The sequence below is a fragment of the Artemia franciscana genome, chromosome 1 (assembly GCF_032884065.1).
Source record: "Artemia franciscana chromosome 1, ASM3288406v1, whole genome shotgun sequence".
In the NCBI taxonomy this organism is placed as follows: Eukaryota; Metazoa; Arthropoda; class Branchiopoda; order Anostraca; family Artemiidae; genus Artemia; species Artemia franciscana.
The window spans coordinates 11,579,776-11,651,864 of record NC_088863.1 but is presented as its reverse complement, the minus strand read 5'-3'; the positions used below and the strand labels follow the sequence as shown (position 1 = coordinate 11,651,864).

At 35.2% G+C, this 72,089-nt stretch overlaps 1 protein-coding gene across 5 annotated transcripts; it reads left to right on the top strand.

Annotated features, from left to right (window-relative positions):
* Positions 1–16,828: 16,828 nt before the first annotated feature.
* On the top strand, positions 16,829–59,651 carry LOC136025567 (uncharacterized). Of its 5 annotated transcripts, none has more exons than XM_065701599.1 (4): positions 16,829–16,953; positions 26,604–27,220; positions 30,529–30,733; positions 59,181–59,651. In XM_065701599.1, exons 2-3 carry the CDS (start codon positions 26,645–26,647, stop codon positions 30,709–30,711), a joined length of 759 nt encoding a protein of 252 aa, XP_065557671.1. In that variant the 5' UTR covers positions 16,829–16,953; positions 26,604–26,644; the 3' UTR covers positions 30,712–30,733; positions 59,181–59,651. The 5 variants fall into 5 exon arrangements, with proteins under 5 accessions (XP_065557671.1, XP_065557669.1, XP_065557670.1 ...); XM_065701597.1 differs by having other exon boundaries at positions 16,858–16,957; XM_065701598.1 differs by lacking the exon at positions 59,181–59,651 and adding an exon at positions 41,441–41,587 and having other exon boundaries at positions 16,858–16,957.
* Positions 59,652–72,089: the final 12,438 nt, after the last annotated feature.

Genomic DNA, 72,089 nt, shown 5'->3' with positions numbered 1-72,089 from the left:
GTAGTTATTTCAAGAAATATGCCTAGCTATTCTAATCTCATTAGAAAAGTATAGTCCCACAACCTGTATCATTAGGGTAATTCTTTTGATTTCTAGAAAAGAGAGGGCTAAGGTTATGCATGCAGACTGTCAGCATCAATCAGGGTGTGAACTCCTTGAAAAGCTATTGCCCTCTGGCCTCCAATTTAAAAATTGAGTCCTGATCAACATTGATCTTGCAGACGACCTTGCGCATGTGGCCGAATCCATGCAACATCCTACAAGTGCTCTTAATGTCCTGCAGGACGAAGCTGCAAAATCCGGGCTTAAAGTAAATTGGCAAAAATAATCGTGGTCGAACCGCCAGCCCTATTTAGGCCCCCGGATTTAATTTAGGGTTTGTGGGGCCCACGTTGAAATTGTCACTAACTTCTTCTACCTTTACTCTGTGATTTTGAATTATAGCTCCGTGGACGCAGACCTGGGCAGCCAAACCATGACAGCTAAGTCTATCGTATAAAAGCTGAATGCCATATGAAGTTGACCCAAATTTCTAGGTGCATGAAGATACATATGTACAATTCATCTTTAGGCTCTGTCCTGCTCTGTTTGGCTGAGACCTCTCCCCTCAAGTTCACCTCCCCTAAAGATACACTCCTTCCATACAAAACAGTTCCGTCGCATCGAGGGGTTCAGATGGGAAGGTTTTTGGGCAATGAAGGGCTCCTTGCCCTTAATCGCCAGGTTCCATTATCTACCAAACACTCAGACAGTTTAGGCATCTCCTTCGGATGCCATCGATAGCCCTTCGTAGAGCTATTTACAATTTCTCCCTAATCTCATGGTTGGTCACGCCCAAGGGGTAGATCTCAAGCCTGATGAAAGGACAACTTACAGAATGTCCTCACATGGCTGACATTCTTGTTGTCGAGACACTTCTCATATCAGCAAATGTGTCGAACCTATGAGAGAAAAGTTGCTACGCTTCACACCACACGTCAGAGTGAAGGGATTCTAAACAAACCATAATACGATATACACATGGTTGTGACTAAAAGTACCCATCATTTATGAGGGGGGGTGGGGGCACTGTAAACGCCACAACAGTCTAATTTCAGGGTATTATTATGTAGGGATTATTACTAGTTTGGGATATTTGCTGTGATATTTAAGGTTGTGAGCTGCGGGCTTCATATTCCAGAAAGTAATTATAACTAGACGGCAAAACAAAATAAAAATATATTAAAACATCTTTTTAGAAAAATTTTAAAGGATATCCATTCTGTCTTAGTAATAACAGTCCCTTTAAGGCTGATGAACTAAACTATTCAAAAGACTAAGAAGGCAAATTACCGTGCGTAGATACTAGAAAAATAATCGAGCAAGTAATCGAGCAAATCGAGCAAGACAAATAATTTAGCAAGTAATACTGCAAGAAATATGTAGCGCTTGATACCCAGCCTTTTGAACAATTAAATAAAAAATAACAAATTATTTTATCTGAAAATAATGAGCAACATTAAATGAACAAAAATTATTTCGTATACGCTGAGAGGGCTACCCCCACCTCAAATTTTGCTCTTTAGGCTAGAGTCTTAAGTTATTTAAAAATACTTGTCATTCATATTCATCAGCCTTATTGTTTGAGTAATTTGTCTTAATTGTGGCAAAAAGTCTAAAATCAGTTTCAAACAGTTCGTGGTAACGAACTGTAGTAAGGAGCGATCCGGCTCAATAGTAACCAAAACTCTAAAAAATTGAATTTGATATCAATAGCTGCATCAAAAGAATCGCATCTTAATGCTGATTTTAAATATATAGATTTCATACTTTTTCACCTCTCTTACCAAATTTATTTTATGTTCAAATTTTATTTTCTTAATTATGTAGTTTTGAATATAATATAGGCTATAATTCAAAATATTTTTTTTATTTTTACTTTTTTATATTTAGGATTTCAGTTGCCTGTCACATGTGCAGCTACGTTTTCCTCCCATTCTGTAGTATCATTTGAAATCTGAGGCCTGACTAAAGTGACTCGTGACTAAAGTGACTTGTCTCTTGACTCGTTTCTCTCAGTCCAAGGTTGCCAAAGGGACACTTTTAGTGCTTTTTTGACACTTTTTCACTCTTGGTGACACCGTGCCACTATTAGGTAGAAAAAGGCCACTTTTTGGAAAAAAGGGACACTTTTTGGCATTTTTTCAAAATCAACACCATGTGTATTTATTTTCAGTTTTTTTTTTTTAACTTCAACTGCTTTTAATTTGTGCTTTGTGCTTTTCAGGTTTGTTTCCGTCTTAGAGATTTTTTTATCGTATCCGCACTGATTTCTTTTTCACATGTGACTTGCTCAAGAGAGTTTAGAAAAAGTTTTTTTTTGATAAAAAAAACTGAAGCAAGCGTATAACTGCTGGTAAGTAAAAGCTTAAGGTGTTTTATTACTTTTAGTCTACAGGAGTATGCAGAGGTGCGTCCTGGATAGTAATTAGTAGCAAACTATCTGATCCTGATCTGATTTGCTGCTGCTTGATCATTTTTTGGACGAGGGTGAACCTCAGTTGATTTCCTGAATTAAGACATTAGGCTTTTAGTAAATATGCAGTTTAGGTTCACACACATTTGAGAGGGTGGACCCTGTCCCATATGGGTACAGTTTAACCCACTAGAAAATTCTCTGGTAACTGTCAAGAACATGTAATACTATCATAGACTGAACATCATACCCAGTGTACCGAGTGCTAACTAACGAAATGTGCTTTTTGCCAAAAGTGATGAAAGGATGCAAGAACGGGAGTTAAAAATGTTTCGCTTTACATGCTGTAACCTGGTGGACTGTTTAAAGAAGAAACAGAAGACTAATATTGAAACCAACCAAGCTTTCCAAGGTTATGCACACAAAACAAGTTATCAAGCGTCTAAAAATCGCCACAGATATGTAAACAAGCAGGTTGGCCGAAGGCAATGCTAACTTGGCCAACTTGGGTTTTTTTCCTCATTTAGTTTGATGCATCTCTTACCTGAGAGTATAGGCCAGATTTTCATTCTATGAGTATTGTAGATTCTATACCTATAAACCTAGTAGTTAAAAAAGATATGGTCACCCTTTTTTAGCATAATGTTTACACAGTTATTTCAGTTAGGACAGTTTTTCAGATTGAAGTAGCTGTGTAACCACTCAGTGTCTCAGTTTTGATTCTCTGACACCCCGAAACATAAAAAGTTCAAATGTGAAAGGACTCTGATTTGACCTCTTTATACCACTGTCATGAAGATGTGAAAAAGTGAGGTTTCTATTTTGCTGAGGAAGGCCTGCTAGTTCGGCTGTAAAATCTGACACATCAACAGTATTTTTTTTTTGTGGTTATTGCTGACCTAATGAAACATCGGTTTTTCTCGTCTTTCTGACAATGGTTATGACAAGTTCCGACTCTTGTGCCATTGTTTAAATCTACCCTCAAGGCACATAATTTCATATCTAACCTTATAGACTATCTTAACAAATTTTTGTGAACTGGAAACATCACTATGCACTGTATAAACAGCCTTTGGTGATAAACTGAGTGTCCATTGACAGCCAATGTCTGGTGATCTGCCATTTTGCTTGGTAAGATAAATACCTTGAACGTACAGTTCCAGTCTGGGGAAACTTTGATAACAAGCTTCAGATCGACATTGAAAACCATCAAGAGCTTCGTGAAAGTAGAAATCCTGAACAGAAGTGATGCTTTTGAGTTGCCTCTTGAGCCCCGAAACTACAAAGATGTGAAATTTGTGTTGTGTGGTTCCAATACAGAAGCTTTTCTGAATAAAGAAGGAGCATCAGGGAAAGCTGTTGAACAGTTTAGGCTGACTTTAATGGGATTCTACATTGAACCCGTGAAGCAGATGAGAAACCGGGTCAATCATAAAGATAAGACATTACAAGCTCTCGAGTACTTAGCCCCGAAAGTTGCCGTGAATGGAACTGTTAAAACGATTAGTCCTTTGACCAGCAGATCTAGCGAACTCCTGGGGAAAAGCCAGAGCGAGATAGTCTGCTAGAGACAGTCTCGAAAACCAGTGGCTGAGCCTGCCAGATTTCAAAGAAGAAATGATCCTGAACTCTGGTGGTGAAGAGCTAGTGTCCTCACCATCTTATTTTTAGAAGCTCTTGTTAGATGTGAAGAATCCCGACGGCACTCCCAAATTCTTTGAACTATCAAACTTTTCGTTGAACTTATGCGCGTTACCTCACTCAGGTGCTGGTGCCGAAAGACAGTTTTCTCAACCAACAAACATTAAAACTAAGTTACGAAATCGGTTGGAAGTGAAAACTGTGGATTCCCTCATCCATGTAAAGCAGATGGTTACTCGTAGCGCTGCATCGGTGGATCGGTGGCAGATTCCACCAATATCACTTAACATTTTTTCGAGGTGGTACTGCGAGGCTGGCGATAAGGATGAGCAAATAGAGAATGAATCTGAACCTGACCTATTTGACTGACCAATCAGAAAACCAAATAACTGAAATCAGATTGCAGTAGCCGAAGTTTTTTTCTCCAAAATGGTTAACCAGTAAAAATTGTTTTTTTTTTCAAAATGAAGGCTGAAGCTTTAAACAGATTTCTCGTACAGGAATTCTGCATTAAAGTTTCCTTTCGTACTCTAACATTCTTGAAATTTTCTCCTTTCTTTCTTGAAAAACTTGGCCTTTTCTGAACCCAGAATGTGGCTGGACCTCTGTATAACGCTCCCTGTATTGGAATCCGATTCATTCTGTATCTGCTCACTTTTCGTAAGCCTTCATAAAATGGAATGCAGCGTATGTGAAATCCAGCACAGTCTTTCCCTTATAAAGGCCTTTCCATGCTGTCTAGGTTTTTCGGTTCAATCCATCTTGAGCAGCGAAGATGGTAAAAGCCTAGCGCAAAATAATTCGGATTTGCTTAGACATTTGTTTTGCACCATTCTGCTTTTGGTGAAAAGGATTGCGATTAAATAAGCCTTTCCATTGTCTCTTACAGACGCCGTCCAAATCTCCTCAGAAGAAAGAGATTGGGCAGAGAGAAACGGATTTTCTTAGAAAAACCAAAGCTATTCTTGACAACAAAAAGCCTTTCTATTTGTTTTTCTGTGCTTTTTATGGCACTTGGTATTAACCAAGTGACATATAGCAATCGCATATTCTGTCGGTCTGTCGGTCTGTCTGTTGGTCCCGGTATTGCTACTTTATGCACTTCCAGGTAAGGTAGGACGATGAAATTTGGCAAGTGTATCAGATACCAAACCAGATTAAATTAGAAATAGTCTTTTTCCCGATTTGACCATCTGGGGGGAGTGGGGGACCGGTTAATTCGAAAAAAAGAAAAAATCAAGTATTTTTAACTTATGAGCAGGTGATGGGATCTTATTGAAACTTTATGTTTGGAATGATATTGTATCTCAGAGCTCTTATTTTAAATAGATCTGATGACACTGGGGGGAGTTAGAGGGGGGAAACCTAAAATCTTGGAAAACACTTAGAGTGGAGGGATCAGGATGAAACTTGTTGGGAAAAATAATCACAAGTCCCAGATACATGATTGACATAAGTGGAACGGATCCGCTCTCTTTGGAATAGTTGGGGGGGGGGGGGGTAATTCTGAAAAATTAGAAAAAATGAGGTATTTTTAACTTACGAACGGGTGATCAGATCTCAATGATATTTGATGTTTAGAAGGATATCTTGTCTTAGAGCTCTTATTTTAAATCCTGACCGGATCTGGTGACATTGGGGGGGGGGGGGGTATTTGGGAGGGGGAAACCTAAAACTTGGAAAACACTTAGAATGGAGGGATCGGGATGAAACTTGGTGGAAAAACAACACAAGTCCTATATACATGATTGACATAAACGGAACGGATCTGCTCTCTTTTGGGTAGTTGGGGGGGGGGGGGGGTATTTCTGAAAAATTAGAAAAAATGAGGTATTTTTAACTTACGAACTGGTGATCGGATATCAATGAAATTTGATATTTAGAAGGATATTGTGTCTCAGAGCTCTTATTTTAAACCCGACAGGATCTGGTGACATGGGGGGGGGGGAACCTAAAACTTGGAAAACACTTAGAGTGGAGGGATCGGGATGAAACTTGGTGGTAAAAATAAGCACAAGTCCTAGATACATGATTGACATAACTGGAACGGATCCGCTCTCTCTGGGGTAGTTGGGGGAGGGGTTAATTCTGAAAAAGTAGAAAAAATGAAGTATTTTTAACTTACGAACGGGTGATCGGATCTCAATGAAATTTGATATTTAGAAAGATATCTTGTCTCAAAGCTCTTATTTTAAATCCTGACCGGATCTGATGATATTGGGGGAAGTTTGGGGTGGGGGAACCTAAAATCATGGAAAACGCTTAGATTGGAGGGATCGGGATGAAACTTGGTGGGAAAAATAAGCAGAAGTCTTACATACGTGATTTACATAATTGGAACGGATCCACTCTATTTGGGGGGGCGGTTAATTCTGAAAAATAAGAAAAATGACGTATTTTTAACTTACGAAGGAGTGATCGGATCTTCATGAAACTTCATATTTAGAAGGACGTCGTAACTCAGATCTCTTATTTTAAATCTCAACCGGATCAATTGTAATTGGGGGAGGGGCAGTTGGGGGGACCGGAAATCTTAGAAAATACTTAAAGCGGTGAGATCAGGATGAAACTGGATGGGAAGAATAGAAACCTGTCTAAGATACGTGACTGACATAACCGGACCAGATCTGCTCTCTTTGTTGGAATTGGGGGGGGGGTAATTTTGAAAATTGAGTTATTTGTAACTTACGAAAGGGTGACCAGATCTTAATGAAATTTGATATTTAGAAGGATTTTGTGCTTTAAAGTTCTAATTTTAAATTCTGAATGGTTCCTGTGACAATGGGGGGAGTTGGAGGGGGAAACCGGAATTCTTGAAAAACGTGAAAATTGGGGTATTTTTATCTTACGAATAGATGATCGGATCGTAATGAAATTTGATTTTTAGAAGGAATTCATGTCTCAGAGGTCTTATTTCAAATCCCGACCAGATCTTTTGACATTGGGGGGGGGGGGTGGTTGGAGGGGGAAATCTTGGAAAAACACTTGGAGTGGAGGAATCGGGATGAAGCTTGGTGGATAGAATAAACAAATGTCCTTGATACTTGATTGGCAGAATCGTACTGGATTCACTCTCTTTGGGGGATTTGGGGGGAGGGGTTCAGTGATTTGGCGAGTTTGGTGCTTCTGGATGGCTAGGGCGATGAAAATTGGTAGGCGTGTCAGGGAGCTGCACAATTTGACTTGATAAAGTCGTTTTCCCAGATTCGACCATCTGGGGGGCTAAAGGGAGGACAAATTAGAAAAAATTAGGTATTTATAACTTGCGAATGGGTGATCGGATCTTAATGAATTTTGATATTTAGAAGGACACCGTGACTCAGAGCTCTTTTTTTAAATCCTGACCGGCATTAAGCCTCTTATTTTTCTTTTTTAATCAATCTATTGATTCATAGAATTTTGCTAGAGCTCATACCATATGATCTCTTGGCTCTTAGCTCTTCTTGCCTCGTCACAAGTGCTATATGAGCTCTTAGCTCTTGTTCTTTTTTAGTTCAACATTTGATTGAGCACATGTGATTTTTGTATTGCCACTATTTGCAAAGAATTTGACATTTCTTTGTTTTTTGAAGAATAAATTGGCTTTATACAGAATAAGTGAGATTTGTCTTGTCATTATTTCGCTCCTTGTCAAGTTTGATCTCCTAGTTAATTGATCTCATGAATACATTAATGTTTGGATAAAATAACGATTTGGTTGTACATTTTTGCGAGAGCAGCCTTACCTAACCTGTTGGGAAAAGCCTGGTGAAGCACGGGGATGTGAAGCACGTTTCAAGCCTAGCGCCTTTCACTCGATTTTGATATCAGTCTGCGGGAAATGGTCGACAAACTTTTGCAGAAGATCTGATATGCAACTGAAGGAAAAGAGGGAGCAAGGGCAATTAAGCCGTGTAGGCAGCGACAGACATCGTATCTGTGGTCTGTTTGTGCAGATCTTTTAAGCCATGTCTTCATTATGGCGTTTTCCGGCCGAGACGGCTGGGGCGACTCATAGTGAAGACAGGTTTTATCACCGTTTTCGTTTTCTCGCCGTACAGAGTAGACATTTTGGTTAAAAACGTAAGAACTAAACAACACGTTTTTTCATTCATCTTAGTTGTACTCCAACTGTACTTTACGTTCCTGTGACACTGCAAACGCAGAACAAATTATTCAGAATCTTCTGCAGTTCATGAAATAAAACTGAACTTTCAAATTTTTTGCCGAAAACGACGAAAATGAAAACTGTCGTCCAAAAAGCGGTTCTGGCGCCATAATAAAAACAGGGCTTTACTGAGTTTTCGGAAGAAGAATAAGTAGTACAACTGAAGGTTCGAGAGAACCCGAGAAATTGTACGGAATTCTTTTTCTTCTTCGTGTATTAGGCGATTTGAGGTTTTACTTGGGATTTTACTTATTTGAAGAACCACTTTGCTTTTACTTGAAAAAGAAGAACGTAAATCTGGCCCTGGAGTCGCGAGAAAATCATTTAAAGCCTTTTTTGTCAACTTTTAACGTATATTGGCTAATTTTCCAAAGGGACACTAAAAGTGTCCCTTTCTGCTGAATTTGACACTTTAGTCCCAAAAAGTTTTGGCAACCCTGACTCAGTCCAGTTCTCTTTGGGTGCGTTTGTTTACTTGACGATTACTAATCTGATTAATCCAAGGGTTTTTTGAGACACATATGACGTCAGAGGTTAGTCGGATTATCCCCTCAAACGCTCAGGATTACTTGTCCGTGGGCTGGCACTTTATAACCCCAAAACAAAAAGATTTGAGGATTGTGACGTCAATGCTATATATTTTTTTAAATGGATAAACATGTGAAATCGTTAAGTCTAGAGAAAAGACAAGGAAACTGTAAATAATAGAAATAATCTTAGCTTTTCAGTGACCTGTAAGTAATATTATGCATATTCCTTAGTATCTAAAGGGTTTTTGGTGTTCTAGGCCTGTCTTGCATAGGCTAAGCTTCATAAGGAGTCAGAAGAAAAGTCTTTTTGTTATTAAAAAGGTTGATTCTTAGAGAGGCAGCTATCACATTGGTGAGTTAGTCAAATGTTATTATATCAAACAGGCCTAGTTTCCAAACCATTCTATAATTATTAGTTGGAAAAAATTTAGAATGATTAGGCCAATACCTATAGCCTTTTATATAGTCTATATTTGTTGAGATTGCTATTTAAACTGGATTTTTAAGATACAGTAGGGGTAAAATTTTACTTTAGCTACTTTTGGCTATCTTTGAAAGAGGTTATGCTAGGAAAATGAAACTTTCAGGGATGTGTCTACAGGCTAAAGTATGTCCCAGGAAGGTATTTTGAAGTACCTATTTCTACTTCTTTTCCCTCTAAAGGGTCCTGAAATTTTTGGGTGCCTTAATTTTTGGTTATCAGTTTCTTTTTCTCTGGGCTTAGTTCTTAATTATTCTGGCCTTAGACAACTCCTGTTGATTGAGCAGAACTTTAAGCCATAACACTGTTTTTTTCTAATTCTAGAAATAATCTTTTATGCTACCTCATTATAGGTTAAATATATGGCTTATATTATTTATTCTCCATGAATTTTTGTTTTATTTGATTTCATTGATATCAGTTGCTTTCTGTTAAAAATGCATTTATTTTTTTACATCAAGCTTCTTCTTTTGTGAAAAAATTTGAACTGTTTTTCTTTTTATATATTGTATAAAATGTAAAGGAATACCTGGCCCTTCATTTCACAGATTCAACTGAAAGTATTTGAGGCATCTTACATCAAAATTCATTTGGCACATTTTAATGGTTTTTTTTTTTTTTTAGATGACATAGGACACCATTAAAGTTTTGCATTTGCTTTGCTAAAAATTGTCTTAAAAAGTGCCAAGTTTAGAGAGTTATGTTAATATTTTTCTTGCTGATGAGTATAATTTTTTTTTTAAATTACTTCTGTTTAAAGAATTTTAGAGAGATTCTGAGCCAACCATGGGTATATTGTTGTTACAAATGATTTTTCTCAAATGGGCTTGTGGAAAACAAGTAGAACATATAATTTCTCTTTTTTTATTATTTCAAAACCAGAATATCACAAAACTAAGCATTAATATTGCTGATTGTACCTTAAGTAAATACAATCCCTGATGGAGTTTTGTTGATACCTGTTTAAAAATTTATTTGTCTTAATGAAATACATATTGTTTGTGGGACAGCAATGAGCAACTATGACTTGAGTTTTTTTTTTTTAATATTTTCTTTTTTCCAAATAATTTTTGTTCTCTGGTGACATTTGTGTTCCTTCCTAAGTGGCTGGGACTCTAGGTTGAGAATCCTTTATCCAAAGGGCACAGGTTTAATTTCTGGCATTAGCAGTTTATTTGGTTTGGGACAAAGATGTAACTCTGTAAGTTCAGCCAGAATTGGCCCAAACTTAACAGGTTACCTAGAGAAATCTGGGGTCAGTAAGCAGGAAGGACATGCAAAAGCATAGGATGACTGGCCCCTAGCTTCCTATTGCACTTCCTGTCTAAAGGATTACCTGGTCCTTTACTAGGCTTCTGACTTAGCCATAGGAGCTTTCTTTTCAACCCATTAAATATAAGTACAAAGGAAGAAATGTCAGTAAGGTGGTCCTTCCTTTTCAATGAATTTTTGATGTACAGACAACAGTGTAGGTCATAAGAATTGGCTGGTGAATGTTTTGCAAGGTTTAAAAATTTAGGGCAATTGCTCAGGTTGGCAACTGAGCACAAAAGTAAAATTTTGTGAATGGTTTTTCTTTGTGAATGTTACATTTATGTCATGTCCAGAATTTTAAAGTTAATCTTCATTGTTTTGTTTTTATTTCCATGGCCCTAGGACTTTAGTGTATTAAAACCTACCTATGCCCATCCATTTTCTTTTAAACAGAGAGGAGTTCTATGTTTCCTAGCTTCAATAAATTTATATGCAATTTTGAGACCAGGGTTACAAAGCAGGTCAAAACTTGCAAGTGGAACTATGATATGACTAATTAATTTGTAAGAAATGTATATCAATTTAAAGATTAAAAAATTATGTAGAAAACAAACAAGACAAATAAATAAAAGTATCCCTTTACAACCATTTAATTAAGCGTAACAAATGTAGATTATCCCTAAGATTGAAATGAACAAAGCTTCAATTATGAATCTGTTTTCTTTAAACAGACTGAAGGGACAAACCTCCAAGCTATGACAAATTCAATCTCACTTTTGATCTCTTTCCTTTTCAATAGGAACTTTCTTTGGATTTTTTTTTCAACCAAGTAAAAACAGTAGGGACACAATCAGGTATAAGTGACCTTCCACTAAGCCTACATACCCAGGGGAAAATTATGCAGCTATACTAATAATTGGTAAATTTTTTGTTGTTCAAATGTTTGATTTACAAATAAAGTGAACATACTCCTTGATGCCCTTTTTTATTTTTTACAAACATAATAAGTGCTTCAAGTACAAGTTTTTGAGCTCTTGAAAATGACCAAAGTATACTCAAATAGTTTTTGGGTATAAGAAAGCTTAAAACATTGGTCTCAAACTTACTGTTTCATTATTAATCCATTTTTTACATGTTGTATAATCTATGAGCACTGATTTTCCACAATTAAGTTGGATTAATAAATTTTACACTATTATGCTGTATTTCTTCTTCTTTGATGCCAAATTTTCAATTAAGGTACGTGTTTTTGGTCATTTTTGACAAAATAATGTATGTTTTTCACTGCCAAAATTTGTTAGGTTAAGTAAGGTCAAAAAGTGCTTAAACTTGAACTAGCAAAATAAGCAATTATTATATTTGTAAAGAACATACAAAAAGGCATCAAGTGGTATATTCACTTTATTTGTAAATCAAAATATGAACAACAAGAAATTCACCTCTAACATGCCTAATTTGCAAACATATAGCCCAAATTATATATTTCCGATGTTTTCTGCCACCAGTTACGTTGTTTTTCCAGTTCTTGTTTTGCCGCAGTTGCCTCAATTAACAGGTACAAGGGTTGAGGGATAGATTGGCAGAATCAATAGAAAATATGTAATTTCAGCTATAGATTTCCATATTGGGAGGGTTGGGGCTAAAGTAGAGCAGGGCTGCATGTAGAAAGCTATAATTATTATGTAAATTACAAAGAATCATCTTTTTTTGACAGGTTTTCTTCTATAGGTCTACAGGTCCTTCTCTTGGCTTATACCACATCAAGCATTATATAACCAAAGAAGAATAAGTAGCAAAAAGCTATATATACATAAGCACATGTTATTTAACAATGACTTCTCTAGTGCTTAACTATGACCCCTTAGTAATATTAACAAGAAACAAGGGTAAAACTGGTGCACAGTTGGTCCAATTGAAAGGATTCCGTTCGTGAATCCGGGTAGAAAAAAAGTCTAGCGACCAGCAAGGATTCCTTTCACCGAGACCGTTTTTGACCAATTCTGCTTGATGTGTAGGCAAGAAGAACGAGAATATTTACAGTTTTGTTGATTTTGGCCAACAAACAAATAACATGTCAGTAAACAATCATCCCAAAATTACTGATTTAATCTGTTTGGTGCAGGACAAGCCTTGTATTTATGTGAGCAGTGTCATAAATACAAGGCTTGTCCTGCACCAAACAGACTACAAGAAAACAAAGCTAAAATACTTGCTTTGGGCTGAGATTTCAGAACAGCTGAATGAACCAGGTTAGGAAATTGGAACTTTTCGGGATGGTCTACAGGCTAAAGTATGCCCTATAGTTCTATTGGTAAAATTCTAGTTAATTGACTTCTTGCTATCTCAGAAATGGTTTATATTCAAATATTTTTCTTTTTTAAGTAGGCCTAACTTCTTGCTACATTAGAAAATAAGGTCCAAACTAGTAGGCTATGCAATTATGCAAAATAATGTGAAACTCAAACCCTCATGTATTCCTATCAAAATAGGAATTGAGAAGAATTTTATACATCAATGCATAACAAGAAATCTAAGCTATGCATCAATATGGTTATTAGGTACTTGTGTGTTATTCAGAACACACTCAATAAGTAAAGTTAGGTTCTTTTGTGAAACAAACTATGATGCAATTACATTTAAATTATTATTTATATATAGAGGTGATTAGGTTAGGTATTTGATATAATGCACCCCCCTTCCCCTAATGTGCAAATAAGGTTTTGGAATTTAGGCTAAGAGATTGGTTAGATAAAGAGGAAATACTGAGTCCAGTACAAGTGGGATTCAGATTGACATTCAGCACTATTGACCATATTTTTACTTTGGAAATATTGAGATGGAAAAATGGTTGGCTATTTGTATCTTTTTAGACCAGAGAAGTGCTTTTGATTCAGTAAATAAGAGGTTGTTAATTGAAAGCCTGTTAGAAATAGGCTTGCTGTCTTGTTTTGTAGCAATAATAGCAGCTATGTATAGGAGGGTGAATTTTGTTGTAAAGGTGATGGGGAAATTTTCTAGACTAGTTATGTCTCATTTGGGTGTGAAACAAGGATGTACTTTATCCCCAAAGCTTTTCTCCTTGTTTGTTAATGATTTCGACAGTTTTATGAAAAAATAATGGAGCCCTATTTGTATCTTTGGATTGGTTTAGGGTATCATGTATATTATTTGTAGATGATATAGTAGTAGTGGTGGTAATTTCAACTATTTATTCCACAGCCTTTCTGATTCAGGGGTCATTCTTAAAGAATTGGGACAAAACTTAAGATTTAGTGTAAAAGGTGAGGTATTAACAAGGGGACAAACCCCCTCATATACATAATAAAAAAATATAAGAGTATAAAAGTTTGTTATGTAAGTTAATTCTTAAGTTATGTATATTTTTTAGTAATAAAAACATTTGTTAAAAATTAAAAATTCTAGTTGCCCTTTTAAGTAGCCAAAAAATTGGAGGGCAACTAGGCCTCCTTCCCCACCCCTTATTTCTCAAAATCGTCTGATCAAAACTAAGAGAAAGCCGTTTAGCCAAAAAAAAAAAATTAATGTGCAAATTTCATTTTAATAATTTATGTGCAGAGAGCCAAAATCAAAAATGCATTAATTCAAAAATGTTCAGAAATTAACTAAAAAAAACTAGTTTTTTAAACTGAAAGTAAGGAGCAATATTAAAACTTAAAACAAACAGATATTACTCTGTATATGAAATGGGTTGTCCCCTCTGCAATTTCTTGCTCTTTATGCTAAAGTTTGATTTATTGCCACAATTCTACTTTTTAAAACAATTAAAAACTTTAGCGTAAAGAGTGAGGGATTGCAGAGGGGACAACCCATTTCATATACAGAGTAATTTCTGTTCATTTTAAGTTTTAATATTGCTCCTTACTTTCAGTTTAAAAAACTAGTTTTTTTTATTTAATCTTTGTTTAGGGATTAAGCATAGGGAATCATGTTTGAGGAGTTAGCTTGGTAAGAGTTTATTTATGGGTGTTTCTGAATTCATAAAGTGTTTGAAAGTTTGTTTGCTTGTTTAAGTTGTTTGCAAGTTTGTTTGCTTTTTTAAGTTGTTTGGAATTAGGTGCTTGTATAAAGTTGCATGTGTTTGCTGTGGCCTGCAGGGTTTTTTGCAAATAAATCTTATCTATGACATTTTGCCTTTTTTTTCAAATAAATATAATACAGAATTTGTAGAACAGACAGAGAAGTTGAACAAATAGGCAGAACAATAAATGTGTTTTTATTCCCTTCACTGCCTGTGTCAATAGAAAAGCCAGGGATTTACTGTTTTCATTCCCTGGAAATTAATCTTATACCTGGTTCCAAAAGTGAGATTGAATTTGTCAAAGCTTGGAGGTTTATTCCTCCTGTCTGTTTAAAGAAAACAGATGCATAATTGAAGTTTTGTTCATTTCTATCTTACATTTCATGGGCATCCATGGTATTTCTTCCTTTATTAATCTGTCTTGTTTCTTTTCTGCAGGATTTTTTTTGTCTCATTTTTAGTAAGATACAAGTTTTTATTTACAAATTACTTATACTAGAAGCACATTTTCAAGACTTTGACCTAACTTAGGATCCCTTGTTCTAAAGGTATGATTGAATTTCTTGAAGCTAGAAATTTCTTTTGTGGCAAATTCAATGGTAAATATTTAGTTCACCCTTTTTGCAACTTAATAGTGGTAAAATAAGTAAGATTGTAAATTTTTAGTGACTGCAATAAATTTCACCCATTGCTAATTGCAGTAGAAAGGAAAGTCACTGGTAAGGACCCCCAAAGAATTATTTCAGATTATTTTAAAAAGGCTTTACTACCCATAAAGCTGGCATAACTGGAGAAGGGGCTTCTCAGGAATTAATGACTTTAAAAGCTATACATTATACATAAAAATGCACATTTTTATGCAGAGAGGCAGCAAGTTATTTATTACTAATCAACTACAGCAGGTATATCTATTGTTTTCTTTAACCATAAATAAAGATAAAATGCATGCTGAAAACTGAATGCTCTTTGGAAACTTTCTTTAGACACACTAATTGTGAGATGGATATCAACAAAATTCCAACAGGGTTTGTATTTACTTAAGATTTACAAACAAGCATATTGAATGCTTAATTTTGTGATATCCTAATCTCTAAACAGTAAACTAGATTCCTTACATTTCCTAATAGTTTTCCACCAGCTCATTTCAGCAAAATCATTTGTAATGACAATACACCCTTTGCGTGGGTGGCCTGGCCTTTTCAAAAATGAAAGACAACTGCTCCCATTATAAACTATGCACTCATAGCAGCTATATCAGGCTAAAGGACCAATTACTACAACTTATCTTGAAGTTTTTGTGAAAGTCAACATGGAATTTGTGTTTTATTCTGGTGAGAATAGAAAAAGCATAAAAGGCGTTTCTGACTTAAATTCCATACTTTACTCATTGTCAGATCTTTTGCAACTGTTGAAGAAGCAGTTAAGCAAATTCAAGTGTTTTGGCTCCCTAGGTAGGCTAGTTTGCTTTATACAGGCATTTTAGCTAATATCTTACCTCATAATGGCAATTTTAAATAGCATTTTTTTTTGCTCCTGTAGAATTAGAGCATATCTAAAATTTGAAGGATGTTTTTTACCAGACAGATAAAATTCTAGTTAAGTTACTTCTTGATATCTCAGAAAGAAGTTAGGTTAGGAAAATGAAACTTTCAGGGATGGGTCTACAGGCTAAAGTATATCCTGGGAAGGTATTTTAAAGTACCCACCTCCACTTCTTCTCCCTCTAGAGAGCCCTAAAATTTGACTCCATGACAGGTCTATACCTACTGAATTGACAAAACAACATTTTACCTTAATTTTCAGGTACCATTTGCTTTTTCTCTGCCTTTAGTTCTGAAAATTCAATTCCTGTTATTTGAGTAGAATTCTGAGCCATTATCAACATTTTTTTTTCAAAATTTAGGAAATGTATTTGCATATCTTTAAAACCTTATAAATTGGGATTGAGCTTCCTTCTCCAAGTTTTTTCTTTTCCTTCTCCCTCTAGAGGGCCCTGACCTTTAAAAATGTGTGTTATAAAAGTGAAACCTTGCAAAATAGATCTTCTGCTTCGGTGCTTTTAAAAGCAGCAGCAATCAATAATGATGCTGTGGCTGCTATCATAATATTCCTGTTGGTTTCATCCATGCTTACAAAATTTTCAAATTTTCTGCCAAAAGGACAAGAATCTTTTCCCACTTTTCCCTCTGTGTGTAAACATAAATCCTGTCTCCGAGACAGGATTCCTGTCAAGTTTTCCTCTCCGTGTAAACGAGGCATAAGGGGTTAAACCTCGATTAGTAAAAATCCCATTGGACAAGTAAACAAACGCACCCTTTCTGTCAGGAGGCTTGTGACATTTTTTTACAATTATGGACTGAATGGCTGAAGGAGCCCCATAAAGGAGGCTGGAATAGTCTTATGAATGTATGTATAGTCTATTTAGGCCAATTCTTTTCCATTTTTTTGGGTAATTTCGCTGCCAAGAAACGGGGTAAATGCTTTCTCTGAACTTCTAATACGCCTATAATTTCGAAACTGGCACAGAATACAAACTAGTGTTAAATTAAATATGAAAAAAATAGTTCTTTCAACTAAAAGTAAAGATCAACATCAAAACTTGAAACAAACAGATATTATTACATATGTGATGGAATCACCCCTCCTCAAGACCTCACTCTGAACACTAAAGTTTGCTTTAGAACTCTTATTGCTTTAGCTTTGCTTTTCTAAATTTTTCTAAATTTTGTTTTGGAAAAAGCTTATTATTCTTATTAAGCAGCCTTGTGCTTTAGGAGTTGATCTTAAAGAATTGGGACAAAATGAAAGAAAATCAAACAGGTTATGGTAACAAACCATAAGTAAGGAGTGATCCAGCTCAATAGTAGGCCTAATCAAAATTAAAAAGAAAAATTGGTTCCAATAGATAGGCCTACATTTCCTAAATTTTGAAATATAAACATTGATATGGCTCAAAATTCTACTCAAATAACAAGAATTACAATTTCAGAACTAAAGGGAGATAATAAGCAACTGGTAACTGAAAATTAAGGTAAAATGTTGTTTTGTCAAAATTTCAATAGGTATAGACCTGCAATGTAGACAAATTTCAGGGCCCTCAAGACAGAGAAGAAGTAGAGGTGGGTACTTTAAAATACCTTCCCAGGACATACTTTAGCCTGTAGACCCATCCCTCAAAGTTTCATTTTCCTAACCTAAACCCTTTCTGAGATAGCAAGAAGTCAATTAAATAGAATTTTACCATCTTTCCTAATATGGCCCTTCCTATAGTAAGAATTTTTCCCATGCTTTAATTAGAACTGACATAGCCCCAAATTAGGCTATAGGCTATAGTAAACTTTGCAGGAAAACATCAAAATTGTAGTAGGAGCAAAGTTATAGTTTGCCTACTTTATAATAGCCTATGCAGAAAATATAGGCTATATTAAACATTTTTCAGGATCTCTTTCAGTAATTTTTTAGATGTTTAGATCACTTCAAAGGAAAGGCTAAATTTGTATATCTTTCCATAACTGAGCTACAAATTGGGTGAACATAGGCCTACTATTAATTGCCTTTTTATGGTCTTTCTGAATGTAGTCCTAAGACTAATCACTTTAGGCTACGTATATATGGATCCTCAAAGAGTATGTGATATGACTTATTCATATGATGATAGCCTAAATTTTCCCCTAATCTATAGCTATAAAAAGGATTTAGATATTGGCTAAAACTCACTATTTGATTCATCTTCTATTTTGTGAAAGTTATATAATCCACAGGCATTTATTGATCATAATCAAATTGAATAAAAAATTTATAAATATATTAAAATTTAATTTGGATTACATATTCAAAAATTAGGGATGGGCAGTTGGTGCCTTCAAGATATATTAACTATATTTTTTCTGTAAATTAGGAAGCAAGAATTGTTTTCCTAACATGCTCCTTCTGAAAAGCCCCAGTAATTCAAACTATGGGTATTCAAAACTATGAATACCCATAGTTTTAGTTACTTGTTTGCATGTTTTTATGTCCAACACTAATCTGCACAAAAATTGGTCTTATGCCACTTTTTAGGCCTAAAGTGAAAAAAAAAGATGAGATGCCTAGACAATCTTTTACTGATTATGGTGAAAGATTGACAAGTTTTGGCTTTTGGCCATCCACACAGGGTTAGACAAAAATGTGTACAGCCATAGGCTATTGGCTTTAGGCAACTTGCTGCAGCTTTGAGTTTTTAATAGCAGCACTAATAATAGTTCTGTCTATCTCTCATTTTTTATGTTTTATTTAAAATTGAATTCCTTTCTAAAGGACATTCCTGGTTAGTTTTTTGCATTCAAAATAATTTAGTTATTAGGAATGATCACAAATGTTGGTTTCTCAATGAGACAAGTTAAAATTTTCAAAGATCACCATGTCCATTCTTAGAAGAAGTATTTAAATTATGTAATTGACAATAAACAGTTTTTAATTTGGCTCCTTTAGAGACTGATGCATGTTCTTCTGTTAAGTGGCATTTGCATCTAACTATCCAATTAAACAAGTAATTCTAATTTGAACATAGATTGCTTTTAAAATGAAAAGTAAAAAAGAATGTTTTAATATTTTCAGTATAGGCTATATAGGTCCATCAGAAAACAAATTATCCATTTCAGCACAAGTAGAAAAGGAACTCAACTTTATTGCTACAAAGCTTAGAGAAATAATTGTCTTGATGTAGGCCATATAAATATTGGCTATGTCTAAATAGCTGTGACTATGAGAGTAAGGAATGCCCTGCAATCAGATTAACAACTTTGTATGTTAATGATGATGTCCTAAGCTGGTAACTAGTTCTTCTTTTGGAGGAAACACTATCCTATAATAACAAAAGAGTGGCCTATTTAATTCTATACTTAGCATTCTCTCTAAATGTAATTTATTTACAGCAAGAAATTTCTCCCATCCCCTAGTGGGGCCTCATAAAACCCTAGGATGTATACTAAACTTCACAATAAATACTAGTCTGTAAATACAAAATAGTAGTTGCCTACTTTATAATAGCCTATGCAGAAAATTTCTATCACATATTTTTTGGAAGAATCTCTTCTAGTGAACTTGCAGAGATTAACTGCTTCTAAAGGAAACCTGTTAAATAAGTAAAATCAGTGTCATTTGATTCATTATAAGTGTGGTATATATATATATATATATATATATATATATATATATATATATATATATATATATATATATATATATATATATATATATACAATATTCCATAACTGACATAGGAACAAGGTGAACATAGTAATGAATTTCTTTCTGTATGCTCTTTCCAAACTATCTAATCAATTTACTTGGAAAATGTGCCCAACTCCCTACCTGATGGTTACTTAATAGCCCTAATAATGAATTCCTTCATTGCTTAAAGATAGTCATACCTTTTAACTCCTGTATTAAATTGTTTATCTTTTTGGTTTTCAGTTTATCTCTATGAGCTGTTGAGTGTATAATCTACAAAATTCTGTTTGAAATGATTTAAATTGTATAACATGATATTTGTTTAATCATTTTGCTTGCAAATGTACTCCTGTTGCTACCTGATGGTCACTTTATAGCCCTCATAATGGATTTCTTCATTACATGAAGACAGTCATACATTTTAACTCCTATATTAAATTGTTTATCTTTTTGGTTTTTAGTTTATCTTCATGTGTGATTGATTGCATAATTTACAAAAATATTATTTGAAATGATTTTAAAAGTGTATAATAATGGAAGGAAACATGATAACTTGATTAGTAGAAACATCTTGGATATCATAAAGTAATGATTTTATTGTTTTTTTTTCAGTTTCTAGATATTCCTTGCGCTATATGTAGGACCATCAGGTGGGGAGGGGTGTTTGAAAGGGAACTGATCAGTGTATTTATAAAGAGAATACAAAAAGAATCAAGTTGTTTGTTCACCATGTCACTATGTCCTTTAGGGAACCTTGTATATAGTGACCTTTTATGCTCTTTCAAAATATCATGGCTGCTTTTCTGGCAGTTTGTTTCCCTCCAGTCTCCTGATGGTCTCAGATATAGCCCTAGTATAGGTAACAGTCTAGAAGTACCACTCTTCAGAAAGAAACATCTTAATAAAATAAAAGCAGTACAATTAGATTCCTTATGCTCTTTCTAAATACCATGGTCAGTCTTCTGATAAGCCCCCCCCCCCAAAATGGTCTGCGTTAACCATATTTAACAAAGAATCCATGAAATATGACTTGAATGAATTAATTGAGAAATATATCATTAGGAGAATATGTGAGACCATTTAACAGGGGAGAGGCAATTGCTAAAATTGAAAAGGAGCCTAAAGTAAGGAATCTGTTGGTACTACTTTTATTCTATTAAGATGTGTCCTTTAGAAGAGTAGTACTTCTAGACTGTTACCTTGCTATATATATATTACTGTGAATGTCCAAAATATCTCCACTGCCTTGTCAAAGCAAAAAAGGAATATATGCTAAAGTTTTACCAAATAACACAATCCAAAAACTTACAAAAAACCTTCAGGGAGCAATAAAGAAGAACCCAGAAGACTAAGGTACAGCTGAGAACCTGAGACACCTGCTCCAAAGAGGTCCCAAGCATGCTATTGGGAGTCATGCAAAATTTGATTATACTTGTCCAAAGAAAGTTGGATTACCCAAAGGGAGCCTAGCAGAGGATAGATGGACATACAATCTTCTTCAAGACATACAATCTGGTACTGAAATCACGTGCCGGAAAGCAGACATGCTCTGCATGGATTCAACAACCAATCTTGCAGTGAACTATTTATCTGCAGCTGTGAAGTTTTGTCATGGAAAGCAAATTAGTTGTTCAAAACGCCAGGCAAACCATGTATGTATAAATAGAGCCTTATACTTATTGAATAAGTCTTTCTTATTCAATAGGCCCTAAATGGCAGAGCGATACCTGGAAAAAAGCCTTCAGCTCTAGCCCAGCAAAACTAATGAAGCAGTACTGCAAGAAGACCAGCAGACTTTGAGCACAGTTGAGAAGAAACTCAAAGCAATACTACGTTTCAATGGGTGGTAGATATCAGGCTAAAAGGACAAGTAATCAAAGCTTTTCTGGAGTTCTTGATTATGAGCCCAAGTGTAACCGACTTGATATGAAACCAGAGGAGCTGGAAGCTGCCAAGGCCACATATAAGAAACTTTTCTGAACTACAATCAAGCTGCTTTGCAGCAGATCTATGAGAAGACAAAGAAGGGCAATCTTCCAATGAACAATGGATTTATGAAAGAAGCAACAAATCATAAGTACTTTTTTTTTATTGGATAACTTCTTAAAAAGAATTCACTAAAACGGGCTCTGTTGTAAGAGACATCTAGAGCAGCAGCAGCAACTATCACTCAGCTGAAATGATAAAGGGAAATCAATTAGAAGAAGTAGCTCTTACATTTTACCAAAAGAAAAAAAAAAAGGGCCAGCCAATTACTAAGGGTAATAACATTTGACTTTTACTCCACCCAACCTGCCAATATCTCGCAGCGTCTTTGGACGGAATGTTGCCCGATGAAACACCAATTGAAGTAAAGACAGTACATAACATACCACAAGGAAAAACTGTAGAGTATGGAGCTCGTATCAAAAGCCTAATAAAGGGATTCTTTCTTAAGATGACTAGTTCAGGACTCAAGCTAAAAGTAAACCACGATTACTACAGCCAAATTCAAGGCCAGGTAGAGATCACTAATCAAGAGTAATGTCGTCTGCTTGTCTACAATAATCAGAAAGACTGGAAAATAATAATTGTTGAACAATCAAAGCAGTACCAGGCAAAAGTATTTCCGAAACTTGAGCGTTTTTGGATGGCTTGCTTGTTGCCTCAAATAGTTGACTCAAGAGAAGATAGCAGCCTAGAAATCAGAGAGCGAGCATATGACAAAATGGCCATAGATAAAAAACAAACAGTCATTTCTAGTTACTAATGAAAAACGAGCATCAAATTCTGAAGAGGCAAGCAGCACAAAATGGAAGATTGACAAAAATTTGTCAGAAACCTAAGATTTTCCAGTGATTAATTGGTTGGAATTGGACTATGAACAATGGTCTTTTATCCTAATTTGTTATTAAAAAAAGATAGCCAGCAGTTTCTACTTTTGTGTTTGACCTGATTTCATCATCTTAGAGCTTTTTCTTTTGCTTTGTATAGTTTTTGCAAATAACGATCTGCCACATCCTTACTCAAAAAACAAAAAAATTAACTTATAAAATCTCCTTTCATGGCAAAAGATAGCTTAGAGGAATAGCTAACGGGCTTTTCAAACAGTCAGCATACGCCAAAAATATGTGGAAACAACCCCTCGGCTGAGTGAAAATACACAAATATCTTTTGTGTCAGTGTAATTTCTCGCCTAACACAAAGCATCATGGATGCTAATGGTATACATCCAAGCTTGCTGGTTGCAAAGGATGTCCTTATTTTCTAAACAGTAAAATTTGTTCTGAACGAGTTTTATTTCTTCTCACTTTGGTGTACCTTATCTTTGAGCCTGTCGGCTTTTTTTTTGGGATGAAAAATATAGTTCTTGTCACTAGTATTATTCTCCTGTAATAGCCCATTCAGTCTCTGATATGTAATATTGGCCTCAATCAAGCAAGTACTCAGACCCCTTCATTCCAATCCTCAGTCTTAGGACATACCCACCTTGATAACTACCTTGATTTGATAGGAATAACAGATGTCTCAAAGCTTTCTTGTTTACTATTCATTGAAAATTAATTGCTGTTTCATTGCAAAGATGGTTCTAGACGTTTACCCTCCCAGAAAATAACCCGAACCCCCCTCTCTCCATCATGGAAAATATACCCCGCTGAAACGAAATTATTCCCAAATTCCACCAGACGATCCCCCCCCCCCACAGAAAGGTCCCCCGCGAAAAATGTTTGCATGTTTCCCAATAACAAATACTATTTGCAAGCACTGGACAAATTACCAAACTTAAAAAGGTACTTGAGTTTCTATAATGGGGTTCAATGATTTTTTTTGTAGTCAGGGAGGAAGGGAGGTATAGATATTTTCCATAGAAATTGTCTGCATATTGTTTTGGGTACCCGACTCACTGACCGTATCTACAATAGTAAGCTGTACGAAAATTGTGGTTTGATCCCGCTTTCTAGGGCTAGACAGAGAGAAGGGATGAGATCACTAGGGCATGTTCTGTGTATAAAAAATGACAGATTTCAGCGATTGTCCTTATCGGCCCATCGTCTAGAGCGAAGCAAAAAGCGGGTCGTTCCTGAATGGGGTGAAAGGATGTCATAAGAGAAGAAAAGAGGGAATTTTTGGGAACTTCATAAGGAACTTCATAAGGAACTTCTTTAGAGGGAGAAAAGAGGGGGGCTTTGAATACCGCGCATTTGGATATAGTAGGATGTAGTGTATGTACTTGGCCTCAAGCAGCTTAGTGCTGCAGTAACTTTTTGGTAGTGGTGTTATTAGTTCACCCTAAAGCTGGCGCAGAACTTTGAAATGCTATGTAAGAGTTAGTTTCATCGAATAAATGGTATATGTGACAACAGTTTGTTTTTATGGACTGCCTTTGTGTTTAGGGATAAGTGTGGCTTCATGCACCAACGTGGGTTTTGACATAGACACTCTATATAGATATCTTTTTGGTAGTTTTAAGCTGATTGGCTGTCGTTGAATTCTTGCTCAATAGCATTTTGGTCCTTAAGGCCAAAGATGTAGTTTTGCTGGACAATTTGGCAGAAATTGGTTCTCTGCTTGAATGCAATCTCTTTTGTTCTTAAAAAGGGCGCTAAAACTTAAAATTTCTGTTCACCTTACACTTCTCACAATAATCTATTAACAACTAATTCAATACAATAGTCCCTGAGGAAAAGAAGCATAAGCGTGACCATACTTCTCTGGAGAAATATAAAATATTTAGTCTTGTAGATAGTAGGCTTATGATCATAAGATGTTTTGAATTTTGTTGAATAACTTCAACCGTGATCACATCCGTTTTTGGTGGTGTTTTAACCCCCCTTTTTTTTAAATCAGGATAATTTTTGCTATAATCTTTATAAAGAAATTGAATGTACTGAATTTAAAAAACTTGAAGTTCAACTTGAAAAGTAGACTCTGTTGATGCACATATTGCAATGAAACGTTTTTTTTTTAGATTTAGGGTTTTATTTTGGTATTCAATGGCATACCTAAGATATAGTTAGTGTTGATAGGAGTATATAAGGAGCTATTCGCCAGTTCGTTACATGTGTCGGAGCATTTTACCTCTTATTGGCTGTTGATTTTTAGAGCTTTTCTTGTGGAGTGGTACAATGATCGCCTTCTCCCAAGTTTTCGGCAAATGGGTTGTCTACCACATGTTGACGGTTACTTTATGTAGTATATCCTCTAGCAGAAGGATCCAACTTTGAGCAGTTCGGAAAAGATGCCATCAGGGGTAGGAGCTTCTATTGTTCTTGAGACTACGAATGGCCTCTTTTACCTCACTTAGTAGAGGCAGGGGACCAGGGTCGATTTCTGCAAAGGAAATCCTGATATCACAGGAGTGTCGCAGATAAGTAGCGGATCCAAGTTCTGTTCAAAGTGGCTTTCCCGCCTTTTTTTAATCGCCTCACTGTCACTCAGGAGACTACCATCCTTATGCAGGACGGTAGTCACAGTGGTGAATTTTTTGTGGAAAGTTCGTTGACTATTCTATGAATCCTATGGTATGTCCTAATTTAAAGTCATTCTCGCAGGATTCGCATATCTCGCGGATGTAGTCTCTTAAGGCTGCTCGGATCTTTTTTTTTTTCTGTTCATTGTATTAGCTTACACATGTCCCTGCTTTCCCGGCCCTCCTTGTTGCAAACCTTTCGTTTTGGTCATATTGATCGGGAATTTTATCTGTGATCCACGGCTTCTCTGTTTTCGGTTTGTTAACCAAGATTTCCTTAGCTGTATCAATGACTCCTGTGTTCTATTTCTTGACTAAAACATCTGTGATGTCAGTAGTTATGATTAAAGGTAGTGACTCAAGTACAGGACCAAGACAATTTTCTAGTGACTGAAGGAAAGCTTGAAGTTTGATCTTGCTAACTCAAATCCCAGGTTTGGTATACTCCTGCTTGTTTTGGTCCATTCTCGTTCCCGCATTCCATATTGTTGATTATTGATCTTGGTGGCAAGATTTTTATCTTGTTGTTAAACATGATTGCTTTTGTTTTCAACACTGAGATGGGGGAGGGGGAAATACAGTAGAAATGGCAGCTAACTCCTCAAAGGTTTAACTGATGTTATGCCCGATTTTTCCACGCCTCCTTCTGCAGACCATACTATCAAGTCATTAGCAAATTCAATTTTGAAAATGGAAATGCTGCTACGTTGGAGATCACTTTAAACTAGTATAAACAGGAGGGGGCTGAGTATGGAACCCTGTCTGAGACCAGTATCAAATATGTTGCTTATAGATAATCCCTTGTGGACCCGGACCTTGTAGCTGCTATCATACGATTCATGTTTACTTGCCAACAAATTAATATTGGCTTTTTGTTTTTTCCAAATACATTTTATTAAAATTATTGATTCACAGTCGGTATGCGAAACCAACATTTTAGGAGGGATAGTACCAGAGAATTTTTCAGGAAATGGGTGCTTAAGGATGCAGAAAACCGATATCATGTGTAAATGTATCCCATTGTTTTGGGGGAAGGACTTTGGATATTATTGTGGATTGACCCCCCCCCTCTCAACAATTTCCCGTGCACAGATATGTTTAATAACATATTAGTTTTATTATTAATGAAACTAACGTAAAAGCAGTTTACTTCTTTTATTTTCTTTCCAGTGCACCTAATAATGTATTTTGGTGCTTTCCTTTAATTTTATTTTCTTTTGTTAGTGCATAATTTTGTCTGTGAGAATGTTGCAATGTACAGAATGTTTGAAAATTTTTATGTTGCTTCTGGTATTATTATCATTCGTGATTTTATGATGGGTCTTTAAAAGTGTATTATCTCTGTGCCAAGATGTGCTCTTATTCATCTAAATTATTAAAATTCTCAATATTACAGGTAATCCCCAATTTTCACCAATAAAAGATTTAGATGACACAATGACGAGGATGGAGAAATTGCTTGCTATTGCTGATATGACGGATAAAAGCAGCAATTTTAATCATCTTCTAGGAATCAGCTCTAAAGCAACCAAGGGCATGGATATTTCAATTTCAATTTCAACAGCTTATGAAACTCCAAGGGGTTCTTTGAACTCGGTTCCTTTTGAATCTTTCCTTAGTGTTAGCCCGTCTTTACCAGGTGCAACCAAAGAAGAGCCGGAAGATGAGCAAGTTGTCTCCTCTGTTGGCCGTTTAGAGGAGATGAAACCTATTCATTCTGAAAAGAACTGTATTCCTTTAGAAAATGAAAAACCGAATGTCAATACTCCAGTAGTAGAAAAATTTTCAACGCCAGTAAGCACTCCTCTTAGATGGAAAAATTCTGTTAAAAAAGAGAAAACGAATCCTCAACACTTGAAGACAGCCTGTCCAATGCCAGTGCAATCTACACTTGTTACTTACAAAACCCCACCAACAACCCCCCACTTTACTAATTCTGCAAAAAAAGCTTCATCCAGCCATTCAAAGCCAAGGACTCCTAGCTCAATGACAAAGAAGGTGGCACAGAAACTGGTAAGATATTATAATACAGCTAAAATACAAATACCTAAAAATCTATTTTTTTCGTTTGCTTCTTTCTCAAGGTTGCGAATTCTATATCCTTCTTCATAATAACTTCTTTTTTACCATGATCAGCTGGTCTTTTTATTTTTTTTTATTTTTTTTATCAGCTGGAATCAGTGTAAAGGGTTTTGAAATTGAAGTTTTACCTGGCTTTGTTACAAAAGAATATAGCCCTCTATAGAGGTCTGAAGTATGTAAAGTGAATGCAGTTTTAAAATTAATTACATAAAAATTTGTTGTCTGTTTTAAGTTTACGGCTTCTAAAGTTAAATGAATACCATTCAACCTTTAATGCACTTTATATTTGGGTCCTCCCCGACCCCTCCGCTAAGGGTCGAACATGTACACAACTGTGATTATGTCTTTCGCCTTACGATGCTTTAATAATCCCTTTCCAGTGCTCGTTCATGAAGAAGGTGAAACATTTGAAAAGTTTTTAATATCTTAAAAACAAAGAAATGGTGCCTTTTTTCCTTGATAATTACACTGACCGCATAAAATCTTTATCTTTTTTTAGGCTACTCTGTTTTGACTGTTTGATAATTTTGATTGATGAAACGAAGAAGAGCAATCGATTAAATTTCCCGCCAAATCGGCTAACTTTAATTAAAGCAATTCTTAAGGTTTTTCTATTCTTATGAATTAGATTTATCCCTTTTTTGTCTTCAAATATCTTGATCTATGCATAAAAAGCTCATTGTCGTATTATTTGCAAGCCTTATTAGTACTATTTTACCTTGGTGTAAATAAACCCGTAAAGTCCTGGACATTTTTGAGGGGGTGCGGGATTTGTCAAAATAGACAAATTTCAAAACTTCTTAAGAAAATGTGGAACTACTTGTGTGCCTGCTCGAAAGCTATTGTTACAGAACATTTTGCTCTTTTAATTCAAAACGAAAGAAAAGGCATAGATCAGCCCTATTTCTTGAAAACAATAGGCTAAGTTATACAAGACTGATTTGACAGAAAAAAAAACTTTATCTTCATCTTCAGATGAAGCTTAATTTGAAACTCTTTTAATTTGGATCACAGCGGAAAAGTTAACGTAAAAAAAGAAAGAGAATTTGAAATGCATATATTTCTTTTACAGCACGTTTTGATTATTGTCGCTGACAGTTTGAAAATCGTTGCTGCCGCTAATTTTTACATATCGTCGTGGTCATAAATTACCCTTGTGTCTGAAATCAGACAGACTTTTCAGGAGATCCGTTAAAACTAAATAAAAGTTTTATTATGTTTTCAGTCAACATTAATTCATCAAATCAGAACACAGCCAGTCAACTCTGTGTTCTGATTTTGTTCATATCCGTACTCTGTGAATTTCTATGAAAGCCTGTATTTAATGTCTTATAGGGAGATAGGTAATCTCTTTGAAGCGAGTTCAAATAGGAATCCCCCTATAAAGTGCGAGGGGAAGGGGTGGTTTGAAATTCATATGGGAAAATCCTCTGGTACAAAAGGTTAAATAATCACTGCCTTTCAAACGTTTGTAAAAAAAGAGGTGTGTAAATAATCAAGCAGTCACTCAGTTATTTCTGCATAAAATAAAATTACTCAGGTAATTTGTAAATTCTACTCATTTGGCAGATCGTATCATAAGAAAATAGTTTAAGTCATTTGGAATGCCTCTTTTGTTCATTGTACGTAATTCCACTTGGAGTTTTTATTGGTCCCCGTCTATTATACAGCTGGTCTAGCCAAGCATTACTTGCTTACTTACTTTTGATGGGAGCTAGACGCTACACCGTCTCACTCAACATCCATAGTTTTGCCAACATAAGTCTTCCATGGGGCACGATAACGTACAACAACTTCGACATGGTACAGCCAATCTCTGACCCAAAACCGACCAAAGAGATGGAAGCCTCCAGGCGGTTCTGAGTCAATTCTTTCTGTTGACTGCTAATATTTTGTTTGGCCTCCAGGGCAGCGTTTCCAAAATTCGAGCGGCTGTTCTTTTATAGCAGACTTCGAGATGCAGCCATGATCTTCACTCCTTAGACAGTGGCCAAGGCTTAAGAGCCGTTCTTTCTTTATAATTTCCGAGAACGAGCACTGTCGTTTACAGCGCTCATGGATTTCCTTGTTGGATACTCGTTTACGGCGCTGGACACGTAGAATGCGACGGCAGCAATCGTTATCAAAGACAGTATATGTTTCATCCCCGTATGGGAGAGTACTTCTGATAATCACTTCGTAGAATCTAATTTTCGTAGCGAGGTGTATGCTTCGACGCTTCCATAGTGATTCAGTAATCTGAGTGAAGCTGGCAGATGTTTTTACAATATTTGGTGCAATTTGTTCTCATTCGAAATAGCTAATTTATTTGTGATATTTATTCTTCCGGAGCTGTGCCGCCTCTAAAAATAGGTGCCTGTGTCTCAGAATATCTGTTCTCAGTATATCTATTGTACTGTCAAAACTACCATTCTAAATATATATTTTTTAAATTTTGATTTGTTTTATTTTTTCTCGGGGGGTGGTAGTCGCCCTTTTCACCTGCCCACTTGCATAGCTGCTGTATTTTGCTTGTGTAAGATAAGCTTATCGTAGTTCCTAGTTGCATAAAGTGAACGTAAGATTCCCTAAAATAGGTTAGTCATGAAAAAAGTCTTTTACAGAAAGCTTCCTTTAAACAGGATAAAATATAAACCGTGATGTTATGCTAGAAGAAAAGAAGTATTTGCCCCGCTTAGAAGATGACATGCCTTCAGCCTTATGTGGTGTTTTAGGAGCTGTTAGGTTTTCAAGTTAGTGACCTCAGAAATAGCAATTGTTAGCCTCACCTTCTGTCTTTCTTTCTGCTGCTTCACGGGAGTTTTAAACAAACTATTCTACTTGTGATCATCTCGCTGTTGTAGGCTACTATCGATTTGAATGCTGTATAGATATGACAAGTTAGACAGGAGATCCTGTGCTTACAACATATTTACTCTTTTGAAGAAGTTCCGATTATTTTATGCGTTAGGAAAAAAAAAACGAACATCTTTTGTTTCTCTTTTAAGATTTGACAGAATAGATATGCTGTGATTTTATAAGTGCAGACAGAGTAAATGATAATATGAGGATAGATCTTATACTATGTTTGAGGAACTGCATGTCAAATTGACACAAAGATTGAACTATTTAATACGCCTTGAAATCAGCTTTTCCATAACCGCAAAAGAATATCAACATTTCTTGTGATACTAACTTTGTTCATGGTACTGACAAAGTGCATTCTGCATTTAGATCTCACTTTCAATTTTTCTTTCCAGTTTGTTGAAGAAAAGGCAAAATCCAAAATTCCAAAACCGAAAACTAATCCCAAGCTTGCAACCGTGTCAAGTCCTGTGGCTCGATATATTAAAGAGCGTCCTGTTGCTGTAACCATCCGGCAATTGAGACCTCTGTCACGTACTTTGCCAAATTTCCAAGCTTCCACTGCCACCTGTACATAGGAAAAAACCGGACGCAGTTTCTGTAAGTTTCATGTATTATATGTTTGTTGAGCTATATTGAACTTAAATGTGATATAAAAATAATTTGGGGGTGGCTGTTTGAATTGTTCGAAGCTTAGCTTCAGCACACACAGTAAAAGGAATATGAACTCCCTAAAAGTGGTACAAATATTTTTCTTTTCATGATAGATGAACATTAAAAAAATAGTACTTTAGTTTTGGTGTTTGGTTTCTGAACTTGTCCTGTTTTAAGGTGAACAACCTGTATGCATTTAATTTAATGATGAATATATAAATGATACTTCTTCATTCTAAGGGGGAAAATCAGCAATTCAAGTGAATTATTTAACTCTGGCGTGAACTCAATTCCACCTTCCTGTTTATCCTTAACAAACTCACGTAAGCTAAACTACCACGTTCCTTTATTCCATTGTAATTTTTCTGTTTTCTAACCGCATATTTTTATGTGCAACATTTTTGCTTATAATTCACTGTGATTTTTGCTTTTTCTTGTTCCATTCATTTTTCTAGCTGTTCAGAGTAATTTGTCATTGTGTATAATTTTGCATACGTCATAGATACTAAAAATGATGCGATCACTCCCTGGGGAAAATGATGTAATTTTTGCTCTTGAAATGTATGTCTGACCTCATACATGATTTTTTTGGGCATTCTGGCTCTAAAACGAATTTTCTCAAACTCGTGACCTATCTAGATTGTTATTTAGGCCAGAAATCACAGGGTGCCAATTAAAAAAAGAAAGAAAAAAGTATGGAGCGGTTTTCAAGAAAAAATGTATACATACATACACGCATTCATAAATAAATTTATATATCACAAGACCGGCCCAAAAACTTCCAGCTGGGCAGATTGGGAGACTACTGGCACCAAATGCCCGATTTCAAATTGAGAGGCATACTGGTAATTCGCCTCTTATTTTTATTGTTCTCCTTTTTCTTTTCTTTTTTTATGTCCTGAGGGTTTCCAATGAGGTCTGAGTAAAAAAAAAAAATAGTTTGGATGCACTTTTCTTAAAACGATATCTTTATTACTGGCTAAAAGTGCAAACATACTATGTGCTCCAGGAATATCAGTTGCACCATACTTGTATTAGCAAGTGTTTGAGACGATTTTGCCTAATACAAGAGAAACTTACCATATAACTTACTCGTATGACCCTCAAATTTGTATAACATAAGCTATTAAGACTGAAGAGTTGAAAAATAAAATGGTCTGAAAATGCGTAAGAAAATAATCAATCAATGGCGCATTGCCCTGTTTTTCTGAATAGCAAATTGTAATCTAACGTCAAGGTGCATAATTTCTAATCCATTGACGACTTATCAAAATTTACCAGGCCTGGAATCTAGTTTTGGCTTTAAAACTAGTTTGGCTTTAAAACTAGTTTAAAACTAGTTTGGCTTTAATAAAATATTTTTAATTAAAGCCAAGAACAATGTTAGCACTTAAAACAAACGGGAGGGAGTCCTCCACCCATCAACTATCTGCTCTATACAGTAAAGCTCAACAAATGCTTTACTGAAAGAATTTCAGTAATTGGTAATTGCATTTGTTTTTTTACTGATTACTTTTGAAATGTTCTAATTTAGAACTTAATGTTTAAAGCAAAGAGTAATAAATAAGTGCCGTGCCTTCATTCCTCATTCTTGAGGATTTGCGAAAAAAAGAAAGTATTATCAAATTTTTCTTGTGTTTGAGCTTTTGTTCTGAAAGCATTGGGTGAAATAAATCAAACCTTAGCTTAATGAGTTGGGGGTTGAGGGGGTGGTAATCCCCTTATTTAACACAAACCTTTTATTTTAAGTTTTCAAATCATTCTTGCTTTCGCTTAAAAAATGAAATTAGTTCTGGTCAGTTTTCAATATCATTAACAGGATGGCCTACTAATCTTATCTGGGATGTAATTAAATTCCAAATACAAGTGCAACCACTCCAGTCAGTGGCTAAAAGGGATTTTATAACAACATTGTAAAATTGACCTACCAGCATTTTTGACAGTTGTACAAATTGTACCCAAATTTTAGCTGCCATTCCAAGTTTTTGGGCTTCTTATATGAGCTGTATTAGATATTAAAGAGGATATTGCCCAAGAAGCGAATTTCTATCCTAACATAATATGAGGGCAATTCCATAAACTCAATCAACCTCTTCTCACACAGAAGTTGGATTTTTCTGTAACAAAGTTTCAAGGAATGGTATATTTGCTTTTCATAATTAAGTAAATTTTCTGAAATAGGTGAGATTCAAATCTTACTATTTTTACTTGCATTGAACTTTTCATTGCTTTGGTTTGATGTTTATAAAGTAACATTTTCTGTTAGAAATATCGTTTCCAAACAAAGAGGCACACCATCACCCATCCAGCGTCTATTCATCTATAGTGAAACGCTTAATACAATTATGATCCTTCAGATAAAGGTCAAAGGTTAAATTATACTCATCTATATTCACTCAAAGCACATCATGGCAAGTTTTTAAAATGTGTTATCCCCATCCCCCTTCACAATAAAAAAAAAAAAATTATAGTTGACCTTTGCCCTAAAATTGGTTGGATGTATGACTAAATTTTTGCTCTTAGATTAATAATTGAGATATGCCTGAGTCATCAAACGCCTTTAGTCGTAAGTTTTATAGATTGTGATCAAGGTTTTAATTCAGGTGATAGACAAGCTTTAGCGAAGGTCTTAGTCTTGTATGGTATACCAGATAAATACATTAAAGTGACAAGTACTATGTAGCATACGAGGATAATATTGCTCTGGTTAAGGTAGGAAGTGATATTAGTAGCTGGTTTCCAATTAAATCAGGAGTTAAGCAGGGCTGTGCAGCCATACAGTCCATATTTGTAGAGAAGTGAAACAAGGCTCCTGACAGATAGAGTAGCTTAACTGGACTGAGAGAAACGAGTCAAGTGGTCAGGCGCTCAGAACTTAGATTTCAAATGATGCTACAAAATTCCACACTTGTATTTATCAAACGTGTCACTTTTTTATGATCTTTTAATGGCCAATAACCCATATTTGATGGTTAGACCGTTACCAAGACCGCTACCAAATTCAGTTAGATTTTATATACAGAAGTGGATAAAAATGTAGCCTATTACTTTTACGTTTCACTATTCTTTTTGTTTTCATTTGGTTCTGTATATTCAAATTTAGGATTGGTGAAGTGACAATTGCTTCCGCCTTTCTCGGTATATACATATGTGAGGAAAATCCCCACCTCAAGACCTCTCTCTGTATGTTAAAGTTTGCTTTAGAACTCTCATTGCTTTAGATTTTTTTTCTAAATTTTGCTTTGGAAAAAGCTTACTATTCTAATTAAGCAACACTTTTGCTTCAGGAGTCGAACTTAAAAAATTGGGACAAAATCAAAAAGAACTCAAACACTTCGTGGTAACGAACTGTAAGTAAGGAGCGATCCGGCTCAATAGGAACCAAAACCCAAAAAAAAAAAATGATACCAATAGAAATATCAAAAGAATCAGCTAACCATACTGATTTCTAATAAGTAAGTTTCATTAAGTTTAGTTTTACTCATTAAAGGCTACAAGCCTGAAGAAATTTGCCTGGTCTTCAAAAAAGAGGGAAACACCCTTTAAAAAGCATATAATCTTAATGAAATCCACACCCTCAGATTTATTTTATAAGAAAATCCAACTTTAGAGGTTCCAAAGTCCTATCTTCAAAAATGTGGAATTTTGTATTTTTGTCAGAAGAAAGATCACTGATACGTGTGTATTTGTTTGTATTTTTCGTTACGTTTTTCCCATGAGTAATTATATTTACCAAGTAACCCGAGAATATCATGAGATTGTTCATTCGAAAGAAAATGCAAAATTATAGTGCCATTTTAAGTGAACAAAAAGATTCGGGGATGGCCAGGCCCCTTCCCATTTTTATCTCACAACCGCCCAATCATAATTTTGAGATAGCGAATTTGTTCATCTTAGTTGAAAGGACAAATAGCTATGCCTCTAGATATAAAATGAACCCCACACAGTCCCAGGAGATAGGTTTTCAAGTTACAAAATTTGTCTCTTTGTTTGCGCATAGTATTTATTACCGGGAAGTATGTACACATTTTTGGGTGGGGGGGGGGGGGAGAGGACAAATTTTATGCTTTGGGCTTTTCCACAAGAGAGTTTTCCACGGAGAGCAAAGTTTCCAGGGGGTGAACTTGTCAGGAGAAACCATACACTGTTGGAATTTGCCAGAATTCTCATAGAAAGTTTCTTTTTATAGGTCTTGATTTCTCAATTCCACCTCAATTTTACGCGTGGAGTTTTCCACGGTAATTGTCCGGAGTAAATTTTCAACAAGATTGAATTGTTTAGAGGATATTTCCCTGGGGAGTGGGATTTCTCAGTGAAGGTGGGGCCAGATTTCCTGAGATTATTTAAAAAACGATCAGAAATTAAATTTAAAAAAGATAAGTTTTTTCGACTGAAAGTAAAGAGTAACATTGAAACTTAAAACGAACGAAAATCATTACGGTTATGAAAGAGATTGCACCCTCCTAAACTACTCACTCTTTACGTTAAATTTTGAATTTTGCTGAATTTTGAAGAGGCGTTTAATTAGAACAATAAGAAGCTTTTTCAAAAGTAAAAAAAGAAAAAAAACCGAGATCTACATAATAAACCGAATTGTTTGATATATCTATTGATTTCAAATTTATGGTTTTTAGAATTTCGGCTACTATTGAGCCCCGTCGCTCCTAGCTTACAGTTTATTGTCATAAAACTGTTTGATTAAACTTTAAAAGATCTGAGCTTTTTGCATAAGAAATTGATAAAGACAAGTGGTCAAAAATATTAATTATTATTTATTTTCCAGTTTTAACTTTTGGTAAGTTTTTCGAGTAATCTACTAATGGAATAGCTAAGATACAGACATAGCCCACTTTCTTATTCAGGATCAAACAGTTCATGGTAACGAACTGTAGTAAGGAGCGACCCGGCTCAATAGTAAACGAAACTCTAAAAAACGGAATTTTGATGCTAAAATATACATTAAAAGAATCAGATTTTCATGCTGATTTTAAATATATAAGTTTCATCAAATTTAGTCTTGTCATCAAAAGTTACGAGCCTGAAAAAATTTACCTTATTTTAGTAAATAGGGGAAAACACCCCCTAAAAGTCGCAGAATTCTAACGAAAATCACACCATCTCATTTGGCGTATCAGAGAACCCTATAGCAAAATTTTCAAGCTCCTATCTACAAAAATGTGGAATTTCGTATTTTTTGCCAGAAGACAAATCAAGGGTGCGTGTTTATTTGTTTGTTTGTTTGTTTTGTTTTTTTTTCTTTTCCCCAGGGGTCATCGTATCGACCAAGTGGTCCTAGAATTCCGCAAGAGGGCTCATTCTAACGGAAATGAAAAGTCCAAGTGCCCTTTTTAGGTGACCAAAAAAATTGGAAGGCACCTAGGCCCCCTCCCACACTCATTTTTTCTCCAAAGTCAACAGATCAAAATTTTGAGATGGCCATTTTGTTCCGCATAGTCAAAAACCATAATAACTATGTCTTTGGGAATGACTTACTCCCCCACAATCCCTGGGGGAGGGGCTGCAAGTTACAAACTTCGACAAGTGTTTACATATAATAATGGTTATTGGGAAGTGTACAGTCGCTTTCAGGGGATTTTTTTTTTGGTTTTGGGGGGGGTGGGGTTGAGGGGAGGGGGCTATGTGGGAGGATCTTTCCTTTGAGAAATATGTCATGGGGGAACAGAAATTCAATGAGAAGGGCGCAGGATTTTCTAAAATTACTATAAAAAAAACAATGAAAAAATAAACATGGAAAAGTTTTTTCAATTGAAAGTAAATTGTAGCATTAAAACTTAAAACGAACAGAGATTATTACGCATATGAGGGTTTCTAAAAATACTTTAGCATAAAGAGCGATGTATTTAGGAGGAGATAAACACCTCGCTCTTTATGCTATAGTATTTTTAGTCATTTCAACTATTTACTCTACGGCCTTTCTGATTCAGGGGTCATTCTTAAAAAACTGGGACAAAACTTACGATTTAGTGTAAAGAACGAGGTATTAAGGAGGGTACAAACCCCCTCATATACATAATAAAAATTAAAGAATATAAAAGTTTGTTACGTAAGTTAATTCTTAAGTTACGTATATTTTTTACTAATAAAAAAAATCGTTAAAAATTAAAATCTATAGTTGTCTTTTTATGTAACCGAAAAATTGCATGGCAACTAGGCCTCCTTCCCCATCCCTTATTTCTCAAAATCGTCTTATCAAAACTAAGAGAAAGCCATTTAGCCAAAAAAGGAATTAATATGCAAATTTCATTTTAATAATTTATGTATGGAGAGCCAAAATCAAACATGCATTAATTCAAAAACGTTCAGAAATTACATAAAAAAACTAGTTTTTTAACTGAAAGTAAGGAGCGACATTAAAACTTAAAACGAACAGAAATTACTCTGTATATGAAATGGGTTGTCCCCTCCACAATCCCTCGCTCTTTACGCTAAAGTTTGACTCTTTTCCACAATTCTGCTATTTAAAACAATTAAAAGCTTTAGCATAAAGAGCGAGGGATTGCGGAGGGGACAACTCATTTCATATACGGAGTAATTTCTGTTCGTTTTAAGTTTTAATGTCACTCCTTACTTTCAGTTAAAAAACTAGTTTTTTTTATGTAATTTCATCCAGAATCCAAATGTAGAATCCTTTGCATTGAAAATTAGTTTTACCTGCCCCCCCCCCTTTCCCCTCTGTAAAAGTATATATCTTGAGTTGTGTATACACACTGAATCTCCACAGGTTACTCTTTTCTTATGCAAAAAGTTGCACTTTCTAGTGTCGTGGCAGTTATTTCTTATATTATGGCATTGTTTTTTTTTATGTTGTGTTGTTTATTTTCGTACACTGAAAAGATTCAACACTACCTTGATATTACAAAGTTTCTAGACCTATAAGTTTATTTTTGTGCAGATTTGAAGATTTGGAAAGTCTTTCAGCATCTTTGTAATAAAAAGCTAATTTATTTTAACCAATATTGTAAGTAAATAGCTCTGTTTTGGCTATTCTTCAACCAATTGAAGTTTTTAATTACACATTCCTGTAAGATAGGTGTCTTCACCTAGGCTGCTTCAACATTTTTACAAATTCAAACCTTATTAGTCTGCCTCTGAGGACTATAGAACATAGTCCTTAACTGGTCAGGTGTTTTCTGTTTTTTATATTCCATATAAGTGGGGTAAATATTTACACCATAAGTTATGCAATTGTAAATATTCAGCACCAAGCAGCCTGAAGTAATCACATCTACACATGGTCCTCCCCCATCCCAATCTATTTAATACCTTGCTCCTTACAAACTCCCAGGAAGATCAAGATATCTCCTTACGGCATCCTCCCCCCTAACCGGGATGATGTTCGGCCCTGAATTGTCAGCTTTAAAGGACAATCTTTAGCAATCTTTCCTCCCTCATCTGCACTAAGTAATCTAACCATCTAAACCTTTCTTTCATTATTGCTTAGAAAGCAGGACTAGACCACACGCTTTGTACAGGCTACTGTACAAGCGGGGGTTCCCCATTTGAATTGTTGGCCCTGACCTCTAAAAATTCGGGTGAGAACACTTTATCCTTAACAAAAAAACAAAACAAAGAATCTACTATTACATAACATAGAGGTATACTATAGTATTACGTGACACACCCCTGTGTGCCCCGTCCTCAGTTAAAATCAGGGATTCCCCAAGGGCCCCTGGAATTAATTGCTAGGGCCCTGGTTGAATTGCCTGCTAGGGCCCGGTGTCTTGAAGGTTCCCTATTTGGGAGGGTCCTGAGGGTTTTTCTCTACACCCCTAGATTTTTTAAACAATCAAAAACTATGTTTGTATCTTGGTTTGGCGGGCCCTTGTGGTTTTCCCCCTACACCCCTAGGCTTTTAAACAATCAAAGAAACTGTTACGTAACACTTCCGTTTACATAATTTACAATTCTTGCCCTTGAGGCTGTGGGTTGCATTGCGTCCCCTGAGATATAGTTACTAGACCTTTTGACCGTTTTAAACAAAATCACATATCCTCAGGCGTTGTGAAATAGTGCAGATCATGCTTTTACATAAATTACGTGCGCAAAGTATATTTTGATTTATTTTAACATACCTTTGGAGCCTAAACATAAAGTTTTAACTTTATAACCTGCGTTTTTCAATCAAACAGTTCGTGGTAACGAACTGTAGTAAGAAGCGACCCAGCTCAACAGTAACCGAAACTCTAAAAAAAAATCTGGAAAAAAACCTATAAACTCTAAAAAATTTGATACTAATAGTTACATCGAAAGAATCGCATTCTTTTGCTGATTCTAAATATTGAAGTTTCATCAGGTTTAGTTTTACTCATCAACAGTTACGAGCCTGAGAAAATTTGCCTTAATTTAGAAAACAGGGGGGAAAACCCCCTAAATGTCTTAGAATCTTAACGAAATTCACACCATCAGATTCAGCGTAACAGAGAACCCTATTGTAGAAGTTTCAAGTTCCTGTCTACAGAAGTGTGGAATTTTGTCTTTTTTTTCCCCAGAAGACTGATCACGGATGCGTGTTTATTTTTATTTTCTCCAGGGGTGATCGTGTCGACTCAGTGGTCCTAGAATGTCGCGAAAGGGCTCAAACTAACGAAAACTAAAAGCTCTAGTACCCTTTTTAAGTCACCAAAAAAATATGAGGGCACCTATGCATTGTTTACCATGTATTACCTATGCATTGTTTACCTATAGTAATGGTTATTGGGACATGTACAGACGTTTTCAGAGGCAGTCTTTCACGTCAAAAGAGGGGTTGCGGGGAGGGGATTACGTGAGAGGATCTTTCCATGGAGGAATTTATCATGGAGGAAGAAAATTTCCATGAAGGGGCTGCAGAATTTTCTACACATTATTTAAAGAAACAATTAGGAAATAAATAAAAAAAAAGTTTTTCAGTTAGAAGTAAGGAGCACAATTAGAACCTAAAACGAGGACAAATTATTAAGTATATAAGGGGGTTCTTCTCCCTAAAACCTCAGTCTTTACGCAAAAATATTTTTAGTAATTTCAACTATTTCCACGGTCTTTGTGATTCAGGGTTCAACCTTAAAGAATTGGGACAAAATTCAAGCTTTAGTGTAAAGAGCGAGGTATTGGCGAAGGGAAAAACCTCCTCATATAAGTAATAAAAATATACAAATATAGAAGTTCATTACGTAAGTTAATTCGTAAGCTACGTATAATTTATTACAAATAAAAATGCTCGTAAAATAAAAAGTTCTAGTTGAATTTTTAAGTTACCAACAATTGGAGTGCAATTAGGCCTCCTCCCCCACCCCTTTTTTAAGGTAATAAGGGCCCAGCCCTAAGGATGATTCAAATGTAATATCCTATGATTATGCAATAGAATACACATAATATCAGTTGCGCCTAACCGAGAAGTTAATTTTAACTTTCTTGTCGAGTGAGAACATAGGTAATAAAAGATAAACTTTTACAACAGAAAATAACAGATATATATTTTATTCAGATCACTGATTCGAAGCAAGGAGTGAAGACTAGACTCAAAAAGGGTAGCACAGTCGGAAAAAGTTGAAAAAAATGGCGAGATCGCACCTGTTGTTAAAGCAATGCAGTTAATAAGCTCGGTTTTAACAACCATGTTAGTAGTAGTTCTATTAGTTCTAGTAGTTCTATTAGTAGTAGTGTCTTCCTATGCACTAATAGACAGATACGGTTTTAGGGGGAAGGCGCAAGATTTCAAGAAAATAATCTAATAGTTATAATAATTTTGTTATTTTTGAAATTATATTTTATTATACTATAGGGTATTTAAAAAAAGTAATAAATATAATTCATAAATATAGTAGACATCCTATATATATATATATATATATATATATATATATATATATATATATATATATATATATATATATATATATATATATATATATATATATATATATATGTATATATATACATATATATATATATATATATATATATATATATATATATATATATATATATATATATATATATATATATATATATATATATATATATGTATATATATATATATATATGTATATATATATATATATATATATATATATATATATATATATATATATATATATGTGTATATATATATATATATATATATATATATATATATATATATATATATATATATATATATATATATATATATATATATATATATATATATATATATATCAATATATATATATATATATATATATATATATATATATATATATATATATATATATATATATATATATATATATATATAATGCAGTAAACACACTCAGTTTTAAGAACCATGTTAGTAGTAGTTCTACTAATAAGTGTCTTCCCATGCTCTAACAGACAGAGACAGTTTTAGAGGGAGGGTGCAAAATATCTAGAAAGTAATCTAACAGTTATAATAATTTTGTAATCAAGATCTATTTTATTATACTAGAGGGTATTTAAGAAAAGTAACAATTACAATTTACTAATATAGTAAACATAAGCAAATTGTATCTGAAATTGTCATTTTCCCAGATCTTTTCCTATATATAGTACGAAAAGTCAAATTCAAATAAATGAATAAATTTGTTAATAAATGAAAATATTGTTAATAAATGAAAATATTGGTAACTAATGATTTTTTTTTAATTTGACCAGGAAACTTTTGGAGAAAAGGGCGATTGGTGGTAACTCATCAAGATTTTGCCTTGGGCACAAGAGAGGCCAGAACCTGTCGCCATTTGATTTGTTTATTTTAGTTATTCTTTGGTTGATAAAGCTGAGACTAATTATGAAGAAACGTCACATTTACTGCTTTATATCTGGTTTAATGCAATCCGACGAGAAGCCATATGACATATTTATGACAATATTTATGACAAGCTGAGTCGCAAATTTTTGGAACTCAGCTTGTCGCAAGAATATATTTTAATATTTTTATGGCACTTGGTATTAACCATGTGACATATAGCAATCGCCAATTCTGTCGGTCTGTCTGTCGGTCTGTCTGTCTGTCGGTCCCAGTTTTGCTACTTTAGGCACTTCCAGGTAAGCTAGGACGATGAAATTTGGCAAGCGTATCAGGAATCGGACCAGATTAAATTAGAAATAGTCGTTTTCCCGATTTGACCATCCGGTGGGGAGTGGGGGGCCGGTTAATTCGCAAAAAATAGAAAAAATGAAGTATTTTTAACTTATGAGCGGGTGATTCGATCCTAATGAAATTTGATGTTTGGAATGATATTTTGTCTCAGAGCTCTCATTTTAAATCCCGACCGGATCTGATGACATTGGGGGGAGTTGGAGGGGGGATACCTAAAGTCCCGGTTTTGCTACTTTAGCCACTTCCAGGTAAGCTAGGACGATGAAATTTGGCAAGCGTATCAGGGACGGGACCAGCTTAAATTAGAAATTTTCCCAATTTGACCATCTGGGGGGGGGGCGGTTAATTCGGAAAAAATGGAAAAAATGAGGTATTTTTAACTTATGAATGGGTGATGGGATCTTAATGAAATTTGATGTTTGGAATGATATTGTGTCTCAGAGCTCTTATTTTAGATCCCGACCGGATCTGATGACATTGAAGGGAGTTGGAGGGGGGGAAAGCTAAAATCTTGGAAAATACTTAGAGTGAAGGGATCGGGATGAAACTTGATGGGAAAAATAAGTGCAAGTCCCAAATACATGATTGACATAATCGGAACTGATTTGCTCTCTTTCGAGTAGTTGGGGGGGAGTAATTCTTAAAAATTAGAAAAAATGAGGTATTTTCAACTTACGAACGGATGATCCCATCTCAATGAAATTTGACGTTTAGAAGGATATCGTGTCTTAGAGCTCTTATTTTAAATCCCGACCGGATCTGGTGACGGGGGCGGGGAGTTGGGAGGGGGAAACCTAAAACTTGGAAAACACTTAGTGTAGGGATCGTGATGAAACTTGGTGGGAAAAATAAGCACAAGTCCTAGATACATAATTGACATAACCAGAACGGATCTTCTCTGTTTTGGGGAGTTTGGGGGGGGGGGCTAGGGTTAATTCTGAAAAAATAGAAAAAATGAGGTATTTGTAACTTACGAAGGAGTGATCGGATCTTAATGAAATTTGAAGTTTGAAGTATATCGGGTCTCAGAGCTCTTATTTTTAATCCTGACTGGATCCGGTGACATTGGGGGAGGGACCTAAAATTTTGAAAACGCTTAGAGTGGAGGGATCGGGATTTAAGTTGGTGGGGAAAATAAGCGCAAGTCCTAGATACGTGATTGACATAACCGGGACGGATCCGCTCTCTTTGGGGGAGTGGGGGCGAGGGTTAATTCTGAAAGATTAGAAAAATGAGGCATTTTTAACTTACGAGTTAAGAAGGAAACATGTTTGAGAAGGAAGCATGATAAGAAAACAATTTACAATATGCATAACAATTGTAGCAAACAGATTTTGCATGGAACCCCCTATATTCCCCCCCCTTAATGTGTAAATATACAGTCGAAATTATATATTTCCCCTCTATTCCCCCAATGCGTCTCTCTTGTTTCATACCTTGTACTTATTAATTGAATTAACTGTTTAAAAGAAGAACCGGAAAACAAGTGATGGGTGACAGAATGCATTGGTTTTATATAATTTGGACTATATATTTGCTTTTTAGGGCAAGGGGGGATGGCGGTAAAGTATAGGGGGGATCCATGCAAAAGGTGTTAGCTACAGCTATTGTGCGTATTATGAAATGTTTTCTTAACATGTTTCCTTCTCTAGGCTTATACCCCTAAGCTGTAACTATTGCTGACGAAATTGGAATTCCCTAAGAAGCAAAGTCCTGCGGATGTAACTGTTCCAGTCATCTATGCAGTCAGCAGAGTAAAGGGAAAATATTTTTACACTGTGACAGTCATCAATGATGATTTTACATTCATGAACTTTATTGACTTTTAATTAGTTCCCATGTCCTTTGGGCACAGACAACGCGGACCCCAGTTATTGCTTACATGTTCAAAGGCCGCCTTTTCAAATGCGTAATTTAAATACGTATTTAAAACGTTTTCCATGAATTTGATGAGCAGAAATGGAAGTCATTCAAGAATCTATGTCAAAAGATAAGGATAGAATTGTAACTGAAGTGTATGAAAAAATTCCTACCTACAAAGAACGGTGTTGATAATTCAAAAGGGTAAGGTAATCATTTTTGATATTATTCTAAAGTCTGGTGTTGAATATTTCGATAGCCTTGCAGACTCAAAAGACTGCAGGTACACACACAGGCTCTTGGTTCGTTTTTAAGGGGGGGGGGTGTGATTAACTTAAAAAACACGAAAATTGGTTCTATTAGTCTGTGGCCTTTTGAAAGAAAATTACTGGTACTTATATTTATATATTTGCAAATTAGGGGGAGGGAGAGAATATATCTCAGAAATGGGTTGATAACCTAACCTTACCCCCACCCCCCTGATGTACACATATTTGGCGCAAATCATACAAGTCCAATGCATTCTGTCTCCCGTCATTTGTCCTTGTGGCTATGAAACCGGTTTGGTCAGATCGTACATTCAGCTAACTGCTCGACTGTTTGGTATGTTACATGGCCTAAGTAACAAATTATTTTATGGTCTTTCCAAACATCGGGGTAGTTTATCTGACACTACCCCCCTCCCCCTCTTGAGATTATTTCAGCTTAGGGTAAATGTTTAGTTTCGTCACAAGTATTCTAAAGTGTGTATTACTGCATATAGCAAGATTCTGATGATCGCATATTGTGTCTGTGTTATTATTAGAGAAGCGCATTTATTTTTTACCTTTCTAAAATCCCCCTTCAATGAAACTAAAAATGCGTAAAGTGGGTTTGCTTACAGGTAACATTATCTATAGAGCGAAGCTCCATGAGCCCCGCTGGCAGCGGGGTGAGGTTTATATTCTATATTTTTTCAAAAAAGTGTTAAAAAAAACCTCAGACTAGGTTTTTATGGCACTTGGTATTAACCAAGTGACATATAGCAATCGCCAATTCCGTCGGTCTGTCTGTCGGTATGTCTTGCGGTCTGTCTGTCTGTCGGTCTGTATGTCTGTCGGTCCCGGTTTTGCTACTTTAGGCACTTCCAGGTAAGCTAGGACAATGAAATTTGGCAGGCATATCAGGGACGGGACCGGCTTAAATTAGAAATAGTCGTTTTCCCAATTTGACCATCTGGGGGGGGGGAGTGGGGGGCCGGTTAATTCGGAAGAAATAGAAAAAATGAAGTATTTATAACTTGTAAATGGGTGATGGGATCTTAATGAAATTTGATGTTTGGAATGATATTGTGTCTCAGAGCTTTCATTTTAAATCCTGACTGGATCTGATGACATTGGGGGGAGTTGGAGGGGGAAACCTAAAATCTTGGAAAACACTTAGAGTGGAGGGATCGGGATGAAACTTGATGGGAAAAATAAACACAAGTCCCAGATACATGATTGCATAATCGGAACGGAGCCGCTCTCTTTGGGGTAGTTGGGGGGGGGGGGGTAATTCTGAAAAATTAGGAAAAATGAGGTATTTTTAACTTACAAACGGGTGATTGGATCTCAATGAAATTTGATGTTTATAAGGATATCGTGGCTCAGAGCTCTTATTTTAAACCCAACCAGATCTGATGACATTGGGGGGGGGGGAGTTGGGAGGGGGAAACTTAAAACTTGAAAAACACTTAGATTGGAGGGATCGGGATGAAACTTGGTGGAAAAAATAATCACGAGTCCTAGATACATGATTGACATAACCGGAACGGGTCTGCTCTCTTTGGGGTAGTTGGGGGAGGGGTTAATTCTGAAAAATTAGAAAAAATGAGGTATTTTTAACTTACAGAACGGGTTATCGGATCTCAATGGAATTTATATTTAGTAGGATATCGTGTCTCAAAGCTCTTATTTTAAATCCTGACTGGATCTGGTGACGTTGGGGGAAGTTTGGGGTGGGGGAACCTAAAATCATGGAAAACGCTTAGATTGGAGGGATCGGGATGAAACTTGGTGGAAAAATAAGCAGAAGTCTTACATACGTGACTTACATAATTGGAACGGATCCGATGTATTGGGGAAGGGGGGGGGGGGGGTAATTCTGAAAAATAAGAAAAAAATGACGTATTTTTAACTTACGAAGGAGTGATCGGATCTTCATTAAACTTCATATTTAGAAGGACCTCGTAACTCAGATCTCTTATTTTAAATCTCAACCGGATCAAGCGTAATTGAGGGGGGGGCAGTTGGAGGGGGACCGGAAATCTTAGAAAATACTTAAAGCGGTGAGATCAGGATTAAACTGGGTGGGAAGAATAAAAACTGTCTAAGATACGTGACTGACATAACCGGACCGGATCTGCTCTCTTTGGTGGAATTGGAGGGGGGGGGGTAATTTTGAAAATTGAGGTATTTGTAACTTACGAAAGGGTGACCAGATCTTAATGAAATTTGATATTTAGAAGGATCTTGTGCTTTAAAGTTCTTATTTTAAATTCTGACAAGATCCTGTGACGTTGGGGGGAGTTGGAGGGGGAAACCGGAATTCTTGGAAAATGTGAAAATTGGGGTATTTTTATCTTACGAATAGATGACCGGATCTTAATGAAATTTGATATTTAGAAGGAATTCATGTCTCAGAGCTCTTATTTCAAATCCCGACCAGATAATTTGACATTGGGGGGAGTTGGAGGGGGAAATCTTGGAAAAACACTTGGAGTGTAGGAATCGGGATGAAGCTTGGTGGATAGAATAAACAAATGTCCTTGATATGTGATTGACAGAATCGTACTGGATTCGCTCTCTTTGCGGATGTTGGGGGAGGGGTTCAGTGATTTGGCGAGTTTGGTGCTTCTGGACGTGCTAGGACGATGAAAATTGATAGGCGTGTCAGGGAGCTACACAATTTGACTTGATAAAGTCGTTTTCCCAGGTTCGACCATCTGGGGGGCTAAAGAAAGAGGAAAAATTTGAAAAAATTAGGTATTTATAACTTACGAGTGGGTGATCGGATCTTAATAAATTTTGATATTTAGAAGGACATCGCGACTCAGAGCTCTTATTTTAAATCCTGACCGGCATTAAGCCTCTTATTTTCCTTTTTAAATCAATCTATTGATTCATAGAATTTTGTTAGAGCTCATACCATATGATCTCTTGGCTCTTAGCTCTTCTCGCCTCGTCAAAAGTGCCATATGAGCTCTTGTTGTTAATACAAAATATATATTTTGTTAATACAACATATAAATACAAAAATATATTTTAATATTTATAAAAGCAATAAATATATTTTACAATTATAGTAGAGATCCTATTTATATAATATTGTTAATATTAATGTTGATATAAATTGTTAATAACAATATTGTCAATAAAGGAAAATATTGTTAATAAATGATTTTTTTTTATAAATTGACTTGCAAACTTGGGAGACAGGGGGGTTGGTGGTGGCTCATCAAGATTTTGCGTTGGGCACAAGAGAGGCCAGAACCTGTTGACATTTGCTGGGCTTTGATTGGTTTATTTTAGTTATTTTTAAGCTGATAAAAGGTGAGACTAATTATGAAGAAACGTCACATTTACCGCTTTATATCTGATTCAATGCAATCCAATGATAAAGCATGCGGATATTTATAACAAGCAAATTTTATAACTTTTATAAATTTTAAAACTATAACTTTTTTATAATTTTATAACAAATTTATAACTCGCAAATTGTTGCTGATTGCCTTTGTCAAATCACGTCTTTGTAGCTTGAGAGCGATCTATACTTGCTTAAAAAATAGGAAAAAATTTCTTTTTTCACAGGGTTTCAGTCAAATTTTTAACACATTTTTCAATTAAACACAAAAAAAATAATGTAAATTTCAAATTGTAATTCGGTTGGTTGATATAACCGAATTTTAGCCATCAAATGATCGGAAAATATTACTTTTCTATTCAAAAACTAAAACCACAGGTCTACAGAAAATAAAATACCAAACACTTGCATGGAGAACACAGAGCTTATGATACTTGTGTTTCGTATTTTTTGTGTTATTTCTTTTGTATCGAATTTTTTTGCTCGAAGTTTTAATATTTTATTACATTACGTGGCTGTCACGACTAAAAGTTGTGTCTGACACTTCCTCGCTTCTAAGATAATTGCCAAAACTTTTTTTCAAGGGAGAATCTGCAGGGCTCCAGGGAGGATACTAGGGGGTTTGAACCCTACCCATAACATTCGTTTGACCCGTAAAACATATCAAAAATGCATATTAACAAATTTTGATGCTTTTTTAATGTTGTTTTTGAAAAACTGGAGAATCCAGGATAGCAGATAAAAAAAACTTCTGAAATCAAAACCATAGAAATTGTTTGGACAGATACTACCTTTTTTACAATTACTTTTGTAATTTTTAACAATTACTTTTATTAATTCTACATAAAAATGAATTTACTAACAATTTGCGCCAGTTTATAATTAGGAGAATTTTTTCAATTTTTTCAACTTGAAGACGGTCATTATGATCAGTAAGAAACTGGAGGGTCAAGGGCTTAACAGCTTGGCAGAATATTTCATATATAGGTTTATGCGTAAAGTTTTCCGAATTTTATTTATAGGATTAGAGTAAGAAAGGGAATTACCGAATACATAATTTGCTTGTGATTCAGTATAATATTTATGTCCATTTAATTTATGACTATTTGAATTATTCAGGGGTGGCCAATAATCACGTCTTCCACTCTTTAGATATCTGGATAGAGTCATCTCTTTGGCTTTGAAGTCAATAGGAAGGCATCCTGCTAAAACCGTTATTGTCTCAGTTTTAGTGGATAAAAAAGCTTTGGAAATCAAAACCGTAGAAATTTTTAGGACAGATACTAGCTTTTTTGCAATTTTCTTTTTATTCAGCGCTAACAACCATACAGGTATTGCATATAAAATGGTGGATTCAATAGCAGCTTTTTGTAACTTTCTTAGGGCAAAAGGCTTAAGACCCCAAGTGGTTCTAGCGGCACATAACAATTTTGTTGAATATTGTCTTGCGACCTCTACTTTACTTTCAACGTGGTCATCTTTACATGGTATCTTACTTTATCAGTTATCAGTATTCTATGACTTAAAAACTGAGATTAATTTATGGGATTACTCTTTTCTTAGTAAAGATGATAGCTTCGCATTTACTAACATCGAATTTAGTCTATTTTTATCTGCCTATTTCTCAAATATTGTAAATACCTTTTTAGCTGTATGATCTAAGAAATTCGCATCTTTAGAAGATATTAAATTAAAAAAAACTAGTTTTTTTTAGCTGAAAGTAAGGAGCTACATTAAAACTCAAAACGAACAGAATTTACTCCGTGTATGAAAGGAGCAGTTCCCTTCTCAACGCCCCGCTCTTTATGCTAAAGTTTGATTGTTTCTCTCAATTCTACTTGATTAGACAGTAAGAAACTTTAGCGTAAAGAGAATGATAATTTTCCTCAGTTGCGTGAATTTTCAATTTTTTTAATGCTCTTCTGTAATTTCGCTTTAATTCAGTTAGTTCTGGGGTCCACCATCTTGCACACTTGGAGTTTGGGTTTTTTCTCAGGTATAACGATTTTAATTCTGATTTGTATTCCAATCCACTTTCTTGCAACTGGACCGTGGATCAACTAAATTTATGTTGGAGGAGTTGTCAGTAGAAAACCTTAGCTTAAAAGAAATATGCCCGTGACCAGAAAGACTGGGATAACTTAAAACTTTCCAATCATAAATATCACGGGACAAACAATTACCGACAGCTTTTACGTTCTGTCTCGTGATGTTCATTCTTGTATATGTTGCAACTGTTGGATCATTTATAGTGACCTACTTGCAAAAGATAATTCCATTTCCGCCACTCTTCCGTCCGTAATGTTATTAGAAAGCCAAAGAGGGCCTCTGACATTAATATACCCACCTAAAATTAATGCAGACGAATTTCTTACTGTCTCAATCGGATGTGGACATAAAGAGAGATTTTCGTAAGAAGGAGGACAATAAGCTGACACAACTATAAAGGTCTTTTTACGAGTGTAAATAGATACAAAAGCGCATTAATTTGTTGAGACACCAAAATGTAGACCTGCTGTCAGCGTATTTTAACAAAAATTGCTGCGCTATAAAATCTTTTTGAAGATTTTATAGAAAAAACAAATATAGTTTGATGGTACAGAGGAGACTTTTAAATTTGTATTTACATATGTAACTAGTATAACATATGGTTTAATCATCTCAATAGTTTTATATAATTCTAATAAAGCTACATACGAGTGTTGTAAATTAATTTGAAGAAATTATAAACTATTTACGTAGGATACGGACGACTTAGAATAAGCCTCAAGACAATTAAATTTTTCTGGTAAATTGACTTCTAGCTTTTTACATATATGGTTAACTTGAACTTGGTTAAATTTTCCGTTTCTGTAATAATGCATTTTCTTTTCCGGTAGTTGGTCAAGAGCAGTTGGTATTAACTTATGTGGACTTCCTATATCGAGATCTTCCCCTGTTATATATTCAGCTATTTGCAGGATCTGACAAGCTGAAAATGTTAGGTCAATTGTGCTTAAGCAATTAATTTGAGGATTCATATATGTTAATGAACTAAATCTGGTTCATCATAGATAAAATTTGCAATATCCTGTCCTGACCTATTTTGACTATCATTTGATTCCCACAAAAAGAATTGCCGTTAAAATCCCCACATGGGATCTTAATTCCCTCCAATTTCTGGTTCACGAGGTCAAGAAATTTGCTATAATATTTTGCCCATTGCTGTTATAAATGTTGCTGCCTTATAAACTGCACCATCAATTCTAACACAATTTACTATAACGACTTCTAAGTTTATCATATCATTAGTCAAATGTAAAATTTCTGTTATTTAGAAATAATCTTCATTTATCGAAATTCCTCCTCCACTTTTTCAATGTTGACTTCCTGTTTTTCCCGGTTTATTCTGGCCATTTCATTTCGCTTGAAATTGGTAATAGTGGGGTTGGACCCCCATGTCTTCTGTAAACATGCTATCGTAAGGTGTTCATCACGTAACATCATCTTGAATACAATTAATTTTGACTTATTCAAGGTGTTGCAGTTTAATTGCCAAAATTCACGCTACTATCTGTGTTATTCTGACTAGTCCCTTGATCCACTCCCTGTTGTTGGTAAAAAAATTTCTTCTATTTCAGATCCTGTTTCTTCAGGAACAGTTTTTCTGCAGCTCTTTTTTATTTCTTTAATCTTCAACTTTTCATTTAATACAATTTTCATTGTACTTATAAGGGGTTTTAATTCTTTCTGGATTTGTGTAGTTACATTTATTTCTCGATTTTCAACTGTTGTCGGTCTTTCTTGTTCTGTTATTGCTATTTCAGCATATTTCATTTTGGCTTCTCGCCACGGAACTTGATTCTTGGATGCAATTTTACTTATTTCAAGGAAGCCTTTATACGAAATTGTTATCCCCACTGATGTGGTCTGTGTTGTGACAGTTTCTGCGTTTAATTTGATTTTGGGTACTATTTTCTGCGGAGTGGCCTCTGCTGGCACATTTTCCACAGGTCTTTGTGCTATTACGGCATACATCTTTCGCATGGCCAAATAATTTGCATTTAGTACACCTTTTAGGTTTAGTGGCCATGGCCTGACAGAATAACTTAGCGGCCCAATAGTAACTTTATCTGGTGTTGTAACAAATGAGAATAATATTAAAGATTCAGTGGGCTTCAAATCCTCCCCAATTTTATTTAGAAGCTTCTTAATTTTTGGAATTCCGTATTTACTTTTCAGTTCAATATCTTTTTGTTCCCCTTCTTCTAAGTTAATATTTTCGTACAAAGTACCAACTTTCTTAAGGTGGTTTACGCTTTATGGTCATGATACTTCAACGGGGTATTCGTAAATGACTGAAGGGTCTCAAAATCATCGAAGTCAATTTTACTTGTTTTGGAGAGCCAAAGGCATGCGGTAATTTTGTTAATCTTATGGCCTTTTCCATTTTCTTTTAGTTTGATTATTGTTGGTACAATTTCTAGGCTATTCTGTGAGTTATTTCTTCACTTATGAGAGATACAAACTTTTTGGTTTTTAGCCATCCCTCTTGAATCCTGTTTTCAGGCACCGGTGCACGTTTGAGGCAAACGTTTTCAGGCACACGATCAAAGACGTGTATTAAGCAGGTTTGGTAAATATTTGTCTTCAGGTTCTCTATGTTCAACCCAGTGGGAATTTAAACGTTTTCAAAAAGTTCGTGGTAACAAACTGTAGTAAGGAGCGACCCGGCTCAATAGTAACCAAAACTCGAAAAAATTGAATTTTGATATCAATAGCTACATCAAAAGAATCGCATTTTAATGCTGATTTTAAATATATAAGTTTCATCAAGTTTAGTCTTACCCACCAAAAGTTACGAGCCTGAGAAAATTTGCCTTATTTAAGAAAATAGGGAACAACACCCCCTAAAAGTCGTAGGATCTTAACAAAAATGACACCATCAGATTCAGCGTATCAGAGAACCCTACTGTAGAAGTTTCAAGCTCCTATCTAGAAAAACGTGGAATTTTGTATTTTTTGCCAGAAGACAAATCACGGGTGCGTGTTTATTTGTTTGTTTTTTTTTGTTTTTTTTCCAGGGGACATCGTATCGACCAAGTGGTGCTAGAATGTCGCAAGAGTGCTCATTCTAACGAAAATGAAAAGTTCTAGTGCCCTCTTCAAGTGACCAAAAAAATTGGAGGGCATCTAGGCCCCCTCCCACGCTCATTTTGTCCCAAAGTCAACGGATCAAAATTTTGAGATAGCCATTTTGTTCAGCATAGTCGAAAACCATAATAACTATGTCTTTGGGGATGACTTACTCCCCCACAACTCCTGGGGGAGGGGCTGCAAGTTACAAACTTTGACCAGTGTTTACATATTAATGGTTATTAGGAAGTGTACAGACGTTTTCAGGGGGATTTTATTTTTTTTGGGGGTGGGGCTGAGGAGAGGGGGCTATGTTGGAGGATCTTTACTTGGAGGAATCTGTCATGGGGAAGAAAAATTCAATGAAAAGGGCGAAGGATTTTCTAGCATTACTATAAGAAAACAATGAAAAATAAACATGAAAACTTTATTCAAATGAAAAGAAGGAGTAGCGTTGAAACTTAAAACGAACAGATATTATTACGAATATGAGGGGTTCAAATAATACTTTAGCATAAAGAGCGAGGTATTTAGGAGGAGATAAATACCTCGCTCTTTATGCTAAAGTATTTTTAGTAATTTCAACTGTTTATTCTACGGCCTTTCTGATTCAGGGGTCATTCTTAAAGAATTGGGACAAAACTTACGATTTAGTGTAAAGAGCGAGGTATTACCGAGGGTACAAACCCCATCGTATACATAATAAAAATATAAGGTTATGAAAGTTTGTTACGTAAGTTAATTCTTAAGTTACGTATATTTTTTACTAATAAAAACCTTCGTTAAAAATTTAAAGTTTTAGTTGCCTTTTTAAGTAACCGAAAAATTGGAGGGTAACTAGGCTTCCTTCTCCACCCCTTATTTCTCAAAATCGTCCGATCAAAACTAAGAGAAAGTCATTTAGCCAAAAAAGAATTAATATACAAATTTCATTTTAATAATTTATGTGCGGAGAGCCAAAACCAAACATGCATTAATTTAAAAACGTTCAGAAATTAAATAAAAAAAAAACTAATTTTTTTAGCTGAAAGTAAGGAGCGACATTAAAGCTTAAAATGAACAGAAATTACTCCGTATATGAAATGGGTTGTCCCCTCCGCAATCCCTCGCTCTTTACGCTAAAGTTTGACTCTTTGCCACAATTCTACTTTTTAAAACAATTAAAAGCTTTAGCGTAAAGAGCGAGGGATTGCGGAGGGGACAACCCATTTCATATACGGAGTAATTTCTGTTCGTTTTAAGTTTTAATGTCGCTCCTTACTTTCAGCTAAAAAAATCAGTTTTTTTTTATTTATTCGTTTACGGGCTCGAAGCGTGTTGGACATGTGTCTGTCCGACTTTGGATTGGAAACATTTCTGGATTTGGCTCAAATCCAGAAATGTTACATTTGGAGTGTTAATGTTCTGCCTGCTTTATTACGTATTTGCTTACTCCTTACTTTTGCTATTCCAGTGTGCTTGTAAGCAACGTTCGAATTTTTCCCACAAAAACGATATATTTCCCCCTAAAATTTATGCATTCTAATCTTGGGTGGGAATTTGGAACCCTAGTAATGTTGAATTTCCATTAAGTGAATAAAATGATCTCCATACTTTAACAAAAACTGACGAGGCGTTTGACGTGATGAAGTATTTTATTATTTAGGAATCGATTAGGTCTAGGAATAAGAATCAACAATCCTGACCACGTCTGCTCTGGCTTGAAAATTTTCGATTTGGGATAAACAAGAAAATATTGTAATTGTAAATATATTCTCTACTGTCTGGGCCGTATCCAGGATTTTGGGTCCAGGGGTGGGGGGGGGGGGGGTAAATACTTTAAAAGCTCATCAAAAAATTTGTATACGCATTTTTGTTATGTTTTTAAGATTTGGATAAACTTTGTTTTTCTTGAGGAGGGGGGCCAAACCCCCTCCCCCTCCCTAGATACGGCCTTACCTACTGTCTGGCTAATTGTGCTTACCTAGTACCCTCATTTCTAAGATGAAGAAAAATATACTAAATGGAGCGACAGCGCAGGTCATAATGCTCCCAAATTAATGAATCAAAGAAAATAATGTTATTCCAAAATCATGCCTTGTGTCCTGGACGGGAACTAGGACTTTTGTTTGTGGGATAATTTTGTTCGGGAGAAGGATTAAAAAAAACAACTTCAAAACGGGACAAAGATTTTCTTTTACTTCTATGTTGTTACTTTTTTACGAGTCGAAGAAACATTTCTGGGGGGGGGGTCGAACCGGGTGAAACCCCATCCTGAATGCAGGCCTTCTTGTACAAAAAGATAATAATGAAAATCTTACTAAGCTACAGAGTAAGTGTTGTATGTCTTAGTATATGGGCCATATTTGTCAATCCTGTAGTTTATTAAACAAAAAAAGTTTTTTTTAATGAAAGTAAGGAGCGACATTAAAACTTAAAACGAGCAGAAATTACTCCGTAAATGAAAGGGGCTTTTCCTCCCCAACGCCCGGCTCTTTACGCTAAAGTTGGACTCTTTTTCTTAACTCTACATTTTAAAACAGTAAAAAAATTTAGCGTAAAGACTGGGGCGTCGAGGAGGAAAAGCCTCCTCAGTGTCAATGTAATCAACAAATACCGTCAAATATAAATCGCAGTCCTCGTGGGAGGGGCTGCAAGTTACAAACTTTGACCTGTGTTTACATATAGTAATGGTTTTTGGGAAGTGTACAGACGTTTTCAGGGGGATTTTTTTTGGTTCGGGGGGAGAGTTGAGGGGGGGGGGGTCGTACGTAGGAGGATCTTTCCTTGGAGGAACTTCTCATGGGGGAAGAGACTTTCAATGGAGAGGGAGCAGGACTCTCTAGCATTATTAAAAAAACAATGAAAAAATAAATATGAAAAGTTTTTTCTACTGAAAGTGAGGAGCAGCATTAAAACTTAAAACAAAAAGAAATTATTACGCATATGAGGGGTTTACCTCCTCGTAATACCTCGCTCTTTACGCTAGAGTATTTTTAGTATCTAGAGTTAATAAAAACATACGAATATAGAAGTTTGCATATAAAAAGCAAAAATCACTGATTCTTTTCCAGATCAGGAATAGTTATCCCTGATCAGGGATAGTTGTATATAGGTCCATCGGCTGCCGCAACCTACCGAATCTGCCTAAAAATATGAATTAAAGTCACAACAAGTAATTATAAAGTAAAATGAAAAATAAATAAAATAATGGTTACCAAGATTATAATTTTAAAGCTATTTAATACCATAGATTAGAGATCTGAAGTTGAGATGACAATGGGGATAGGACGTTTCTTTTTTTTTTTTTTATTAATATACCCTCTCAAAAACTTCCATTTTAAAAGTTTAGCAAAAACAAAACTTGGCAAATATAAATATAAATCCCAAAAACGTCAATATAAATCAACAAATCAACGTCAATTATTTTATTTACAAAGAGCACATAGATTCAATCAAGAGCTTTAAAATGATGTGCTAAACGTCCACCCATATTACTTAAAAATAGTCCTAGAATATTTTCCAATAGAATGAGCCGGTTCTCAATTTTCCAGGACTTGGGTTCGATATAATCACAGACAAAACATTTAAATTGAAACCGAGAAGTGTTACCTTAAAATTGCTGAGAATAAAGCTCCTGGTAGGACTTTCCCCCCCTGAGTCCCCAAAAATTTTCTTGGCAAAGCTCAAATGCCCAGCCTCGCCTTTTCCGCCTCTGTGCTGGTAGGCATGTAAATTTAATATTTTATGCTACGTGTAAATAGATCATTGCAATAAGAGAGGTAATATTGTCTCCCCTCCCCGCCTTCAGTGCTAAAAATCAAGGCGTTGACCAAAAGTATTCCCGGGAATCAAGAGGGGCTAGATATTAATTTCTGTCCCGCTTCCTCCTCCTTCTGTTGAAAGAAGCTTGAAGCTTCTGTTGAAAAATTCTTTTTTTATGCTTAGTGTTTTTCTTCCTTTTTGGGGGTATTTCCAAGCAGGGCTTTCTGGAAAAGAATTGAGTTTCTTTAATTTTTTGAACTATATCTCTTTTTTTTATTAAATAAATAATATGAATTGAGTTTCTGCTATTAAGGCAGGACGGACTCTCAAGGAATCTTCCTATACCTCACATGTTAAACATTTGGAGTTTTTCTTACGTTCCTGAATCAGTGATTTCGGCAGTTTTTGTGAAAAAAAAAATCAAAAAAAAAATCTGGTGAATATTTTGATCCAATCAAATGTTAAAGCCGACAAATATTTTTTTTTATAATTCCAAAATAATTATAAAACCTATTTCGAGTTTGCATTCTGGTATAATATATGCTTCCTGGCTGCAGTCCCAAATACTTCACATATTTGTGTTCCGAAGCCAAAAATTCCCCTCAAGAGACTAGATCCTACTGTAATTGGAGTGTGTGAGAATGAATAGATTACACCAAGGGACTAACCATCCTGATTGTTAAAGAGCGATTCAGTCTAGTATTAGTTAGTTGTAACTTGCTTAAACAGAATCTAGAGAATAAGTAGCGTGCAGACATCAGACTACCGGTTAATAAATACATGTAAAAAAAAATATATTGTATAAATAATTACAAGAAGAATTGCCTAATCATAATTTTGAGTGATAAACCCCTTCAGTTCAACCTTCTTATGTTTGTTTAGTTGAAGCGACGAAGAAAACTAATACCGTTGTATTTGACCGAGTTGTCGCCTAAGAAAAAGAATTGACTAGGGAGTAAAATGCTTGGACTTAGGCTAGACCTTAAGTTTCTTGTATAGCTCGAGTAGTTTCGTTTATCTCTCCAAAAATACCAGCTGTTTTAGTTTCCATAACTGAGCTGTCAAGATTATAAAGCTGGCCACTGCAAGCTAAAGTTTTTTATGGTTAAAAGTTGTTTTCTTGTTGCTTGGAAAATCTTGTTTCCTTTTGTTTCCCAGAGATGGCTCTCTGCCCCTTAAGCTCTCCAATGACAAGAATTGAACAGTTCCCAAGGTCTCACTCTGCTCTTTTTCTCATTAAAACAGAAGAAGAAAAAACAAGAGCTAAGAGCTCATATGGAATTTGTGACGAGGTCGAAAGAGCTAAGAGCCAAAAGCTCATATGGTATGAGCTCTAGCAAAACTTTAAGAATCAATAGATTGCTTTAATAGGAAAATCAGAGGCTTAATGCAGGTTGGGATTTAAAATAATAGCTCTGAGTCACGAGGTCCTTCTAATTGTCAGAATTCATTAAGATCTAATCACCCACTCGTAAGTTAAAAATACCTCAATTTTTCTAATTTTTCCTGTCCCTTCAGCCCCCCAGATGGTAGAATTGGGGAAAACGACTTTATCAAGTCAAATTGTGCAGCTCCCTGACACGCCTACCAATTTTCATCGTCCTAGCACGTCCAGAAGCACCAAACTCGCCAAACCACTGAACCCCACCACCTAATTCCCTCAAAGAGAGCGGATTCAGTTCGGTTACGTCAATCACGTATCTACAACATTTATAAGCGTTTTCCAAGATTTTCGGTTTCCCTTCCAACTTCCCCCAATGTCAGCAGATCTGGTCGGGATTTGAAATAAGAGCTCTGAGACACGAGTTGCTTCTAAATGTCAAATTTCATTAAGATCAGGTCACCCGTTCTTAAGTTAAAAATACCTCTATTTTCCTAATTTTTCCAAATTATCAACCTTCAGCTCCCCCAAATAGAACGGGTTCGTACCAATTATGTCAATCTCGTATCTATAACTTTTGCTTATTTATTCCCATCAAGTTTCATCCCGATCCCTCCACTCTAAGCGTTTTCCAAGATTTTAGGTTCCCCCCTCAATTCCCCCCATTGTCACCAGATCCAGTCGGGATTTAAAATGAGAGATTTTAGACACGATATCCTTCCAAACTTCAAATTTCATTAAGATCCGATAACTCCTTCGTATATTAAAATTACCGCATTTTTTCAAATTTTCAGAATTAACTCTCTCCCCCAACTTCCTCAAACAGAGCAGATCCGTTTTGGTTATGTCAGTCACGTATCTAGGACTCCTGCTTATTTTTCCCACCACGTTTCATCCCGATCCCTCCACTCTAAGCGTTTTTCAAGATTTTAGGTTCCCCCCTCCAACTCCCCCAATGTCACCAGTTCCGATCGGGAATTAAAATATGATCTCTGAGACAAGATAAAATCACAAAAGTAAGTTGTTTTTCAAATGAGAGTAAACATTGAAATGAAACAGTTGAGATTCTCAGCTAATTCCTTGATATTTTGAATCCATCACGAGTTTAATTACGTAATAACTGCAAAGCCTTAATGATGATTCAGATGTAACACCCTTTTGATTATAGAACACGATAAAAATAATATCATTCCCGCCAAGTTAGCTAAATTCTATTCGGGTAAAAGCATACCAAATAAAAAAGAAAATTTTAAAACAGAAAATAATGAAAGAAGATCACTTTATCAAAGCAAGAGTGAAGACCAGACTCAAAGAGGATAGCACGGTCAGGATAGCACTTGCCATAATTATTAGTTAAATGTTCCTTTTTGTTCTTCCAGGCTTATTCTTCTTTTTTCGTAATAATTTTTCCGAAATTTTAATTTCGGACCGAATATTAATTTGGTTCTCTATTCGAGGGTTGGATTTTTGTTTTAGCCCTCTTTTTCTCTTCCTTGTTGATTTAGTCCTCTTCTTATTTTCTGTGTTTATTTTTTATTACTTCTTTACTTGTCTTTTATCTCCAATCTGTTAATGTCCTTTTTCTTTTCTAGGTTAAAATCAGAGAGCTGAGCAGTAAATTTTGAACTTAATTCTGTGTAGCCCGTATACTGTTGCCGTCTTTTTGTGTGATAGCATTCATTTTCACAGAAAAAGGCGCTGGAACAGACAGGGCTGCTTTTAATTGTAAAATTTATATAAAAATCAAGGGTTCTCAACATTAAGGTCGTTTCATTCTCCGTAAAATTGTCGTCAATGACTTTTTTCTCCCTTTTTTACATTTTAAAAGTAATAGAACCCTTTACTTTTTTTTAATAAATTATATTTTTGGCTCATCCTTAGCTAAACGAATTTACTGCTCATTCAAGCTCTTCGGCTCCTTGTACAGCCTCTGCTCCTCAGCCAAGAAATCGTATCCTAAGTCAACAAACAGTTAGACAAGAAAATAAGTTGGAGACATTTTATTTACTCTTTATCTAATAAACATTGAAAAGTTTGTTTGAATAAAACTCTAGAATTTTGTATTCTTACAGCTAATCATATACTTACTACTTGCTGCTCCTAGAGTCAGGAATTGTTTAAGGAGCCCTGATAAAAAGATCGAGTTAGTTGGGAAGGTGATCTTGCTCAAGTCCTGGAATCCTATAATTGTTTCTTACGTTAGAAAAAGAAGTACCGTATCTGTACGCTCATTAATCTATACCGCTGAATTAATAGAATAATAATTTTAAAATAAATAAAATAGACTAATAAGTCGAATATAATTTTAGAGCAATCCACTGGCAAAGCAATACTTTCAGTCTTAAATTTGATAACATGGGATTTATGCTAAGGGGAAGAGTTCAACGTCGAAAAACCCAGTGTTTCATAAGAATCTTCGTGGAAAATTAAGAATGTCCTGCATCGTCCCGTATTACTGCAGGGAATCGTAACACAGTTCATGGTTTATTTTTTAAATATATGTGAACAGATAATGTTTATCTGTCAAAAATAGAAACATTGTAAACCTATGGAAATCTGCAGAAGAAAGGTGTTAGTTTTGCTAAAATTATGCGATTAAAATGGATTTTGACATATTTAAAAAAGGGTTTTTCACAGGGCTGTTATATGGAAACAGGGGCTGTTCTCTCCTCAATATCTCGTTCGTTACGCTAAAGTTTTTTACTGTTTTAAAAATTAGAGTTGAGAGAAAGAGTCAAACCATAGCATGAAGACGAGGCGTTGAGGAGAGAACAGCCCTTTTCATATACGGAGTCATTTCTGTTCGTTTTAAGTTTTTATGTCGCTTCTTACTTTCAGTTGAAAAAACTTTTTTTTTATTTGTTTTCCTTCAAATTCTGCATCAACTGTCTTTTGAAGTAAGGAAAGTCCTGCTTTTAAAAGATTCAAAGTTTCTCCTAAGTTTTATGTCCTAATCTTTTCCTGAGCTATAATCTACTTCATTACTTATTATCTACTAACTTTTTGCTGTATTTTTCGGAATCGGTTGCTGTTTCCCGAAGACAACTATTTTCAAATATTTATAAAATTATTTGGATGTTCGTATTTTTTCATATATAAAAGATTTTGGTTTTCATTGATTTTACGTTACAGTCAACATATTAGGCAAGCAGGCATTTTTTCTGTTAACATTCCCTTCCAGCATCCAATAGTCAGGCAAAAACACTTTTCTACCAACAAAACCGCAAGGTTAACAAAATGAAAAATTTGGATTCTTGATGTCGTGGAATCACAACAAAGCCAAGCGCCCAGGATGAATTTTGTCAGTTGGAAAATGTTTAAGGAAAGAGCGATATGACCAGAATGTATTATTTTTAATTTCTGACGAGGGGTCTTCGCATAAAAGAAGTTATTGTAGAGTCCTTGAAAGGAGTTCATACGAGAGGAAATATAAAGTTCTAGTACCCATTCTAAGAATAAATGATTGAAAATTAAACCCCAACCCATCTTTTCCTCAAACACATCTAATCAAAATTTTGTTTTCATTGTTAGCATATAAGGTCTTATAAAAGGGGTTGGCCGTACAAACTTAAGAGAGGGCTCATTTAACTGGAAATTAGAAGTTCTAGTGTCCTTTTTAAGAGTCATAAATGATTGGAAGACAGTTAGCCACCCCTTCTTGTTCTCTTTTCCCCAAATGTTTCCAATAGAAGTTTTTGTATAGTCATTTTGTTAAAAAAAAGTTAAAAAAAAACAGGTAACAAGGCTTTCGGGGTTGATACCAACTCCCAAAGGCTAGGGATAAGAGTTGCAAGTTATGTCTCAGGGGCATACAAAGCTTTTATGGAAAGGGTGGTCGTTAAAACTTTAGAAGAGGCTTTTTTGATTAGAAACTATAGTTTTGTTCTCTTTTAAAAATCAAAAGTAATAGGATGGGAGCTAGGCCCCTCCCGTAGCCCTCTTTTCTCCAAACGTATCTCATTGAAGTTGCGATATACCAATGTAGTTTAAAATAGTTCAACGAACATTCAGGTCACTATCAAAGTTCATAGAGTGCAGAGCTAAACAAGTTTTCAATTGAATCGGATATAATCCTTGCTGAAATTTCATAAACTTGTGTGAAAAGCCCAGCGCATATTACAAACATGTATACGTTTGGGGTGGCATATTTTACTATTGAATTTGATACCTGTAGTGTCCCCCTCGTTACTGCAGATCGTAAAAGGGTAAAATACAAACCGTTTGATCTTGTTCTAACTTCATTTTAGAGATACCACTTATGGCCATCAGTAGTTATTAAAATTATAAGGCAGGGCATTAATCTGAATTAGAAGACAGAGTTGACCAACTTGACCAGGATACCTAACTTGATACTTTATCTACGGTAGGAAACCAAACCCCAATATGGTATTGATGGAATCTTAATGGAGTGAAAACACAAATAATGCACTCTCAACATTTTATAAAGAATGGACCTCTAAAAGGCTAATCGTTTCCATATGCCTGCTACTCAAACTGAGAATGTGAAAATCGCCACCGTTCTGGTCAAATTTTCAAACTTGGATATTCCTGGAAAAGTGTTTGCAGCAAAAAGTAAGCTCGCAATGTCAGGTGTATTTGTTTCGGAAAACCTAACTAAAAAGCGTCACGATCTATTAAACGCGGCTTGTAGCACCTTTGGCCCAAGAAGTGTTTGGTCTGATCCTGGACAGGTTCTTGCCAATGTTCCGGGTGAAACTCTTATTCGTAAAATAAATTATTTGCATTAATGCATTAGTATGTGACTTGTTAATATTTTTCTTGATTTGCAAATACCTTCATCAGGTCATTATATTTCATTTTTTCACAATTTCTTTTTCATTTCGTTTTATTATTTTTTTTCTTTATTTATTTAATAAAATACCGTAAAATACCACACAAAAAATACCGTACGCACCTGGAGAGACTAGTCCTCTAAAGGAATAGTACTTTGACTCATTCTTAGAGTACTTGTACCAACGTTATTTTACAATGAATCAAAGTTTTCAAAATTTGCTTACTGAGAAAGAAATTACAAAATAACAGTGGCTTGCAGCCAAAATGTAATTAATGACACTTCGAATTTTAGTGTTTTAAATAGCACAACAATCTGACAAGTGTCTGAGATCAGTGGGGGGGGGGGGCAAAGGTTAATTAAAAATGATTCAGCCTCACAAGAATAAAAACATCATAAAACACGTTCCATCAGAGGCAACGCTATAGTGTTGCCTATAGAAAACACAATAAGGCTCAAATGTTTTATTTTTTTTTCCACAGAGGCACTTCATATGGAAGGGCTCGTCGTATAAACTTCAACAGGGACTCTTTCGATAGAAAATCGAGAGTTCTAGTGTCCTTTTTAAGAGTCAAAGTAATCGGAGGACAACTAGCCCCTCCATGCCCTTTTCTCCTCAGATACATCCAATAAAAATTTTAGGTTGCCATTTTGCTAAAAATTACTCAAAAACCACATAACAAAATCTTCAGGGTCGACAAAACTCCCCGGGGCACAGGGACAGGAATTTTAAGTTATGTTCTGGGGACTAATTTGGTTCTTTTAGAAGAGATGCTCGACTAAATTTCAGAGAGGGGTCATTTGATTGGAAATTAAAAGTCAGAAGGTTGGCCTTTGATGGCAAAAATGGAATCACACGACCAAAGAAAACTTCAGAAATGAAGTTCTATTGCAGTCAGAAGAAGGAAAAATAGTTTCCAAACGAGGAATTAGAGCCAGTCTGGGGGACTACTCAGGTTCAGGAAGAATTCCCTGTTGCTGCAGAAATTCTGGAGGGAGAGTAGATCAGGAAGACATGCTGTTTGTTACTCCCTAGTGAAGAAAATCACTAAATCAACAAAAAATCACTAAACTACAGTGTTTTTCTATCACCGGGTGACAACTCTGAGTCAGAGCAACCGTTCACGGATTTGCAGGACCTTTATATGTGTTTATATTTGATCCAAAAAATTTATTTTCCCGTTCACTTTAAGGTTTGAATGAACAAAAATATCTATAAACAGTAATTTGTTTTTAGTACAGAAAAAGTGACAGTTGTCTTCAGGGGGGGGGGGGTAGATTTACGAAAGAACCGTTCTTATTTTTGTTAATTAATTTGTTTTAAATTGGAATCTATTGACACCACATTTGTAACCCAAAATTTGAAAGAACGTTATATGCATGAATTCAACGAAGATCGTAAAACACTTCCAGAAATCTGATTCTTTTTATGGCACTTGGTATTAACCAAGTGACATATAGCAATCGCCAATTCTGTCGGTCTGTCTGTCTGTCTGTCGGTCCCGGTTTCGCTACTTTAGGCACTTCCAGGTAAGCTAGGACGATGAAATTTGGCAAGCGTATCAGGGACCGGACCAGATTAAATTAGAAATAGTCGTTTTCCCGATTTGACCATCTGGGGGGAGTAGGGGGCCGGTTAATTTGCAAAAAATAGAAAAAATGAAGTATTTTTAACTTATGAGTGGGTGATTGGATCTTAATGAAATTTGATATTTGGAATGATATTGTGTCTCAGAGCTCTTATTTTAAATCCCGACCGGATTTGATGACATTGGGGGGAATTGGAGGGGGAAACCTAAAGTCCCGGTTTTGCTACTTTAGGTACTTCCAGGTAAGCTAGGACGATGAAATTTGGCAAGCGTATGAGGGACCGGACCAGATTAAATTAGAAATAGTCGTTTTCCCGATTTGAACATCTGGGGGAGTGGGGGGTCGGTTAATTCGGAAAAAATAGAAGCTTGGATATGATTTTTGAGTTATTAGAATTTGTTTTATACAATACTTATATAAGATTTGGGGGTGATTTGTACAAGCAAATTGTGGGAATTCCCATGGGGGGGAATGCCAGCCCATTTATAGCTGACTTGTTTTTAAGTCAACTAGAATATAAATATATGATGGATAAGAATAATCCAATTAATTTAAAACATGCTTTGTCAAATAATAAAAGATATTTAGATGATATTTTGGTCTTAAATGTTAAGGATTTCATTGATATTTCTAAAATATATATCCATCAGAGCTTATTCTTGAGCCTAGTCATGGCACTGGTCATGAAGATCATTTCTTAGATTTAAATATTAATATTTGTGATAATAATAAATTGAGTTTTAAAATGTATAATAAAACGGATGATTTTGATTTTGAAGTGGTTAGTTTCCCATTCCCTGAAAGTAATATACACTCAAATATCACATATTCAGCGTTTTTCTCACAGTTACTTCGTTATCCAAGGATTTGTAGTAATTATATTGATTTTAAAAATAGATGTAAAATCTTAAGCCAAAAATTGATATCAAGAGGTTTTTCTGCAAATAAATTAACTTGGCAATTTAAAAAAAATAGTTTTCATTTTAACGAACTTTTAAATAAATATCAAAAGAATTATCTAGAAATACTTAAAGAAATTTTCAACTAATTTCGGAGGTTCGAGAAATGCTATCGCAGCGCCATTTATTTTGAATTGTGTTTCTAATTGAGCGGATTTTCTTAAAAATTAGCCACATGGTAAAGATGAATTCTATAATTGTTTAGTTCATTCAGGTTTTTCGCAATGTGTTAATATTTGTGATTTTCGGAAAACCTAACTAAAAAGCGTCACGATCTATTAAACGCGGCTTGTAGCACCTTTGGCCCAAGAAGTGTTTGGTCTGATCCTGGACAGGTTCTTGCCAATGTTCCGGGTGAAACTCTTATTCGTAAAATAAATTATTTGCATTAATGCATTAGTATGTGACTTGTTAATATTTTTCTTGATTTGCAAATACCTTCATCAGGTCATTATATTTCATTTTTTCACAATTTCTTTTTCATTTCGTTTTATTATTTTTTTTCTTTATTTATTTAATAAAATACCGTAAAATACCACACAAAAAATACCGTGTGCACCTGGAGAGACTAGTCCTCTAAAGGAATAGTACTTTGACTCATTCTTAGAGTACTTGTACCAACGTAATTTTACAATGAATCAAAGTTTTCAAAATTTGCTTACTGAGAAAGAAATTACAAAATAACAGTGGCTTGCAGCCAAAATGTAATTAATGACACTTCGAATTTTAGTGTTTTAAATAGCACAACAATCTGACAAGTGTCTGAGATCAGTGGGGGGGGGGGGCAAAGGTTAATTAAAAATGATTCAGCCTCACAAGAATAAAAACATCATAAAACATGTTCCATCAGAGGCAACGCTATAGTGTTGCCTATAGAAAACACAATAAGGCTCAAATGTTTTATTTTTTTTTCCACAGAGGCACTTCATATGGAAGGGCTCGTCGTATAAACTTCAACAGGGACTCTTTCGATAGAAAATCGAGAGTTCTAGTGTCCTTTTTAAGAGTCAAAGTAATCGGAGGACAACTAGCCCCTCCATGCCCTTTTCTCCTCAGATACATCCAATAAAAATTTTAGGTTGCCATTTTGCTAAAAATTACTCAAAAACCACATAACAAATTCTTCAGGGTCGACAAAACTCCCCGGGGCATAGGGACAGGAATTTTAAGTTATGTTCTGGGGGCTAATTTGGTTCTTTTAGAAGAGATGCTCGACTAAATTTCAGAGAGGGGTCATTTGATTGGAAATTAAAAGTCAGAAGGTTGGCCTTTGATGGCGAAAATGGAATCACACGACCAAAGAAAACTTCAGAAATGAAGTTCTATTGCAGTCAGAAGAAGGAAAAATAGTTTCCAAACGAGGAATTAGAGCCAGTCTGGGGGACTATTCAGGTTCAGGAAGAATTCCCTGTTGCTGCAGAAATTCTGGAGGGAGAGTAGATCAGGAAGACATGCTGTTTGTTACTCCCTAGTGAAGAAAATCACTAAATCAACAAAAAATCACTAAACTACAGTGTTTTTCTATCACCGGGTGACAACTCTGAGTCAGAGCAACCGTTCACGGATTTGCAGGACCTTTATATGTGTTTATATTTGATCCAAAAAATTTATTTTCCCGTTCACTTTAAGGTTTGAATGAACAAAAATATCTATAAACAGTAATTTGTTTTTAGTACAGAAAAAGTGACAGTTGTCTTCAGGGGGGGGGGGTAGATTTACGAAAGAACCGTTCTTATTTTTGTTAATTAATTTGTTTTAAATTGGAATCTATTGACACCACATTTGTAACCCAAAATTTGAAAGAACGTTATATGCATGAATTCAACGAAGATCGTAAAACACTTCCAGAAATCTGATTCTTTTTATGGCACTTGGTATTAACCAAGTGACATATAGCAATCGCCAATTCTGTCAGTCTGTCTGTCTGCCTATCTGTCGGTCCCGGTTTAGGCACTTCCAGGTAAGCTAGGACGATGAAATTTGGCAAGCGTATCAGGGAGCAGACCAGATTAAATTAGAAATAGTCGTTTTCCCAATTTGACCATCTGGGGGGAGTAGGGGGCCGGTTAATTTGCAAAAAATAGAAAAAATGAAGTATTTTTAACTTATGAGTGGGTGATTGGATCTTAATGAAATTTGATATTTGGAATGATATTGTGTCTCAGAGCTCTTATTTTAAATCCCGACCGGATTTGATGACATTGGGGGGAATTGGAGGGGGAAACCTAAAGTCCCGGTTTTGCTACTTTAGGTACTTCCAGGTAAGCTAGGACGATGAAATTTGGCAAGCGTATGAGGGACCGGACCAGATTAAATTAGAAATAGTCGTTTTCCCGATTTGAACATCTGGGGGAGTGGGGGGTCGGTTAATTCGGAAAAAATAGAAGCTTGGATATGATTTTTGAGTTATTAGAATTTGTTTTATACAATACTTATATAAGATTTGGGGGTGATTTGTACAAGCAAATTGTGGGAATTCCCATGGGGGGGAATGCCAGCCCATTTATAGCTGACTTGTTTTTAAGTCAACTAGAATATAAATATATGATGGATAAGAATAATCCAATTAATTTAAAACATGCTTTGTCAAATAATAAAAGATATTTAGATGATATTTTGGTCTTAAATGTTAAGGATTTCATTGATATTTCTAAAATATATATCCATCAGAGCTTATTCTTGAGCCTAGTCATGGCACTGGTCATGAAGATCATTTCTTAGATTTAAATATTAATATTTGTGATAATAATAAATTGAGTTTTAAAATGTATAATAAAACGGATGATTTTGATTTTGAAGTGGTTAGTTTCCCATTCCCTGAAAGTAATATACACTCAAATATCACATATTCAGCGTTTTTCTCACAGTTACTTCGTTATCCAAGGATTTGTAGTAATTATATTGATTTTAAAAATAGATGTAAAATCTTAAGCCAAAAATTGATATCAAGAGGTTTTTCTGCAAATAAATTAACTTGGCAATTTAAAAAAATTAGTTTTCATTTTAACGAACTTTTAAATAAATATCAAAAGAATTATCTAGAAATACTTAAAGAAATTTTCAACTAATTTCGGAGGTTCGAGAAATGCTATCGCAGCGCCATTTATTTTGAATTGTGTTTCTAATTGAGCGGATTTTCTTAAAAATTAGCCACATGGTAAAGATGAATTCTATAATTGTTTAGTTCATTCAGGTTTTTCGCAATGTGTTAATATTTGTGATTTTCGGAAAACCTAACTAAAAAGCGTCACGATCTATTAAACGCGGCTTGTAGCACCTTTGGCCCAAGAAGTGTTTGGTCTGATCCTGGACAGGTTCTTGCCAATGTTCCGGGTGAAACTCTTATTCGTAAAATAAATTATTTGCATTAATGCATTAGTATGTGACTTGTTAATATTTTTCTTGATTTGCAAATACCTTCATCAGGTCATTATATTTCATTTTTTCACAATTTCTTTTTCATTTCGTTTTATTATTTTTTTTCTTTATTTATTTAATAAAATACCGTAAAATACCACACAAAAAATACCGTGTTCACCTGGAGAGACTAGTCCTCTAAAGGAATAGTACTTTGACTCATTCTTAGAGTACTTGTACCAACGTAATTTTACAATGAATCAAAGTTTTCAAAATTTGCTTACTGAGAAAGAAATTACAAAATAACAGTGGCTTGCAGCCAAAATGTAATTAATGACACTTCGAATTTTAGTGTTTTAAATAGCACAACAATCTGACAAGTGTCTGAGATCAGTGGGGGGGGGCAAAGGTTAATTAAAAATGATTCAGCCTCACAAGAATAAAAACATCATAAAACACGTTCCATCAGAGGCAACGCTATAGTGTTGCCTATAGAAAACACAATAAGGCTCAAATGTTTTATTTTTTTTTTCCACAGAGGCACTTCATATGGAAGGGCTCGTCGTATAAACTTCAACAGGGACTCTTTCGATAGAAAATCGAGAGTTCTAGTGTCCTTTTTAAGAGTCAAAGTAATCGGAGGACAACTAGCCCCTCCATGCCCTTTTCTCCTCAGATACATCCAATAAAAATTTTAGGTTGCCATTTTGCTAAAAATTACTCAAAAACCACATAACAAAATCTTCAGGGTCGACAAAACTCCCCGGGGCATAGGGACAGGAATTTTAAGTTATGTTCTGGGGGCTAATTTGGTTCTTTTAGAAGAGATGCTCGACTAAATTTCAGAGAGGGGTCATTTGATTGGAAATTAAAAGTCAGAAGGTTGGCCTTTGATGGCGAAAATGGAATCACACGACCAAAGAAAACTTCAGAAATGAAGTTCTATTGCAGTCAGAAGAAGGAAAAATAGTTTCCAAACGAGGAATTAGAGCCAGTCTGGGGGACTACTCAGGTTCAGGAAGAATTCCCTGTTGCTGCAGAAATTCTGGAGGGAGAGTAGATCAGGAAGACATGCTGTTTGTTACTCCCTAGTGAAGAAAATCACTAAATCAACAAAAAATCACTAAACTACAGTGTTTTTCTATCACCGGGTGACAACTCTGAGTCAGAGCAACCGTTCACGGATTTGCAGGACCTTTATATGTGTTTATATTTGATCCAAAAAATTTATTTTCCCGTTCACTTTAAGGTTTGAATGAACAAAAATATCTATAAACAGTAATTTGTTTTTAGTACAGAAAAAGTGACAGTTGTCTTCAGGGGGGGGGGGTAGATTTACGAAAGAACCGTTCTTATTTTTGTTAATTAATTTGTTTTAAATTGGAATCTATTGACACCACATTTGTAACCCAAAATTTGAAAGAACGTTATATGCATGAATTCAACGAAGATCGTAAAACACTTCCAGAAATCTGATTCTTTTTATGGCACTTGGTATTAACCAAGTGACATATAGCAATCGCCAATTCTGTCGGTCTGTCTGTCTGTCTGTCGGTCCCGGTTTCGCTACTTTAGGCACTTCCAGGTAAGCTAGGACGATGAAATTTGGCAAGCGTATCAGGGACCGGACCAGATTAAATTAGAAATAGTCGTTTTCCCGATTTGACCATCTGGGGGGAGTAGGGGGCCGGTTAATTTGCAAAAAATAGAAAAAATGAAGTATTTTTAACTTATGAGTGGGTGATTGGATCTTAATGAAATTTGATATTTGGAATGATATTGTGTCTCAGAGCTCTTATTTTAAATCCCGACCGGATTTGATGACATTGGGGGGAATTGGAGGGGGAAACCTAAAGTCCCGGTTTTGCTACTTTAGGTACTTCCAGGTAAGCTAGGACGATGAAATTTGGCAAGCGTATGAGGGACCGGACCAGATTAAATTAGAAATAGTCGTTTTCCCGATTTGAACATCTGGGGGAGTGGGGGGTCGGTTAATTCGGAAAAAATAGAAGCTTGGATATGATTTTTGAGTTATTAGAATTTGTTTTATACAATACTTATATAAGATTTGGGGGTGATTTGTACAAGCAAATTGTGGGAATTCCCATGGGGGGGAATGCCAGCCCATTTATAGCTGACTTGTTTTTAAGTCAACTAGAATATAAATATATGATGGATAAGAATAATCCAATTAATTTAAAACATGCTTTGTCAAATAATAAAAGATATTTAGATGATATTTTGGTCTTAAATGTTAAGGATTTCATTGATATTTCTAAAATATATATCCATCAGAGCTTATTCTTGAGCCTAGTCATGGCACTGGTCATGAAGATCATTTCTTAGATTTAAATATTAATATTTGTGATAATAATAAATTGAGTTTTAAAATGTATAATAAAACGGATGATTTTGATTTTGAAGTGGTTAGTTTCCCATTCCCTGAAAGTAATATACACTCAAATATCACATATTCAGCGTTTTTCTCACAGTTACTTCGTTATCCAAGGATTTGTAGTAATTATATTGATTTTAAAAATAGATGTAAAATCTTAAGCCAAAAATTGATATCAAGAGGTTTTTCTGCAAATAAATTAACTTGGCAATTTAAAAAAATTAGTTTTCATTTTAACGAACTTTTAAATAAATATCAAAAGAATTATCTAGAAATACTTAAAGAAATTTTCAACTAATTTCGGAGGTTCGAGAAATGCTATCGCAGCGCCATTTATTTTGAATTGTGTTTCTAATTGAGCGGATTTTCTTAAAAATTAGCCACATGGTAAAGATGAATTCTATAATTGTTTAGTTCATTCAGGTTTTTCGCAATGTGTTAATATTTGTGATTTGGTAAAATTTATAATATTTAGTTTACCTATTGTTGCTAAAGGGAGGGATATATTAACAGGATAAGCTTGTTTTGGTTTTACTTGGTTGTTTTACATTTGCTGTTTTTTTTTCTTTCATAGGCATGTATTTTGGGGGTGATACCTGACGCGGGGATGCCATGGATATTCTGTGGTAGCCACAACACTGTGCTGGGTAGAGAATTTAGAGTGGCGAAACCCTATATAGGCCAGTGTATTCTCCTGATGAGCTCTTATGTTGGGTGTTGCCTCTGAATTATTTGTCTATATTATTTTTTCTATTGTTTGGTAAATGACGACTTATACTTATTGACGACATGACTGCCTGTCCATGGATTATTCTTTATGGTTGATTGTGTGTGGCTATGCTGTTTGACCTATGTGATTGTATGTATGAGTAGGGTTGAGGCCTCATTCAAGTGCTGGTCTATATTAATCACTAATTTAGGAAAACAGTCTTCCTTTTCTCCTTCTGTCTCTCTTTTTTTTTTCTTTTTTTTTGTGTTTGTGCTGTTGCATTGGTGATTTCTCTTTTCATGATATATATATATATATATATATATGTATCTTTTTCTTGATTGAGCGGAGCTTCAAACCGAGAAAGGCGGAAAGCAATTGCCACTTCACCAATCCTAAATTTAAATATACAGAACAAAATGAAAACAAAAAGAATAGTGAAACGTAAAAGTAATAGGCTACATTTCTACCCACTTCTGTAAATAAAATCTAACTGAATTTGATAACGGTCTTGGTAACGGTCTAACCAGCAAGTATGGCCATTAAGATATTGGCCATTAAAATATCATTAACAAGTGACACATTTGCATAAATGCGAGTGTGGAATTTCTTGGCATCATTTGAAATCGAGGCCTGATACTTGACTCATTTTTCTTAGCCCAGTTAATACGTCTCCCCTAACTACATCGGATACATTAC

Bases quoted from the DNA above. Each gene is read 5' to 3' on its own strand.
- LOC136025567 (XM_065701597.1), top strand. The intron at 27,221-30,528 runs GTAAGATATTAT...TTTTCTTTCCAG, and splicing joins AGAAGGTGGCACAGAAACTG to TTTGTTGAAGAAAAGGCAAA.